Here is a 69,060-nt window from a genome sequence, read left to right as displayed (position 1 = left end):
AATCTTTCCCCACTACATGCCAGTCTTGCTCTGAAGCCATAAAGGTCCGTTCTGAGGTCTTCATATTCACTTCCTCTATGGCCACCAGAGAGTGCTGTTGATCAAACAAATACACTGACAAAGTACCACACTTTTTTCCCGCTTCTTTAATTACTTTCTTCCTCTCTTGCCAATTAGCTTGCAGTTTTTACCAGTCATTGATGCCTAAATGAGGATAAACTGTAATATTCTCCTCTCAGAGAGCTCAAATAAATCAATTCCTATTAGTCTCTGGGCAGGAGAAGGAAAAGCAGTGGAGTGTATTCATGGATGCACTTTCTTTCATCTCTCTGTGTTTTCATAATTTTCCTTCAATTCGCAAGAGGCTGAATGTATCTCACTGGAGAAAGCGTGTCAGCTAGCGAAACAGCTTCCCTCTGTCTCTGTATGTGTAGGCCATCTATCTGATGCTGTCTTGTCATAAAGAGCATGACATTGTTGCTGCCCATAACGTTTAATGCAAGGGAAGCCAGAGAAGCATTTGGCCTCCCTTATTGAAAAAAAGTATAAGTTAATACCCAATCAGCATTGAGCTAAACTGAGTCAGCTCAACTGTGAATGGTCCTAGCGCACCAAAATAAAGTGTCAAGGGAAGTCAGTTTGGATTTGGCTTCACTCCTATCACATCGCATTAAGATAAATACGTAATTGACAGAAACGACTTGAATTGTTGCATCTCGTCGTGTTGTTGTCCTCCAGTGACTAGCTAGCTAGCTAAAATTGGCCCTTTCCCAAATTAGCCATGGATAGAGATAGTGATTTGGACTTGTGGTTTTAATTAATTATCTGTATTTGGACAATAATTATAATGGTGATTCTGATCCAACCATAAATTCCTACATTGTGCCCCTGGACTGAGAGTATGGAAGTTCAATATCTAGCCAGATGTAGAAGACTAATGTAACTACCTAAAGGAAGTTAGGCTAGCGAGCAAGCATTTTGGCCAGGTAGCCTAGGTAAAAAAAAACATAAAAGTGAGGAGGATGGTGTTGGCATTTCTATACAAGTCGGGTGTCAACATGTTTTTTCTACTTGCACGAACACACACACACACACACACACACACACACACACACACACACACACACACACACACACACACACACACACACACACACACACACACACACACACACACACACACACACACACACACACACACACACACACACACACACACACACACACACACACAGATAAGAAACATGAACAGCCACATCATATTTAGCTTACATTCTTTGCGACTTGCGGTAACTCACTGGTGTTCTAAATCAATAGTTGTTTAGTAACCCGAAAATGTTGGAAAAATTACCTTGCTTGACCATGCTGTAGGTCATGTAACTCTTTGTTACATGCAATATGCTTTGTGAATTTCACTAGACAGAGGTTGCTCTCTAGCTTTGTGATGAAACAAAGGTGTGGTTGAATTTATTACTGTGTCTTCATATTGGGGCGGCAGCGTAGCCTAGTGGTTAGAGCGTTGGACTAGTAACCGGAAGGTTGCGAGTTCAAACCCCCGAGCTGACAAGGTACAAATCTGTCGTTCTTCCCCTGAACAGGCCGTCATCGAAAATAAGAATGTGTTCTTAACTGACTTGCCTGGTTAAAGAAAGTTAAAATTTTAAAAAATATTGTCTTGGCCTTAGGCCCACAATGGCCCACAGAGACGGTTGCCTCGCCTCGCTTCGCGTTCTTAGGAAACTAAACAATTTCTTACATTGTTACCCCAGGAAATCTTAAGTCTTATTACATACAGCCGGGAATAACTATTGGATGTAAGGGCAACATCAACTTACCAACATTACGATCAGGAATATGACTTTCCCGAAGTGGATCCTCTGTTCGGACCACCACCCAGGACAATGAGTCTAATCCTAGTAGCCGATCCAAAACAACGGCGGTGCAGAAGGAGCGGCCTTCTGGTCAGGCTTTGTAGACGTGCACATTGCTCACCGCACCCGAGTTTACTACTTGCCAATGTCCAGTCTCTTGACAACAAGGTAGACGAAATTCGAGCAAGGGTTGCCTTCCAGAGAGACATCAGAGATTGCATCAGTCTCTGTTTCACGGAAACATGGCTCTCTCTGGATATGTTGTCGGAATCGCATCAGCCACCAGGCTTTTCCATACATCGCGCTGACAGAGATAAACACCTCTCTGGGAAGAGGAACGGCGGGTTGTATTCTTTATGATTAATAACTCATGGTGTAATCACAACAACATACAGGAACTCAAGTCCGACATAGAATTCCTTACAATCAAATGCCGGCCATTTTACCTACCAAGAGAATTCTCGTCAGTTATAGTCACAGCTGTGTACATTCCCCCTCAAGCTAACACCAATATGTCCCTCAAGGAACTTCACTGGACTATGTAAACTGGAATCTATATATCCCGAGGCTGCATTTATTGTAGCTGGGGATTTTATCAAAGCATATTTGGCTACCTAAATTCTATCAGCATATTGATTGCACAACACGCAGGGCTAATACTCTCGACCACTGCTACTCTAACTTCTGCAATGCATAAAAAGCCCTCCCCCGCCCTCCCTTGGCACATCCAACTACGACGCCATCTTGCTCATTTCTTATAAGCAGAAACTCAAACAGGATGTACCAGTGATGAGAACCATTCAACGCTGGTCTGACCAATCGGAAGCCACACTTCAAGATTGTTTTGATCACGCGGACTGGAATATGTTCCGGTCAGCCTCAGAAAACAACATTGACCTATACGCTGACTCGGTGAAGAAGTGCATTGGAGATGTTGTACCCACTGTGACTATTAAAACCTACCCTAACCATAAACTGTGGATGGATGGCGGCATTTTCGCAAAATTGAAAGCACGATCCACTGCATTTAACCATGGAAATCAAACAAGCGAAATGCCAATACAGTGAGTGACAAGGTGGAGTCGCAATTCAACGGCTCAGACACGAGACGTATGTGGCAGGGTCGACAGGAAATCACGGACTACAAAAACAAAAACAGCCACATCACGGACACCGACATCACACTTCCAGACAAATTAAACACCTTTGCCCGCTTTGAAGATAATACAGTGCCACCGTTCCTGTATGCAATTAGGCAAAGATAACTGAACTAAATGACTACCTGTACTGTAGCACTTCTGTCATCTTGAAGTGATTTGAGAGGCTAGTCAAGGATCATATCACCGCCAGCTTACCGGCCACCCTAGATCCACTTCAGTTTGCATACCGCCCCAACAGGTCCACAGATTATGAAATTGCCATCACACTGCACACTGCCATATCCCATCTGGACAACAATAATACCTATGTAAGAATGCTGTTCATTGACTACAGCTCAGCATTCAACACCATAGTTCCCTCCAATCTCATCATCAAGCTGGAGGCCCTGGGTCTCAACCCCGCCCTGTGCAACTGGGTCCTGGACTTTCTGACTGCCCGCCCCAGGTGGTGAAGATAGGAAACAACATCGCCACTTCGCTGACCCTCAACACAAGGGTGTGTGCTCAGCCCTCTCCTGTACTCCCTGTGGCCATGCACGCCTCCAACTCCCTGTGGCCATGCACACCTCCAAGTTTGCAGACGACACAACAGTAGTGGGCTTGATCACCAAAGACAAGACAGCCTACAGGGAGGAGATGTGGTGTCAGGAAAACAACCTCTCATTCAACGTCAACAAAACAAACGAGATGACCGTGGACTTCAAGAAACAGCAGAGGGAGCACCCCTCTATCCACATCGGAAGGACAGCAGTGGAGAAGGTGGAAGGTTTTAAGTTCCTGGGTGTACACATCACAGACAAACTGAAATGGTCCACCCACACAGACAGTGTGGTGAAGAAGGTGCAACAGCTCCTCTTCCACCTCAGGAGGCTGAATAAATTTGGCTTGTCTCCCAAAACCCTGACAAAATTTTACCACAGCCTGGTATGGCAACTGCACCACCCTCAATCACAAGGCTCTCCAGAGGGTGGTGCTGTCTGCACAACACATCACCGGGGGCAAACTACCTGCCCTCCATGACACCTACTGCACCTGATGACACAGGAAGGCTAAAAAGATCATCAAGGACAACAACCACCCAAGCTACTGCCTGTTCACACCGCTATCATCCAGAAGGCGAGGTCAGCCCCGGTGCATCAAAGCTGGGAACGAGAGATTGAAAAACATCCCAAGGCCATCAGACTGCTAAACAGCAATCACTAACTCAGAGAGGCTGCTGCCTACATTGAGACCCAATCACTAGTCACTTTAATAAATTGATCACTGCACTTTAAATAATGGCACTTTAATAATGTTTACATATCTTACATTACTCATATCACATGTATTTACTGTATTTTATACCATCTATTGCACCTTGCCTATGTCGCTTGACCATCGCTCATCCATATACTTATATGTACATATTCTCACTCACTCCTTTAGATTTGTGTGTATTAGGTAGTTGTTGGGGAATTGTTAGATTACTTGTTAGATATTACTGGATTGTCGGAACTAGAAGCAAAAGCATTTCGCTACACTCGCATTAACATCTGCTAACCATGCGTATGTGACCAGTAACATTTGATTGCAAGGAATACAGTATGAACTAACAGGTTATAGAGGAAACAATGCAATTATCACAACACATAGGTTTAAAATGGCTTTTACATTTCTATTTTACCCACGCACCGCTACTGAGGAAAGGTCATCTGAGGCAGGTATCCTGTGACAGCCTCTCTGCTCTGCTCTCCTCTGCTGATGGAATTCACTGGCCTGAGAGATTACGGCACTGGGGTTTGATACCGTATAAGGGCAAAATACTGCCTCATTGAAAAAAAAATATTAGTTCTGTAAACTTTGGTTTGGTAAGTAAAAAGACAAACTGGCACAAATTACCATGTCTATATCCTTTGCTTTGAGCATGCAATAGGACCTAATAAATTCGGCATAGGGGATTGCTGCCGTTTTGCAGGCTCCGAACCAACTGTGCTATGTTGTTAGTTTTTACGCATTGTTTGTAACTTATTTTGTACATAATGTTGCTGCTACCGTCTCTTATGACCGAAAAGAGCTTCTGGGCATCAGAACAGAAATTACTCATCTCGAACTGGACAAATATTTTTTATTTAATGAGTCCGACGCGAAGGGTATACTGCTTTCCCGAGACCAGGCCAGAATCCCTGTGATTCGTGTGAAGAAAAGACAGAGATAAAGGGGGCGGTGTGGTAGGGTTCCTTGTGAGAATTTGTCAGTGAGTGGCTAAACCGCCACTACCATTTATACTATTGGCCAACGTGCAATCATTGGAAAATAAACTGGATGATCTACGATCAAGACTATCCTACCAACGGGACATAAAATCTGTAATATCTAATGTTTTACTGAGTCGTGGCTGAATGACAACAAGGATAAAATAGAGCTGGCTGGGTTTTGCCATAACCAAACAAGAAAATGCTCATCCAGAAGCAGCGCTCCTAGTGGCTGGGGACATTAATGCAGGCAAACTTAAATCCATTTTGGCTCATTTCTACCAGCATGTCACATGTGCAACCAAAGGAAAAGAAATCTAGACCACCTTTACTCCACACACAGAGACACATACAAAGCTCTCCCTTGCCCTCCATTTGGCAAATCTGACCATAATTACATCCTCCTGATTCCTGCTTACAAGCAAAAACTAAAGCAGGAAGTACCAGTGACTCGTTCAATGTGGAAGTGGTCAGATGACGCGAATGCTATGGTACAGGACTGTTTTGCTTGCGCAGACTAGAATATGTTCCAGGATTCATCCGATAGCATAGAAGAGTATACCACCTCAGTCACCGGCTTTATCAATAAGTACATTGACGACGTCGTCCCCACACGAACATATCCCAACCAGAAGCCATGGAGTACAGGCATCATCCGCACCGAGCTAAAGGCTAAGCTGCAGCTTTCAAGGAGCGGGACACTAATTCGGACGCTTTGACAAACCATCAATAGAGGACAAAGATTGAATCATACGACACCGGCTCTGATGCTCGTCGGATGTGGCAGGCCTGGCAAACTATTATGGACTACAAAGGGAAACCCGCAAACTGCCTAGTGATTCAAGCCTACCAGACGAGCTAAATGCCTTTCATGCTCGCTTCGAGGCAAGCAACACTGAAGCATGCATGAGAGCACCGGCTGTACCGGAAGACTGCGTGATCACCCTCTCTGCAGCCGATGTTCTGGATGACTGTGTGACCACGTTCTCTGTAGCCGATGTGACCAAGACCTTTAAACAGGTCAACATTCACACAGCCCCGGGGCCAGATGGATTACCGAGACGTGTACTCAAAGCACTGACCAACTGGCAAATGTCTTCACTGACATTGTCAACCTCTCCCTGTCTGAGTCTGTAATACCTACAAGTATGTCAAGCAGACCACCATAGTCCCTGTGTCCAAGAAAGTGAAGGTAACATGACTAAATCACTACCGGCCCGTAGCACTCACGTCTGTAGCCATGAAGTGCTTTGAAAGGCTGGTCATGTCTCACATCAACACCATCATCCCAGAAACCCTAGACCCACTCCAATTTGCATGCTGCCCCAACAGATTCACAGATGACGCAATCTGAATCGCACTCCACACTGCCCTTTCCCACCTGCACAAAAGGAACACCTATGTGACAATTCTGTTTATTGGCAACAGTTCAGTGTTCACCATAGTAGTGCCCACAAAGCACATCACTAAGCTAAGGACCTGGGAACTAAACACCTCCCTCTGCAACTGGATCCTGGGCTTCCTGACGGGCCACCCCCAGCTGGTAAGGGTAGGCAATAACACATCTGACACACATCTGACACACTCCTCAACACGGGGGCCCCTCAAGGGTGCGTGCTTAGTCCCCTCCTTTACTCCCTGTTCACCCATGACTGCGTGGCGAAGCACGACTCCAACATCACCATTAAGTTTGCCAATGACACAACAATGGTAGGCCTGATCCCCGACAACGATGAGACAGCCTATAGGGAGGAGGTTAGAAACCTGGCAGTGTGGTGCCAGGGCAACAACCTATCCCTGAATGTGAGCAAGACAAAGGAGCTGATAGTGAACTACAGGAAAAGGAGGGCTGAAAAAGCCCCCATTAACATTGACGGGGATGTAATGGAGCGGTTCGAGAGTTTCAAGTTCCTTGGTGTCCACATCACCAATGACCTATCATGGTCCAAACACATCAAGACAGTAGTGAAGGGGGCACGAGAAAAGATTTGGCATGGGTCCCCAGATCCTCAAAAAGTTATATAGCTGCACCATCGAGAGCATCCTGACCCCTACCTACATGTACAAATTACCTCGACTAACCTTTACCCCCGCACATGGACTCGGTACCGGTACCCCCTCTATATAGCTTACCGTAATTTCCGGACTATAAGCCGCTACTTTTTTCCCACGCGTTGAACCTCGCCATACAATGACGCGGCTAATTTATGGATTTTTCCCGCTTTCACAAGATTCATGCCGCCAAAAAACTGAGCACCGTCACATAATGTGATGTAAATCGAGCGCGATCAATCTTCCCATCATTCTGATTACGGTAGTCATGTTGTCACCCTCATCATGGCAAAGACACGGAGAAATGCATATGATACAGCTTTCAAGTTGAAGGCGATCGATCTGGCAGTTGGAAAAGGAAATAGAGCTGCTGACAGCGTGGAGCATTGTCAAAAAATCCACTATCATCAACGGGTTTCGAAAGGCTGGACTGCTGCGTGTTGAAGAGGGCAGCGATTCAACATCGGACGAAGCAATTCTGAGGTTATTCAACTCCGACACCGCAGGAGATGACTTCAGTGGTTTCAGTGCACAGGAGGAGGAAGATAGTGACCATTGACTTTCTCGGTAGGCTACTGTTTAATTTTTGTTACAAGCCGTGTTTCGTTAAAGCCTATTTATTTTTGTTACAAGCCGTGTTTCGTTTAAAGGCTGTGTAAAGTTAATTTGTTTCAATGTACCGGTAGGTACCTGCGGCTTATAGACATGTGCGGCTTATTTATGTACAAAATACATATTTTTTTATAATTCTGTGGGTGCGGTTTATATTCAAGTGCGCTTAATAGTCCAGCAATTACGGTAGTTATTGTTATTTTTTTGTGTTACTTATTATCACGTTTTGTTTTACCTTAGTTTATTTAGTAAATATTTTCTTAACTCTTGAACTGGATTTTTGGTTCAGGGCATGTAAGTAAGCGTTGTATTTGGTGCATGTGACAACTACAATTTGATTTTATTTGAATTGGCACTTTTCCCAATAGTGAAAGAATTTGGGGATACAAACAGTTTTAAAATTGCCAAGATGTAGTTGTAGATATAGACCTAAGTTTGAATTATACAATTTATTGTTATGCTTGCATTCCTAAATCGCATGTCTTCAAATGATTTTTGTATCTTCAAAATTCGCTGACTCTTCAAGGAGTAGCTTAGCGTTCACTTTAAACTGCTGCTTTGTTATCAAACTCTTCTCTTCTCTCTCCTCTAGCACTATGTAAAAACAACATTTTATTCCATCCCAAAAGCTTTTTTTCCCAGAGAATGGGGGCTTTCAGCGGGCTCTGCCAATGCTTCTCCTGCCTGGCGAAGGGGGCCGCTCAGAATAAGTTTGGGAAACTGAGCACCTACAACCATACCCGCCCACCAACTAAAATAAATGTTTAAAAAAAACGAATTTACATTTTCAGAAATTAATTAATTAATTTCTGAAATGTTTGTCTAACTTGAGTAGCCTATGAAGCACCTCAAATCATACATAGGCCTACAGTGTTTTCACCAGCCCTATCTCTGATGGGATGGGAAGCCGAGCCACAGCTCTTGTGGTTGGTGCTACTATATCTCAAGTACAGTAGCCTTATTTGCTCAGACAAGTTTTCACCTGCATACTTTCAGTACAGGTGCGTGTTTTCATCCTCATAAGCCTTACAGCCTGCACTGCCTAGTCTGTGCAAGAAGTACAGTAGGGCAGAAACACACAACCCAACCATCCACATCAGAGAGTTTCTCAAGAGGCAACACAAGAGCAGTGTGATCACTGTAACCACACTTCCCCTTTTGTGGCCTGTTGCCACAGCGACACTTCCCTTTCAGTCAGGAAGTCCTAAATGAGGAGGACCCAAGTGTGTGTGTCAGTGCAGGGCGGATCACTTTGCTGTGACCCCCCCAGTGTGTGAGCATCGTTTCGCATTCCCACCGGTGCTTCGGCCATGCCAAAGAATATGAAGACTCTGGGTGTTCCTGGTGTTGGTCACATGGTAAGTTATCGGTTTCTCTGTAGATTTGGGTTGAATTCAGTGAGGTGCAACATTACGAGACATGTGAATAAAATGTATGTGCAAATTTATCGTGCAACGCTCGTGTACACAATGTGGCCGGTGAGTTTTTTTGAATTTTACCTTTATTTAACCAGGTAGGCTAGTTGAGAACAAGTTCTTATTTACAACTGCGACCTGGCCAAGATAAAGCATAGCAGTGTGAATAGACAACACAGAGTTACACATGGAGTAAACAATAAACAAATCAATAACACAGTAGAAAAAATAGAAAAAAAAAGAGTCTATATACATTGTGTGCAAAAGGCATGGGGGGTAGGCGAATAATTACAATTTTGCAGATTAACACTGGAGTGATAAATTATCAGATGGTCATGTGCAGGTAGAGATACTGGTATGCAAAAGAGCAGAAAAGTAAATAAATAAAAACAGTATGGGGATGAGGTAGGTAAATTGGGTGGGCTATTTACCGATGGACTATGTACAGCTTGCAGCGATCGGTTAGCTGCTCAGATAGCAGATGTTTAAAGTTGGTGAGGGAGATAGAAGTCTCCAGATGTTCTCAGTATGGGCCTACAGATCCCCTCCACCATCCCTTGGTAAGTTGCTACATCCTGTCACTAGTCAGTAGTATCATGTGTTGATGTCATGTCTTGTATGTGGTGCATTAAGTCATATTACAGTGTGTGTTGGGTGATGTGCCCTCATACCCTCAGAGGAGGATGTTGAGAAAGCTTTAAAGTGAGTCAGTGTGGATACGAGGAATGAACCACGGATGGAGTACAAGTTCTGCCCCTTCTCCCAATGGTTGTCATGGTGACTGGATTCCCAAGGTGTCTCCTGTTGTGTGAGTGGAGTCCCCAATGTTCAAATGAATACACGCATATGTTGCCATGCACTGTTAGCATGCACTGTATGAGTGAGGACATAGGCTCTCTTTGGGTCTGTCTCATGTGTGCTCTAAGAACAAGAATATGTGTGCGTGTCTGCCTGTCTTTGTGTTTGCATATTATTACTCTCACCACAGAGGGGAAGGCTAAGATGAACTAGAGCTGAAGAAACAACATTTTCTGTCCTGAAAGCTGAATGAGAGAGAGAGAACGAGAGCAGTAGAGTGACACCCTCTTCCTGTGTGAGCTTGGGCCTTGCCTGCTTGAGTGCTTTACCATAGAGGGGAACTGTCAGAACAACAAAGCCATGCAGCTGTTCTCTTTCCTCTCCACTTCCTGATGCTGTGTTGTTGTGTTTTTGAGACCATCCTTCATTCACTCACTGCCTGAGAGATCTGGTTGAGTGTTTTTATGATTTTTCATGTTTTGTGTGGTATTCTGATCTGTAAAGTTGGTCTGTATTCCTGTTCCATAAAGTTGGTGTCCACTTATGTTTGTTTCTAACTTTAGATTTGAATGTATTTGAATGTCTGTGTAACTGTGATCTGTATGGTATGCATCATGTTATATTGTACTTAATTGAGACTGACACACATTCCCCTTACTTGTCTCTGCAGAGCCAGGCAGTGTCAGACGGAGGTAAGTAATTGATGGTGTGTGTGTGTGTGTGTGTGTGTGTTCGCTCGCTCTCTCGCACATGTGTGTCTGTCTGAAGACTATTTCTCAGAGCTGAACATGTCTGTGTGAGCAGTAACGCTAGTCTGATACTCTGAGGCTTTAGGGTGTGTACATGGGGTGTTAATAGTTAACGTGTGTGTGATTTTTCAGAGCTGAACATGTCTGGTCGTGGCTGTGGGGGCAGTCGTACAAGTCTACCAGGGGTCCAGGGGGGAGATGCCCAGGCCAGCGGTGTCGTCAGCTGGGCCGTGTGCTTTGAGAAGCTGTTGGAAGATCCCATGGGAATACGCTACTTCACAGTGAGCCATAGATGCATACACAAACAAAAACACACACACACACACACTAATGATCAGGTCTGATGGGAGCTGTATTGTAGGTAATCTGTTTATCAGTTATGCTCTTTGTTGTGTCATGCAAGGCCTTCCTGAGGTCAGAGGTGAGTGCGGAGAACATCCTATTTTATCAGGCCTGTGAGAAGTTCCGGAAGATTCCTCCCAGTAGGATGAAAGAGGTATTGTGGGATTTCTCTGTCTTCTCTTTCATGAATCCTAGCTATGTGTTTGACTGTATCTGTGGTATTACATTTTCCATGTTGACTATTATGTACGTGCTATGAGACAACATCTAACTACATGGGAGGAATGAGTGTGTGGAGTTAAGGTCAGTTGATGGAGCTGAGGTTACAGGTGGTCTGATGACTGTGTTTGATTCTGGTCCTGTAGTTTGCTGAGGAGGCTCGCTCCATCTTCCAGACGTACCTATCTGACCATGCTCCCTACTCTGTGAACATCGATGACACAGCTCGCGTGGAGGAGGAGGACCTGCAGAAACCTGAAGTTGAAATGTTCGACAAGGCCCAGACACAGGTCTGCTCTACTGTCACCTGGCGGTCGCATACACACACACATCTCACACAGACCAGCTACACAAGGCTACTGTACCTCATAATAACTCCCTGTAAATTCCATTTCATTCAATTACAATTCCAGACATTGAATTCAAAGATAATTCAATTCCTCTGAATTTCAATGTTAGGTGAATTCCAAGAATTCCATTTCAAATTCAATATTATGCCTAACAATTACACAAATTCAAATTAAATTCGCTAAGGCTATCAGGCTGTTCATGTCACTGTTCAGACAGCCTAGATATACTGAAAATATGGAAATACAGGTTGACATTATTAAAACCAAATCCTACTGTAACGTGTATGCTGGGAGTCAGGAAGCAAGTACATGGAGTGCAAATGTAATAATAAAAAGAACATAGTACAAAACAAGAAACACGAAAAGCGTACAGACATGGATGGAGATGTAGTCCAGGTGAGTGTCATGAGGCGCAGGTGGTCGAGTCGAGTACTGGTGAGAGGGATCGTGTAAATGTGACTGTATCCCCTCCCTGACGCGTGGCTCCAGCCGCAGGACGACCCCGACCAGAGGGACGGTCCCGAGGACCAGGAGCGGCCCAACGTTTCTGCTGAGGCGCGGGAACCTGTAGAGTCAGCTGAGGCGTGGGAACCTTTAGAACCGGCTGAGGCGCGGGAGCCTGACGAGCCGGCTAAGGCACAGGAACCATGGCGAGCTGGCTGAGGCATGGGAACATAGTACAAAACAAGAAACACGAAAAGTGTACAGACATGAAACAGAAACCGAGTCAATAACGCCTAAGGAAGGAACCAACGGGAAAGACAGATATAGGGGAGGTAATCGGGAAGGTGATGGAGTCCGGTTGAGTATAATTGGGTGCTGGTGCGCGTAATGATGGTGGCAGGTGTGCGTAATCATGAGACAACTGGCGACGTCGAGCGCCAGAGAGGGGTAGTGGGGGTAAACGTGACACTTACAGTCAATTTGTTATACTATGTGCATTCATCTAATTAACTGGGAAATGTAAAAATATTGAATTCTATTTCAATTCAATTCCAAATATGACATGTTTTTACAATTACAAATCAAAAGTCCAAAGAGTCTAATTCAATTTCAATTCCATAACTTGAAGATTTTTTAAATTTGAATTTAGATCAACGTTATTTTCCAATTTATGAGTAAATTCAATAATTTTATTGGAATTTCAAATTAAATTGAAATTGACACTTGGAATTCAGTTCTCTGTTTGATGGACATTTAAATCAGGGATGGGCAACTCCAGTCTTTGGGGTTCAGAGTGGTGTCACAGTTTTTCCCAATCCCTAGCAAACTCCGCTAATTAAACTGTTGTGTGTGCTGTTGAGTAGACAAGCACTGCCAATAATAGTGAATAGGATAACTAACAGCCCCTCTCCCTCATGCCAACGAACTGACTATAAGGGTTTGAATTTTGTTGTTGTTGTATTTTGCACCCTTTTTCTCCCAAATTTCGTGATATCCAATTGCTTTTCTCCAGTTTAGACCTCATTCTTTGCCTAAGCAATCAACTAAGCCTGCAGAATACAGAGAGAAAAACTACAGAAGAATTTGTAGCCTACTTATAAACATACCAACTATGACAACAAGACACGGACCAAGTTTATGGCTAGCTCCAGTATATTTATTTGCTCATCTTGTCATGGAAATATTTATCAAAAGGTGACTTACACTAATTCCCGGTGCTGAGCTTTATGTTGATGGCGCTGCAGATGCTGATGGTATCGGACTATGTAACTAGAACACATAGGCCAGTCACATTAGGGCGGTAGGTAGCCTAGCGGTTAAGAGGTTGTGCCAGTACCTGACAGGTTGCTGGTATGAATCTCTGAACTGACTAGGTGAAAAATCTGTCAATGTGCCCTTGAGCCGAACACTTAACTCTAGTTGCTCTCGATAAGAGCGTCTGCTAAATGACAAAAAGATAGCACCTGGCTAATAACATTGATTTGCTTTGGGATGTATAGCCAGCGTATTATGAAAGCTAACAAACTCGATGTTGGTTTAGATAAACAAATATAGTTTGCTATCTAGTTAGCTAAGTTAGCTACGTTACCTCTGCTTATTTTCTGTACTGACGTTCTCTGGTCGGATGCTTTCTTCTTTGAAATGAAGGGGATAATCCTTGGAATAACTTAACTTTTCAACTTTCGACAACCTGGCAACCCCCTAAGTTGAGACTTCAGGCCCGTTTCGAAATCGTTTGGCTGAAAGTGCTGGCGACAACCGCAGACATTTGGATATTTCTCCACAGGATTATTCACATCATAGGCAGCATTCTTTATTGCCGCCAGGCACTGTTGGCTCCGAGGAATATCTCTGTTAGGTAACCGTTGAAATGTTACCCCAGCAGCCTGTGCTTTCTTCTAGTTTGCACATCCAGGTACTGAGCACCGCACCATGACTATCCATTTACAGTTGTTGTTCACACAAAAAGAAAAATAAATAGTTATACCCAGTTCTCAACTGGATCCACCTCAGTTGTACTTCATCCTGAAATCACTACGAATTCCGGATATTGTGGTTTGATTACCACCAGGAAATGTAGATGGCCTGTTTCGTCCAGAGAGATGCAGAAATGCTTATATTTGCACATATTATATATTAATATCATATTAATGGACATATACAGTGAAAGAGCAGTGGTGAAATGTATCTTTTAAAGCAAGAAAGTAGAGCAACTCAAACGTATTACCAACAAAAGTGTAGAAGTGTGGTGTATGCAGTGCCATGACCTGAACTGGTGTGTTGCCATGTCTGTTTGTCCCCGTCCCTCCCCTGTGTCAGATCTTTAGGCTGATGAAGATGGACAGCTACAGGCGCTTCGTCCGCTCCCCTCTCTACCAGGAATGTACCCTGGCCAGCGTGGAGGGCACGCCACTACCCAGAATCCCCCCTGAGCCCACCAGCACAGGATCATGGGAGAACATGGCCACTGCCAGCCCCTCCCTTAACGACAGCAAGAAGGTGGGATGGATGGATGGATGTGTTTTAACAATAACTATGGAAGCAATGTTTTGATCATTGTTGAAAAATTTTGAAATGATTCTATTAGCCCGCCGTTCCGCTCTGTGGAAAATTAATCCCGTTGTTAAGGGTGGAGACAAAAGCATCACGTCATTATATCCAGTTTCTCTGATGTAAATCCATTGCATGGGTATGAGTAATAGCTTGTAACCTGTGTTCAGCAGAAGAAGAACAAGCAACGGGAGAAGAGAGGATCATGGGGAGGTAGGCTTCCGCTCATCTATAATATCTCTTCTCTTCCCATGGTATTCTCTGGTCAATTTTTACCACTCCACACACGTGTCTGTTTCTGCCTCATCCTTTCTCCCTCCCTTTCTCTCTCCCCCCCCTCCCTTCTCAGTAGAGGTGTCGTACCCCAAGGTGAATGTGTCTCGTTCGGAGTCTCAGATGTCCAACAGCAGTGTGGAGTTGGGCTCCTTCTACAGGCAGATAGAGGTAAAGTGCAACAATGAAAATAGAAAAGGAAATATTTACTGCAGAACAAACATAATTGGATAAAAACAAAAGAATAACAATAAAAACTGAACAACTAAAAAGCTAAAAAGGTGTGTTTTAATATTTCTTATAAATGTGTCCACAGTTTTGTCTCAAACACTGAGCGGAAGCATTCGTATATAAAATATCAACATAGTCTAGTAGTCTAGTAAAGGCATAAATGTAGCTGATACTAGCCTCCTGGCTGCAAAAATGCAGTTAAAAAAAACTGAATAAGAATAAGAAATAAAAGGACTAATTTATGAAAGAGCAGCAGTAAAATAACAATAGCGAGTCTATATACAGGGGCTACACAGGAGGTACCGGTACAGAGTCAATGTGAGGGGGCACCGGTTAGTCGAGGTAATTGAGGTAATATGTATATGTAGGTAGAGCTATTAAAGTGACTATGCATAGATAATAACAGAGAGTAGCAGCGGAGTAAAAGAGGGGGTGGGGGGGTGGGCAATGCAAATAGTCTGAGTTTGATTAGATGTTCAAGAGTCTTATGGCTTGGGGGTAGAAGCTGTTTAGAAGCCTCTTGGACCTAGACTTGGTGCTCCGGTACCGCTTGCCATGCGGTAGCAGAGAGAATAGTCTATGACTAGGGTGGCTGGAGTCTTTGACACATTTTAGGGCCCTCCTTTGACACTACCTGGTATAGAGGTCCTGGATGGCAGGAAGCTTGGCCCCAGTGATGTACTGGGCTGTACGCACTACCCTCTATTGTGCCTTGCGGTCGGAGGCTGAGCAGTTGCCATATCAGGCAGTGATGCAACCAGTCTGGATTTTCTCGATCGTGCAGCTGTAGAACCTTTTGAGGATCTGAGGACCAATGACAAATCTGTTCAGTCTCCTGAGGGGGAATAGGTTTTGTCATGCCCTCTTCACGACTGCCATGGTGTGTTTGGACCGTGTTAGTATGTTGGTGATGTGGACACCAAGGAACTTGAAGCTCTCAACCTGCTCCAATACAGCCCCATCGATGAGAAGGTGGGCATGCTCGGTCCTCCTTTTCCTGTAGTCCACAATCATTTCCTTTGTCTTGATCATGTTGAGGGAGCGGTTGTTGTCCTGGCACCACACGGCCAGGTCTCTGACCTCCTCCCTATAGACTGTCTCGTCGTTGTCGGTGATCAGGCCTGCCACAGTTGTGTCATTGGCAAACTTAATGATGGTGTTGCAGTCGTGCCTGGCCGTGCAGTCATGAGTGAACAGGGAGTACAGGAGGGGACTGAGTGTGGCGGATGTGTTGTTACCCTTACCACCTGGGGGCTGCCTGTCAGGAAGTCCAGGATCCAGTTGCAGAGGGAGGTGTTTAGTCCCAGGGTCCTTAGCTTAGCTGAGCTGTATTCAATGAATAGCATTCTCACGCATGTATTCCTTTTGTCCATGTGAGATAGGATAATGTGGAGTTCAATAGAGATTGCATCATGTGTGGATCTGTTAGGGCGGTGTGCAAGTTGAAGTGGGTCTAGGGTTTCTGGAATAATGGTATTGATGTGAGCCATGACTAGCCTTTCAAAGCACTTCATGGCTACAGACGTGAGTGCTACGGGTCGGTAGTCATTTAGGCAGGTTACCTTAGTTTTCTTGGGCACAGGCACTATGGTGTTCTGCATAAAATATGTTGGTATTACAGACTCAGACAGGGGGTGGTTGAAAATGTCAGTGAAGACACTTGGTACAGTTGGTCCCGGAACATATTCGTCTGTGCTAACAAAACAGTCCTGTAACTGAATATCTGCTTCATTTGACCACTTTTTTACTGACCGAGTCACTGGTGCTTCCTGCTTTAATTTTAGCTTGTAAGCAGGAATCAGGAGGATAGAATTATGGTCAGATTTGCCAAATGGAGGGTGAGGAACACATATTTGTACACATCTATGTGTGTGGAGTTAAGGTGGTTTAGAGTTTTTTCCCCTTTGGTTGCACATTTAACATGCTGATAGAAATTTGTCAATCAAGTTTCCCTGCATTAAAGTCATCGGCCACTAGGAGCGCCGCCTCTGGATGAGCGTTTTCCTGTTTGCTTATGGCGGAATACAGCTCATTGACTGTGGTTTTAGTGCCAGCATCGGCCTGTGGTGGTATGTAGACAGCTACGAAAAATACATATGAAAACTCTCTAGGTAGAGTAGATAGTGTGGTCTACAGCTTATCATCAGATACTTTGGGTATCTCAGAGGCCGGATTCTCTCTCTGTGTTTTGGCTTCAACAATAAGTGCCTCAGTCTTGTTTTGATTTAGTAGGAGAAAGTTGTGAGCCATCCAAGTATTTTAATCACTAATATAGTCTAATAATTTTTCTGTGGAGCTAAAATCCTCGTGACACAGAAATGTAAAGATGTGTATCGTCTTCGTAGCAGTAAAAATAAATCTTGTGCTTTCTGATAACGCTGATAAATGCATCATACTGGGCTTGACTCTGTCATCTGGGCTGTGGGAGGAGAATAGGGTGAGATACCATACGTTGTATGTAGAAAAATATAGACTTCAATGATTAAGTGTATTCATTCCCTCCCTTTCTTCCTCTCCTCTCTCCTCCTGCTCCCATCTCTCTCTTCTTCCCTCTCTCCCTCTTTCACTTTCCCCCACTCCCACTCTCTCTACCTTCTCTCCCTCCCTCTCTGATCCAGAACGGTCGCTCCAGTCCCCGCCCCTCAGACCAGGGGCAGGGTGATGGAGGTGGTGGTAGTGTGGAGGGGGGTTACTGCTGTGTCTACCTGCCTGACGGCAGTGCCTCCCTGGCTCCTACACGGCCCGGTCTCCCCCTAAGAGAAATGCTGTCAGGCCTCTGTGAGAAGAGAGGTTTCCCCCTTAAAGACATCCTCATCTATCTCCACAGCAAGAACAGGGTGAGCCCAGGCCCGCACCCTCAGCTCAAGTCTCACTTTATCACCCCGTTCAGGGACTGAGCTCTGGGGCGAGAGTTTTTTGTTAATAATGTTCTTTTCTATAGTGACGGTATATATTTTTTGTGTATATGTTCTCCCTACAGCAGCCACTATCTCTGGAGCAGGACTGTTCCGTACTGAGAGACCAGCAGGTCTCCCTGGAGCTGAGGGTAACGTTTACGTAAGTCAGTGCCTCTTCCTGTCTCACTCATCATCAATGTATTTGTGGGTTTATGTGTTAAAACTTCTTAGGGCTAGGAGGCAGTTTTCGGAAGTTCGGATGACTGACGTGCCCAAAGTAAACTTCCTGTTACTCAGGCCCAGAAGCTAGGATATACATATAATTGGTATTATTGGATAGAAAACACTCTGAAGTTTCTAAAACATTGTCTGTGAGCATAACAGAACTGATATGGTCGGCGAAAACCAGAGGAGAATCCATCAAATATATATATTTCTTTAGGTCACCACCCATTGAAAATGCTTGTCTATGGGAAATTCAAAGGAAATCCTCCCAGATTGCAGTTCCTATGGCTTCCACCATATGTCAACAGTCTTTAGAAAGGGTTTCAGGCTCGTTTTTGAAAAATGAGCTAGAAATTGTAGTTTTTCAAGGTGGCTCTCATTTGGACTGTAGTATTGTGGTGCGCGTGGATGAGGGTGCCCACTTCGTTATTTATCTCCGGTATTGAACATATTATTCTCCGTCTTAAATTTGATTGTTTATTGACATATTAGTGTAGCTGAGGATTGATTAGAAACATTGTTTGACTTGTTTGGACAAAGTTTATTGGTAACTTTTGGGATTGCTTCGTCTGTATGTTGAACGACTGGAACGGTTGGATTACTGAATCAAACGGGCCAACAAAACATTTTTGGGGATATAAAGAAGGACTTTATCGAACAAAATGACCATTTGTTGTGTAGCTAGGACCCTTGGGATTGCAAACAGAGGAAGATCTTCAAAGGTAAGTGATTTATTTTATCGCTATTTCTTACTTTTGTGACGCCTCTGCTGGTTTCGAAAATGTTTTGAATGATTTTGTATGCGTGGCGCTGTCCTCAGATCATTGTATAGTATGCTTTCGCCATGAAGCCTTTTTGAAATCTGACAAAGCAGCTGGATTAACAAGAAGTTAAGCTTTTAAACGATGTATGACATTTATATTTCCATGAATGTTTGTTACGATTTATGTATTTTGAATTTCGCGCACTGCAATTTCACCGGATGTTGGCGAGGTGGGTCACTAGTGCCCCACCTAGCCCAAAAAGGGCTTTAGCACCACCCATCTCTTTAATGGTTGTTCTTAGCGCTCTGTCCTAACAACAATCAAGCACCCAAGCTAACTGGCTAACATTGGCTAGCTTGCTAGCTTCTTTCAGACACAAATGAGAGAACTACTCACTGACCATTTTACTTGCCCTAGCAGAGCTGGTTAGACAGTTTTTATGTTATCCAGAGCATTGGTGACTGCAACTGCGCTTCTGGCAACAATTTATGCTTTTTTGCCAATCTTTACTGACACCGGCCATATTCAATGGGTGTTGAGCGTTCATAAATTCATCAGTTATTCTGCGATCTGGCACACTCAGACGAGAGTGGATAGCCTGAGCGAATTTACCAGCTATGTCTATCCACAGTTGTCACAGTGACATTCTATTGAAATGGTTACTTGCATAATGGAGTCTTTTGTTAAGACATGTAGCTAGCTAGCTAGGTATACAATTAACCAAAATCCCAACTCATGACGTTACTACCCTTCATGAATCTGCAGGTAGCTAACCAACCAGGTTCAATGTTAGCTAGCTAACATTAGGCTATTAACTAGCAAAGAAAATGTCTCTGAGATACAAATAACAAGATCATACATGTAATTTTAGCTAGCGAGCCAGCCAGCTAATGTTAGCTAACTATCTAACAGTACACTTTAACTTGAAATGAAAACAACTTCAGGGAGCTAACCAACCGGATTCAATGTTAGCTAACAAACATTAGCCTATAACTAGCAAAGCAAATGGCTCTGAGATACGAATAATAAGACCATACATGTAACATTAGCTAGCGAGCCAGGAAACTAACGGTAGCTAGCTAGCTAGCCAGCTAACAGTAGACTTTACTTGAAATGAAAATTACTTTCTGCCAAAATTTGAAAGTGTAATATCTGAAAATGTAGCTAGATAGACTATCTTACCCGTGTACATCATGGATGGACGCCTCTCCCTGTCACGGATGCCATGGTTGCCCTTAGTTTGTAGATGTAATCCAGAGACATGTGTTTTCTCTATCACCTTAGCTATCATCCTCTAATTCCACTGATTTCAAAACTCGGTCCTCCAGAAAGTGGAGAGCAACACTTATGCAGTTCTACTACGGGATACAGTTTTTTAAGTGCAGGATTACCTACACATACTGACCAGCTCAAATAGACAGAAGCATGCTTTATGGCAGACCAATTCAAACTCATCTCGGCATATCCTGCCCACTCATTATCTCAGCCAATCATGGCTAGCGGGAAGGTTGCTAACTTTTCCTGTGGCAAAACAAAACTGGGCTTGTAATTTAACAATTTTATTCATATTTACAGATGGCATAAAAGTCTGTTATTAAGGCACATGAAACTTCACATGTTCCACAAGGGATTTCTGCCAAAAAATGCATTTTGATTTATGTTCAAATGGCACTCCTGTGAAGTGGTGACCCACAACATACACCTAGTTTCCTGAGATCAGTCACAAATGAACTTTTAGCAAGGCACACCTGTTAATTGGAATGCATTCCAGGTGACTACCTCATGAAGCTGATTGAGGGAATGAGTAGGTGTCCAAATTTTTGACTGGTACTGTATATGATGGGATGTACAGACATATGGACAGTATGTGGATAGAGTATTTAGTATATCTATAGAATACACAGGATAGAATAGTACATATGTACAGCAATAGTTTAATAGAATGGCATTGACTAGAATACAGTCTATACATATGAAGTGGGTAAAAAGTATGTGAACATTATTAAAGTGACCAGTGTTGCATTATTAAAGTAACCAGTGATTCCATGTCTATGTACAAAGGCAGCAGCCTCTAAGGTGCAGGATTGAGTAACCGGGTGGTAGCCGGCTAGTGACATTGACTAAGTTCAGGGCACGGTACTGGGTGAAGGCTGGCTAGTGATGGCTATTTAACAGTCTGATGGCCTTTGTCCAAGCTTTGATGCACCTGTACTGACCTCACCTTCTGAATGATAATGGGGTGAACAGACCCTGGGTGGTTGATGTCCTTGATTATCTTTTAGACCTTCCTGTGACATTTTGCGGTGGTAGGTGTCATGGAGGGCAGTCAGTGAGCCCTCGGTGATGCGTTGGGCAGACCGCACCACCCTCTGGAGTGCCCTGCGGTTGCAGGCAGTGCAGTTTCCATACCAGGCGGTGCATTTGCCGCACCAAGCGTTGATACAGCCCGACAGGATTGTCTATAAAGTTTGTGAGGGTCTTAGGGGCTAAGGCGTGTGCGGCCACGCATTCATGGGTGAACATCGAGTACAGGAGGGGGCTGAGCACACACCCTTGTAGGGCCCCTGTGTTGAGAATCAGCATTGGGGGTGCTCTGTCAGGAAGTCCAGGACCCAGTTGCATAGGGCAGGGTTCAGACCCAGGGCCCTGATCTTAATGATGAGCTTGGAGGGTACTATGGTGTTAAAGGCTGAGCTGTAGTCAATGAACAACATTCTTACATAGGTATTCCTCTTATCCAGATGGGATAGGGCAGTGTGCAGTCCGATGACGATTGCATCGTCTGTGGATCTATTGGGGTGGTATGCAAACTGAAGTGGATCTAAGGTGTCGGGTAAGGTGGAGATGATATGATCCCTAACTAGCCTCTCAAAGAACTTCATGATGACAGAAGTGAGTGCTACGAGGCGATAGCCACTTAGTTCAGTTACCTTTGCTTTCTTGGGTACAGGAACAATGGTGGATATCTTGAAGCAAGTGGGAACAGAAGACTGGGATAGGGGAGAGATTGAATATATCCGTAAACACTCCAGCCATTTCATCTGCACATGCTCTGAGAATGCGGCTAGGGATGCCGTCTGGGCCAGGAGCCTTGCGATGGTTAAAACATGCATAAATGTCTTACTCACATCGGCCACGGAGAACGAGAGCCCACGTCGGTGACACCGTGTTATCCTCAAAGTGGGCGAGGAAGATGTTTATCTTGTCCGGGAGCAAGACATTGGTGTCCTCGACATGGCTGGTTTTCACTTTGTAATCCATCTCGAGTCCCTGCCACATATGTCTCGTGTCTGAGACATTGAATTGCGACTACACTTTGTCTATGTGCTGACGTTTTTCCTGTTTAATAACATAACATGCACGTATTCAACCATATCCCAGTCACCTTGCCATGGTTAAATGCGGGTGTTCACACTTTCAGTTTTGAGCGAATCTACAGTTTTTGGTTTGGGGAGGTTTAACCTGTTGCGACGAGCAATCCCGTATCCGGGATCGTAATTATAGCCTCAAGCTCATTATCATAACGCAACGTTAACTATTCATGAAAATCGCAAATGAAATGAAATACATATATTGGCTCTCAAGCTTAGCCTTTTGTTAACAACACTGTCATCTCAGATTTTCAAAATATGCTTTTCAACCATAGCAAAACAAGCATTTGTGTAAGAGTATTGACAGCTAGCATAGCATTAAGCCTAGCATTCAGCAGGCAACATTTTCACAAAAACAAGGAAAGCATTCAAATAAAATCATTTACCTTTGAAGAACTTCTGATGTTTTCAATGAGACTCTCAGTTAGATAGCAAATGTTCAGTTTTTCCAAAAATATTATTTGTGTAGGAGAAATCGCTCCGTTTTGTTCATCACGTTTGGCTGAGAAAGTCATCAAAACGCCAAACTTTTTTCCAAATTAACTCCATAATATCGACAGAAACATGGCAAACGTTGTTTAGAATCAATCCTCAAGGTGGTTTTCACATATCTATTCGATGATAAGTCATTCGTGGCAGTTTTGTTTCTCCTCTGAATCACATGGGAAAATACATGCAGCTGGAGATTACGCACCAATTTCGACGGAGGACACCAGGTGGACGGACACCTGGTAAATGTAGTCTCTTATGGTCAATCTTCCAATGATATGCCTACAAATATGTCACAATGCTGCAGACACCTTGGGGAAACGACAGAAAGTGTAGGCTTTTCTGGCGCATTCACAGCCCTATAAGGAGACATTGGAACACAGCGCCTCAAAAATCTGGCTCACTTCCTGTTTGAAGTTTCATCTTGGTTTCGCCTGTAGCATTAGTTCTGTGGCACTCACAGACAATATCTTTGCAGTTTTGGAAACGTCAGAGTGTTTTCTTTCCAAAGCTGTCAATTATATGCATAGTCGAGCATCTTTTCGTGACAAAATATCTTGTTTAAAATGGGAACGTTTTTTATCCATAAATTTAAAAAGCGCCCCCTATATCCAAGAAGTTAATAGTCACAGTGGGAATAACATTCCCTATACACTTCCTGATGAACACCGTGTCAGTGGACATGTCAATGATATTCTCATTGGCAACCCAAAATATATCCCAGTCCACGTGATCAAAACAGTCATGAAGCATGGATTCCGATTGGTCAGACCAGTGTTGAATAGACCTTAGCATGGGTACTTCCTGTTTGAGTTTCTGCCTATAGGAAGCGAGGAGAAGAATGGAGTCATGATCTGATTTGCCAAAAGGGATGGTGGGGGAGGGCCTTGTAGCCATCCCGGAAGGGAGAATAATAACAGTTGAGAGTTTTTGATGCGCGAGTACTACAGGCAATGTGTTGATAGAATTTCAGTAGTGTTTTCCTCATATTTGCTTTGTTAAATTCCCCAGCTACAGTAAATGCCGCCTTAGGATATTCAGTTTTCAGTTTGCAGAAAGACCAGTGTAGATTCTTGAGGGCCGTCCTGGTATCGGCTTGAGGGGGAATATACACGGCTATGACTATAACCGAAGACAATTCTCTTGGCATTTGATTGTGAGGAATTCTAGGTTGGGTGAACAAAAGGACTTGAGTTCCTGTACGTTGTCACAATCACACAATGAGTAGTTAATTAATCCTGTCTGCGCGCTGTACTGAGAACCCAGCTGGCTTTTTTGGATGGGGACAGTATATCCTGAGAGAGCCATGATTCCATGAAACAGAGTATGTTACGGTACCTGATGTCTCTCTGGAAGGAGATCCTCGTCCTGAGCTCATCTACTTTATTGTCCAAGGACAAAATATTAGCGAGTAATATACTCAGGAGAGGTGGATGGTATGCACACCTCCTGAGTCAGATTAGAAGTTCACTCAACTGAATACCTCCGCTCCACCAGGGGTGTCTTGGAGCAGCCTCTGGGATAAGTTCAATTGCCTTGGGCGGGTACAAACAAAGGACCCCAATTCGGGAAAGTATTTCTGGTCGGAATGCTTGTGAGTTACCGCCTCTCTGATATCCTAAAGTTATTTCCAGATGTTTGTAATAACACAAAACATATTCTGGGCTATAGAAATACTGCAAAGTCTTATTCATCCCACACACACATTAAGAGGGTGTGAACGACGCTGAATGGGTGTAGACAAATAAGAGCTCTCCAGTAGGTAGTAAAACATTCAAAGGCCATTTTCTCAAAAGTGAGGTTACAACTTTCTAAGCAGAATTACTTTCCCATGGTTCCTCAAATGCAGTGTATGATATACCATTTTGTAGCTCTGTGTCTCTGCTTTAATCCAATGTAAAAAACACATTTTACATTTCTTTCCTTAATGCGTTTGAGCCAATCAGTTGTGTTGTGACAAGGTAGGGGCGGTATATAGAAGATAGGTCTATTTGGCAAAAGACAAAGTCCATATATTGGCAAGAACAGCTCAAATAAGCAACAACAGTCCATCATTACTTTAAGACATGAAGGTCAGTCAATGCCTCCACAATCAACCGACCTCAACCCAATTGAGATGGATTGGGATGAGTTGGACCGCAGAGTGAAGGAAAGCAGCCAACAAGTGCTCAGCATATGTGGGAACTCCTTCAAGACTGTTGGAAAAGCATTCCAGGTGAAGCTGGTTGAGAAAATGCCAAGTGTGCAAAGCTGTCATCAAGGCAAAGGTTGGCTACTTTGAAGAATCTCAAATCTAAAACTTTTTTGGTTACTACATGATTCCATATGTGGTATTTCATAGTTTTGATTATTCTACAATGTAGAAAATAGTAAAAATAAAGAAAAACCCTAGAATGAGTAGGTGTGTCCAAACTTTTGAATGGTACCGTAAATCTTTTTATATTCTGGATTCCGACATTGCTCATCCTAATATTTATGTATTTGTTAATTCCATTATTTTTATTTTAGATCTGTGTGCATTGTGAATTGTTAGATATTACTGCCTGCTGGAGCTAGGAACACAGGCATTTTGCTACATCTGCAATAACTTCTGCTAAATGTATGTATGCAGCCAATAACATTTGATTTGATATGTGTACTGTTTCTGAATATGTATTGTACATTGCTGTGTGTGTGTTTCAGGTTGGAGGTGGTTTTCACTGGTAAGACATTCGGCATCATAGTGAAGTCCAGTAAGACTCTGCTGGATGCCCTTTCTATGGTACTACAAAAACACCAACTCAGAACACACGAAGCCATGGTCACCATGGTGAGGACTGTGTGTGTGTGTGCGTGTGTGTGTGTTATAGAATGTCTTGTGTGAATGTGTGTGTGTTCTAGAAATTCTGAGTGAATATGTATTGGTATTTGGTATTTTATTAGGATCCCCATTAACTGTTGCAAAAGCAGCAGCTACTCTTCCTGGGGTCCACACAAAACATGAAACATAATACAGAACATCAATAGACAAGAACAGCTCAAGGACAGAACTACATACATTTTTTTTAAAGGCACACGTAGCCTACAAAAGGCACACGTAGCATACACACAAACTATCTAGGTCAAATAGGGGAGAGGCGTGGTGCTGCGAGGTGTTGCATTATCTGTTTTAAAAAAAAAAACAAGTTGGCTGTTTATTTGCGCAATGGAAGGAAGTTCCATGCAATAAGGGCTCTATATAATACTGTTTGCTTTCTTGAATTTGTTCTGGATTTGGGGACTGTGAAAAGACCCCTGGTGGCATGTCTGGTGAGATAAGTGTGTGTGCCAGAGCTGTATGTAAGTTGACAATGCAAACAATTTGGGATTTTCAACACATTCATGTTTCTTATAAAAATAAGAAGTGATGCAGTCAGTCTCTCCTCAACTCTTAGCCAAGAGAGACTGGCATGCATAGTATTTATATCAGCCCTCTGATTACAATTAAGAGCAAAATGTACTGCTCTGTTCTGGGCCAGCTGCAGCTGGTCTTTCCTTGCTGCATTGGACCACAAGACTGAACAATAATCAAGATTAGACAAAACTAGAGCCTGCAGAACTTCTTTTTTTGAGTGTGGTGTCAAAAAAACAGAGCATCTCTTTATTACGGCTAGACCTCTCCCCATCTTTACAACCATTGAATCCATATGTTTTGACCATGACAGTTTACAATCTAAGGTAACTCCAAGTAATGTAGTTTCCTAGACTTGTTCAACAGCCACAACATTCATTACCAGATTCAGCTGAGGTCTAGCACTTAAGGAATGATTTGTACCAAATACAATGCTCTTAGTTTTAGAGATGTTCAAGACCAGTTTATTACTGAGAAAGTGGGTGTGAGAGAGAAAGTGTCTGTGTGTGATCATATGTCCTGTTTTTCAGAGTGGGAGTGATGTGCCACTGAGCATGAGCACCAATGCGTTCAAACTAGCCAATAAGACGCTGCAGCTCCACAAGGTCAAAGGTGAATACATAGTGATTAGCACACACCTGTTAACTAGTTATTTGTCCCATGGTGAAAATAAGAATGGACAGGATTCAGGGAATTGTAGTGCTGGGGTTGTGTAACCTCACTGGTTTTCCAGTCCATATAAACTTGGTTATGAAATGTCAGCTATGTACAGTGTTTTATTTCCTTCTCTGTTTTTCTAATGGCATCAATTCCTTCTCTGGCTCGTTCTATTCCGCCTGCCTGTACACTATTTCTTTCTTTCTCTCCTCTCTTCACTCTCACTCCCTTAGATGTCTGAGTACATTTGGCTTGTTGAGTGCTGTGTCACTGTGAGTTCACTCACCTCCTCTCTCCACTGCTCTGGGACCAGAACTGCCTTCACTTTGGATATGTGGTCACTCGCTGAGGCCTACTCATTACTCATGAGAAAGAGGGACTAGGAGATAATGAGAAAGGGACTGGAGAAGGGGGGGTTTATTCTAGCTTCTTCTGGGAAAAGCGCCTTTTAAGTGACTGATGTCAGGGTTTTGCCTTATGTCAAACTCCATAACATGTACAGTAGCCCGCCTATAACTGACTATTGTTGTTTTTACAGTTAGCAGTTCCAGGGTCAGTGGCTCAACTCCAGTCACACAGGTGAGTCCTGCATAGTGATGGCCAGTTCGCATGGTAGGGAAAATGTCCTGGCCCTACTCATGTGTCCAGAGTTTAGCAAGTGTTTGTCTGTTCTTCTGAAACATTTCCAGAATCAAGCTACATCTCCAGTAGGCCCAGAGGTCCGTGTGTCCCCTCAGGCAGCCAACCCCAAGCCCAGAGTCAGGAAGAATCAAGAGATGGATGGTACGAGTCATGGCTTATTTACTGCGCCTCTCTAGGACTAAACCCTGGAGACTTCCTAATAGCTGTAACAATAACATTTTAGTCTCACCTTAGCCCTAATTTGAGACAAACTGTTTATATGTCTCTATTCTTTCTTTTTCCCCTTTTCCCATCCCCTGTGTCTCTCTCTCAGCGATGATAGAGCTGTTGTCCAGAGCTCAGGCCTGTCGGGTGGATGACCAGAGAGGCCTGCTGACCAAGGAACACCTAGAGCTGCCCCAGTTCCTCTTGAAACCCCCTAGCCAGGACCAGGAGACGCAACAGGGGGAGGATGGAGAGGCTGCAGGGGAACAGGGGGATGGAGCCCCCACAGACATTAAAGAGGAGTCAGATAACCAACCCACTACCTCCTCCACTCCCACCCCTGTTGGAGCAGCAGAGTCAGGAGTGTGTGTAACAGACTCATCAGGTTCCAAACACATAGATTCAAAACAAACAAGTGTCTGAGAGATAAAAACATTCTAAGTGTCACTTTTACTTTGTGTACCTGGTGTAAGTGTGAGTGAGTGTATAGGACCCATTTTACTGTGTGTGTGTGTGTGTGTGTTAGTGAAAATGCTGAGGTCAGGTTTGGGCAAGGGATGTTGACACATGTAGCAATTAATCCTGTTTAAAGATTGTTCATCAAAAGATTATAAATTGTGCACAGGAAGTCCACAACTATTAAGAGACCTAGTCAAGCACTTTTGCTTATGATTGTCTGAATAAGGTCAGCGTCCAATGTGTTATCACTGTGTCTGGTACAAAACTGTATTAACTCTATTGTTTGTTTTAATCCCCAATGTCAAAGGTACAATATGTCATGATATGAAGGATCTATTTTAGCTTCCAATTCCTCCCCTGACGTCTGATAAAAAATTTTAAAAAACAGAAGTTTTGTTTTTCAATGAAGGAATTACTTTCAAGATGGTCTTTCATATTTTGCGGTATTTTACTTATCATAATATTTAACTTGAACTAATAGTACTTTTAGTACATTTTCTTTAGTGTGTGATTTGATATTTAATTAAGGTGTTTGGTATTTTGCATTTTGAGTACTTTTCTCTCTTGTGAAAGTTTGATATTTAATTTAATTGATTCGTTGGCATTTAATACTTATGAGCACATTTTTTGTTTCTTTGCTGTGTTTGCACTTTGAATGCCAGGTCTCCTGTGACGGCCAATCCTTTTCTCACCGTGTTATCAGAGTGCTACTCAGGGTCAAACTTCTGTATTAACCTATAATGTTCTCATGCATTGTACAGTGCATGAATAAATTATGTGATATTGATCTAATTTACCCCTGTATGCTGACTGTTTACTCTCTCACATCCACCGCAGAGTGAGCTCTTGTGGACAGACTATGTAACATAAACTCTAATCGAGCATCTGATGCTATTTAGCAAGATTTGAGTTAATTGTCCCTGAGATTAATAGCAGTGTTGTCACCCGAAATGAACATGTCACTGGGACTGCGCTCTGATTGACTCTGACCATCCTTCACCTCCATAAACTTGCTGCTGGAAGGTGCTCCCTCTTTGAATATGCTTTTCTCGGATGGAGGCAGGTACTGGGGATTGCTTGTCTGTGAATCAGAGATTCAATTGTTATGATAGAATCTTTCACTAGACTACTCCGGCAAGCTGACATTCAAATGCGAGGCGGTCTATGGCTGGTAAGCTGTAAACCACCTGCATCGTAACACCTTTACACTCTACTGAAATAGTTTTGCAAATATTTACATACAGTGAAAGGAATGTCAATGCCAAACTATCCAGACTGATTGATCAAATAATGCAGTGGGTAGTCTGGGGAGTGTGTGTAATATAAATAAAGGAATGGTAAACGATAAACTCTGACATTCCTAGTACTAAAGGACTGTCATGCTTCGACTGCACACCGAATGTAGTCCTTTGTTATCAATCATGTATGTTTGCAAAAATGCTTGAAAAACAATTTCAGTAATAAAGTGTTATTTATGGTGTGTGTGTGTGTGTGTGTGTGTGTGTGTGTGTGCGTCCTTGCATGCCTGGCACGTCAGTGGAACAATGAATGGGCTGAGAGGGGTGTGCACTGTCAGAGGCAGCAGTACACCAGTGAAATGAGGAGCACTATCTCCCTACCAGCACATTTCCACTGAGTGAGAGAGAGAGAGAATAAGGGAAGGAGAAATAAGGAGAAAGGTGTGTATCCTTTTGTCCCTCGGTTTTGCAATAATCTGTCATTTTCTTCTGATTTCTGCATGTGTTCTGAGGTCTACATGTATACTCCTCTTTCTCTTTCTCCCTCTCATTTTCATTCTCACTCTGCCTGTTTCTCTCTACCTCTCACTCTTTGGGATGAAACGCTTAGCTGTATTTAATGCTGTGAGTTATTGAGGTTCTAGACCAAATTGCCTTATCTCCTCATACAGACCCACATATATGTAATATCCAGGTAGCGCCATAGAACGAGGCAGGTGGAAAGGTAAGCTTACTGTGTGTGTGCGTGTGAGAGGTTTAGTCATTTGAAAACAATACCAACGGTGGTTAAAATGTGATCCAAATTCAAGCTCTTATGGTACATTATCCCTGCCTATATGTATGGGGGTAGAATATCACTAAGTTTGCATTGTGTGGCACATTTGTTCTTTTTCTTCCGAACTCGATCCTTTGTTAATGGGTGCTGAGATACTCATTGTGCCAGCAGGCATTAGGCTATGCATTTGAATGCATGGGTTGTGTAAAACTAGACCCATCCATTAGATATCAAGTGCTTGTAAAATGCTTGGTCAGTGAATCACTATAGGGTCAACACAGCAGCAGGGAGTGTGCTCAGCCAGTGAAGGGCAAAGAGGATATGTTCTGTATGGTAAACCTGAAATGAGCAAGATGGTGGGGAAGCATGATGTAAGGAACTGATTCAGGCTCAGATGAGATGAGATGTGCTTGGCTGAGCTGTGACAATGCCAGGGAGAGTGAGGCAGCACTGGCCCCTGTTTCGGGATGAATAGAGGGTAGAGACCGTGGATATGGCTGAGTGTGGTAAAGCTGATGACCAGTGATTGTGTACTGTATAGGACACGTCTTTGGGATCGGTGTGTTATTCAGTGTGACGTTGTGTGATTGTTCCATTCCCATCGTCTCATGTTCACCTGTATCTTGCGTGGCTCCGTCTATTTTGTGTGTGCGTATGACATTGGTGTCCAGATCACCAAATAATTGATTAAAACACATTGTTATGCAATGAAGGTCTACAGTAGCCTCAACAGCAGTCTGTATGGTAGCATCATGGTGTAGGCGGAGGACAGATAGTTTCCGTCCTCCTCTGGGTACATAGGTCGTTTCTGTCCACTGGGAACATTGACCTCAATACAAAACCTAGGAGGCACATGTTTCTCCCCCGCTTTCATAGACTTACAGTAATAATGACAATTTCCGGAGGACGTCCTCCAACCTATCAGAGCACTTGCAGCATGAACTGACATGTTGTCCACCCAAACAAAGGATCAGAGAATGAATATAGTACTGAAAGCATACGCTACAGCTAGCTAGCACTGCAGTGCATTAAATGTGGTGAGTAGTTCACTGAAAGAGAAAAACAATAATTGAAAAGTTTAAGAAAAAAAAATGTATTAAAAATTAAAGAGAAGAGAGAGAGAGAGATTGTGTTGTATTTTTTATATATTTTTTTTTTACTTTTGCTTACTTAGCTAGGGAATGTAGCTAGCTAGTTTAGCCTACTCAAACACCCAGCTCAAACAGAGAGGGATGCTATGTCAGTGTAGTATCTTTGGATGCTTCTTAGATTGATGACACCGGACATGTCAGTACGTTTTAGTATTTAATTGTAACTTAGAATAACATTACCGGAATGTACCAGGCGTAAGATAAGATTTACAAGGCTACGGATAGCGGAAAGCAAACCCTGTTTTGAGTTAATGCTGCCATCTTGGTAAACATAATACTTAACATAAATATACCAGGTTACTACTGTAGATTCCCCCTTTAAGGCTAATACATCGCTGCTACTCGCGGTTTATCATATATGCATAGTCACTTTAACTATACATTCATGTACATAATAACTCAATTGGGCCGACCAAGCAGTGCTCCCGCACATTGGCTAAATGGGCAATCTGCATTGTGTCCCGCCACCCACCACCCCCTCTTTTACGCTACTGCTACTCTCTGTTTATCATATATGCATAGTCACTTTAACCATATCTACATGTACACACTACCTCAATCAGCATGACTAACCGGTGTCTGTATGTATCCTCACTACTTTTATAGCCTCGCTACTCTATATAGCCTGTCTTTTTACTGTCGTTTAATTTCTTTACTTACCTATTGTTCACCTAATACCTTTTTTGCACTATTTGTTAGAGCCTGTAAGTAAGCGTTTCACTGTAAGGTTGTATTCGGCGCACGTGACAAATAAACTTTGATTTGATTTGATTTAATAACCCAACTTAATTCCTTTCTGAGCTAGACTGCCAACTAAACATTTAGGATTTTTTTCATAATCACGTCATTTTTTTCCTTTTTTTTCCGGGACATGTACGAAGATGATCTTCCTTAGGATCTGAAATAGTCTGGCGGACATCTCTCTTTAATAGAGCGTCTCAAAGGTGGTGTAGCTGGTGCCACCAGTACTTCACCACCTGATGGTGAAACAAAGTCCTTTTGTGGAGACTTTACAGGTGGTCGTACCAGACTGGTGTTCTCAGGTTGTTTATCCAACTGCAACTCTGGGGAACATTCCAATGTCCTGTCCTGCTTGTTTAAGCATTGATCCAAGTCCACGGATCAAACTGGAATTCGAGCTCAGATCTGATCCACGTGTCTCCTTCCAATGATCACAGTATATGACACTGGTTCTGAGCAATCCTCAATTGTAGCTGGAATCCATTTGAGACTAAATCCATAGTTTAATGTGTAGACATCAACTCCAGATGAGAAAGTTCTGAGTTTGGCTCTGTTGTCATGATTCTGTTTTGGATTCCATTGCTTTTGTTGTATTTTCACTTTCAGGTCTGTCTTGACGAGATCCAGGGTTGACCTTAACCTCCTTGACATCAGCATTTCTGCAGGTGACAACCCAGTTGTAGCTTGAGTAGTGATCCTGTAGAATTTTGACACTTTTGTTTCAATGCCGTACCCTTGAATCTTCCTCATCCCCTCACCCCCCCATTCTCATGGATGTAATGGCGCGGTAGGGGGTGATGTCCTGTTACTCTGACAATCTGCACACAGGCTAACCTCATTTTCCACATCCTGGTCCATCAATGCTGTTAATATACATTGTTCCTCTTTTGGAGGACATTTATATTCAGTGTTCTGGATTACTTTTAAACATCAGGGTCTATTAAACCACCTAGAGTCAATGTCTAATTAGCATAATACAAACATTTCCATAAAGTTGCGTCTCAATCCACCGCATCCGCCGATGTCGCACTTCTGCATCTGAGGTGAAAGGTGACAGAGCTAGAGCGGTGTTTGTCAGACCATGGCACATCCCGAAAATCGATTATCTCATAAAATCGTCTGTAGGGTCCGAATGTTTTGGCTTTTATGACCCCTCTAAAGTGAGTTGAGACTCTCACGAACACGATGGTGTTCTCCGTTTTGCTCTACGACTCTTGGGACTCGTCTGAAGTAGGTACAGCCGATTTGCCATTTTATGTCTGTAGCGTCCGAACAGTTTGGGCTACACACTAATATGACCCCTCTGTGGAAAGGTGTGACTCTCTCGAACATGTACATGTGGGTTTCTCTTGGACACCCACAGGCCTCACAAGACTCGTTGGAAGGTTCCGCGGTACCAGTTGAAAAAAATGAATGGGAGTACTGTATATATGGAGACTGTTTAGTACAAAAATAAGGGGTTAAATACATAGAAAAAAATAGCAAATATTTCCTGATCTTTCTTATATCGCTCAGATATAGGACAGACATTTCAGAACAAGCTTCCTTTAGAGTTTTTAGGGGGGATTATCTGTTTTAGGGGGGGGGATCATCCTGGTCCATCTTTGGCCACCAGACGTATGACCTCGCTAGGCCTTTCATTCTCGACGTACCTGAATGAGACTGGTGCAACAACTTCAGTAGCATACCCCGCCCTTGTGTTGGGATAACTACTCTTGAACCCCACAAAATGTACCCATCTCGAACACTCAAGGCCAAGCAGCGTGCGTAGTAGGCCATCCTTCAAGGATAAATTCCTGCACTTGTGATAGCATCACATCCTTTGCCTGATTAGTGCTGTGTTCACCGGTGCTTCATCCAACAAATTGATCATCAAGACTTGGTAATTTTCTCCTTCCTGAGTGATGATTTCAGGAACGGGCAGCCTACTCAGCATTCCTATGGTATCTACCTGGCTTGTAGGTAATTCTGTACTCGTAGGCCCTGAGTCACACAGACCAATGCTGAACTCTTGGAGAGACCGTTTGTGGTACTGGCTTTTGTTCATGGAACAGAGAGATCAGAGGCTTATGGTCGGTCACAATAGCGAATGTTTTACCGTATAAACACTTGTGGAATCTCTGTATTCCGAATGTGACAGCCAGTCCTTTTAGCAAAAACTCCTTCCTGTCTTCCTGACCATTTCCAGGCCACATTCTTCCTTAACAGTTGATGTAGTGGAGCTAAGAGGGTAGAGATGTTACGGAGGAAGCGATTGTACTAGTTCAGCTCTGTAATGCTTGTCAGAGCTGGAGCTTCCACGACAGCCCTCACTTTAGCTTTGACAGTGTGTAACCACTTGGCATCCACCTTGTGGCGGTTCTAGCTTGTATGGCTCCCTGGGTGAACCCCCCCCCCCTTCAGCTCCCCCCCAACAAAAAAACATTTATTTTTATTCAGACATTTGGAACAACACAAATAAATAATCATAACATTTAAAATTATATAAATATACAAATATATACAAAAATAAGACTCATAAATATCAAAAAGAAGTAACAAAGACAAATAGAAACAAATGTGTTGATTTGGCACTCGAGCATCAACACATTATCCATCCCCAAACACTGTCAACCAAGTATCAAGACTGTGTGCCGACTGCTTTTATATTATTCTTAATGATTTCTGTGAAACTATATGTTCACAGTATTATGAATGCATTATGGTTTATTTGGTAGAATTTCGTAGTGTGACTGATTTGACTAATTGCATACTTCTGTGTGGGAGAACTTTCCAGGCAGCAGCCTGCCTTGCTCACAAACTAGAATCAGGGCGCCCACTCCGACAAGGTTAATTGACCCACAGTCCCACACGGTGACATGATATCATTGACGTGATGTGCAAATCAGCGATAGAAAACCAATCGTGCAAATTCTGTTTTTTTTTGTGGCCGCGCCCTGTGCCGCCCCCGGCAAGATGCCGCCCTAGGCGGCTGCCCATGTCGCCTATACCTAAATCCGCCACTGCCTCAGGTTAACGTTGAAAGAAAATCCTCCACTTTGGGTATGGGGTACTGCTCCAGTGACGAAACTCCTGTTACAGTCAGCTTGTAGTCACCGTATAGTCTGATTGAACCACCTGGTTTGAGTATGGGAACAACTGGTGCTGCCCAATCAGAGTACTTGACAGGAATAATTATATCCTCTGCTAAGTCTGTCAATTTCCACATCCACTTTAGGCTTCATGTCATATGGAACTGATCTTGGCCTATAGAATTTGGGAGTAGCAACTGCTGCAATGTCAATGTCTCTGTGGAGATGTGTGATTTCAGCCCAGTTCAATGTATTTCCTCCAACCACCCTCTCTCTCCCTAGTAAGCTGGGGCCAGTATCTTCCACTACTAAGAGAGGCATACTTTCATTTTCCCCTTGATATTCCACTTGAACATCAGCAACTACAATCACAGTGATTTCCTCCCCGGTGTATGTTTTGAGTTTAATGGGGGTGTCTCTCAGTTTAGGCAATTAACTCATTTAATTGGGACCTGTTCATCAATGTGATGCTACATCATGTGTCTATTTCAAACAGTACCTTAAATCCATGTATTCCCATTTCCACAATGAAAGGCTTGACTTTTTTCATACTGTATTCGCCTCCAGCACACTGTACACTGAGAACGCTTGCTCTTTGCCTGAGACACCCACTTTCACTTTCTGTAACTTGATTTGAGCCGTAGTTAGAGCATCGTTTTTCTTCTGTCTGTTTTTCTTTTCTGTAGCCCGTTGCTTTTTTTTTATTGCGGCCCTCCCTCCCAAAGTGTCCTATTATCCCACACGCATAACACTTTTCATGTTTTAATTTACAGTCAAACGCTGCGTGTTTGCCTTTGCAGCGATAACAATCTCTATTGGCTGCTACCCCGAGGCACACACACCAGCCGATCGTGTAGCATTTGCGATAATGTATTCCCATAGTTATGGTCCAGTGCTAGTTTTCTCAACTCAGCCATATATTCCCACATCGATTCGGTAGGTTATCTCATGCCTGAATTAAATTTGAATCGTTGCACTATTTCACTGGGTTTGAAGTGATCTTTTAATAGATCGACCATATCTTTAAATTACTTGTCTCCTGTTGTATCTGGGCTCAGGAGGTTTCTCATCAAACTGTATGTCTGTGCGCCGGAAACGTTTATGAGTATGGATTTGTGTATAGCGTCATCAGTTATTTTATTAGCGGCAAAGAACTGTTCCTGATTTTTAGGATCAAATGGTGGCAGTGAGCATATCGTTCTCTCCCCTCACAAAGTCATTCATTGGTCCTACCCGTATCCAGGGAATCAATCATTCAGTCTCTTCCACCGCTCACTCGAGTCTCACATCCAGCGTTGCACGCCAGACACTCCGTTGAATTCGTGGCAAACAAATCCAACGCGGTCATCCATAGTCATCCTCGTCACCAAATATGCAGCGGTGGAAAAAAGTACCCAATTGTCATACTTGAGTAAAAGTAAAGATACCTTAATTAACAGAAAATGACTCAAGTAAAAGTCACCCAGTAAAATCCTACTTGAGTAAAAGTCTCAAAATATTTGGTATTTGATATACTTAAGTATCAAAAGTAAATGTCATTGCTGAAATATACTTAAGTATCAAATGTAAAAGTTTAAATCATTTCACCATATTCTTGTTTTTTAAATTTACGGATAGCCAGGGGCACGCTCCAACGTTCAGACATAAATTACAAATAAAGAGTGTTTAGTAAATCCGCCAGATTAGACGCAGTAGGGATGACCAGGGATGTTCTCTTGATAATTGTGTGAATTAGACACTTTTCCTGTCCTGGTAACCATTCAAAATTTAACGAGTACTTTTGGGTGTTAGGGAAAATGTATGGAGTAAAAAGTACATCATTTTCTTTAGCAATGTAGTTAGGTAAAAGTAAAAGTAGTAAAAAATATAAGTAAAGTACAGATACCCCCAAAAAACGACTTAATTTCTACTTTCAAGTATTTTTACTTTAGTACTTTACACCACTGCAAATATATATTAACCTGGGATGCTTCTTAGATTGATGACACCGGACACGTAAGTACCTTTTAATATTTAATTGTAATTTAGAATAACATTACTGGAATGCACCTGGCGTAAGCTACCTGAGGCATTTCAGAGCACGGTTATATGGCAGACATTTTAACGGCTACGGATAGTGGAAAGCAAACCCTGTATTGAGTCAATACTGCTATCTATTGGTAAACATAATACTTAACATAAATTTACCAGGTTACTACAGTTAACTAGCTGGCTATGGCTATCTAACATTGGAACTCTTCCAAGTCAAGATAAGCTTTTGGTTTAATTAATTTATTGCCACCGGGGTCCGAAAGTGTAACTGCTAAACGACTTGCTTACTGCATGATTGATGCAGGTTTACTAACGCTTTAGTTCTAGTAGTTATATTGACTTTGACATGAGCTAATGTGATGACAACGATGTCGGCTGTGTGTAGTGGTTATGATATGAAGGTTTGGCTGGTCACAGACAGCTGACGTGTTGTGCACTTAAGACCACAAGCGAAGGGAAAAGGTGAGAGGAAAAGAGCTCGTAGATGAGAGAAGGAATTCCACAACGAGCAAAGTGATCATGCTGTTTGTATGTGGGTGCTATTAAAGTTAGCTGTGTTTGCGTGTGATATTCATTCTGCCGATTCTGTTGAAAAATGTATTTTCAATGGAAGCAAAAGGAACGAAACGGGGTTAAACTGCCCACTCTAACACTGTAAGCAAATGGCACCCCATAGGAGGTTGGCTGGGGCAAAAATGATCCCAAGTGATTATGTGCCTCTGACAGGTGCTTATTTATGGAGGATGCGTGCCCAGTGTTGCTATTGGAAGGATGTGTGGTCGACTAATGAGTTTGAAAAGGCCATATGATTATTTCAATCATTTTGGGATTAGGTCAGCTCACTGCACTAAAAGGTATCTGCTCAGTGTCTGTGACATCATCTCTGTGTTAAATAGTTAGCAGCATGTTAATGATGTCATCAGTTAGAACAGCAGGTGGTGACATACTGTACAACCGTTCCAGATTGAGGGAACAATCTTCGGATCTATGAATGTGTTCTCTCTTTCTCAGTCTCTCTCTCTCTCTCTCTCTCTGGATTTCTCTCTCTGTCTTGCTCATCACACAGAGCCTCTAACAGTGAGAAAATTAATTACATATGATGACCCTACATTTTAAGCCTGCAAAACTCGGTCACCAAGCCAAATTAGGGGTTGGACTGTTACTGGGAGACTAATACATTACATAACACACCAGTTCACATCATAACTCACCCAGGGATTATTAATCCTCATTTCTACCGCCTTTGAACCCTATTCTGTGAGAGCTGCCCTTTCGTCCCATCTCTAAATCATTATGATGGAGGGATGAAACAAGGATAGTGAAAGGAGAGAAATAGAGAGAGTTGCAGCCAGCGTGATTTTTCCTACCATTGCAGAAATCTGTGTACGGGGACATACCTCTTGCTGTGTGTGTGTGTGTGTGTTCGTGCTTATGTGAGTTATGATATGTGTCTATGTGGCCTGCCATAAATGTGTGTGTGTGTGTATGTGTGTCCATGATTTTGTGTGAGGGTAATAAACACATCTAAGTGTCCTATTCGGATGTGTCACCTTGGCTGTCGTTGAGTCAGTCATGTGGACTAATCGATGGGAAGTGTTTTCTCTGAGCCACAGGGTGTTCCACTGGGGCAACACACATGAGACCCTCTAGTCTACAGACCCTTATTCTACAGGCCCTCGTTTATAATAGCACTTCTATAACACAGGGAACAAATTATTCCCAAATAGAGAGATAGGCCCTGGAATGGAGGGATAAGGAGGAGAGGAGAGGGAAAGTCCAGTCAGCTAGGCCTCAAATCAACCACATCTAGGTCATTTCCCTCAGAGAGACTGACAGACTACCACAGAACACTCAGTCCTGGTGAGGGAGAGATTGCATGTACTGTACATACAATATGATGCATGCTGTTAATATACATTGTTCCTCTTTTGGAGGACATTTATATTCAGTGTTCTGGATTACTTTTAAACATCAGGGTCTATTAAACAACCTAGAGTCGATGTCTAATTAGCATAATACAAACATTTCCATAAAGTTGAAGCTAGACGAATTGGATGCGTCTCAATCCACCACATCCGCCGATGTCGCACTTCTGCATCTGAGGTGAAAGGTGACAGAGCTAGAGCAGTGTTTGTCAGACCATGGCACATCCCGAAAATCGATTATCTCATAAAAATCGTCTGTAGGGTCCGAATGGTTTGGCTTTTATCTCAAGTGAGTTGAGACTCTCACGAACACGATGGTGTTCTCCGTTTTGCTCTACGACTCTTGGGACTCGTCTGAAGTAGGTACAGCCGATTTGCCATTTTATGTCTGTAGCGTCCGAACAGTTTGGGCTACACACTAATATGACCCCTCTGTGGAGAGGTGTGGCTCTCTCGAACATGTACATGTGGGCATTCTCTTGGACACCCACAGGCCTCACAAGACTTGTCGGAAGGTTCCGCGGTACCAGTTGAAAAAAAGGAATGGAAGTACTGTATATATGGAGACTGTTTAGTGCCAAAAATAAGGGGTTAAATACATAGAAAAAATAGCAAACATTTCCTGATCTCTCCTATATCGCTCAGATATAGGACAGACATTTCAGAACAAGCTTCCTTGTTTTTAGGGGGGATTATCTGTTGTTCCATGTAGTGAATATTTTATTCAGTGCATTTGTATTGGCTAATAGCAGTAGGGACAAATCAAATTTTTCATAAAATAATTTTGGTATATAGTTTTTTATACTTCAATGGGGCCAAGCACTTGTCACCCTAACAAGCAATCAGATCCAAATAAGGTGCAAAGGAGTAATGCTCTCCCTTGGTCAGTGTCGCCATCAGCTGGACTTTGACGATCACTGCATGAACTAATGAGCTACTCTTCTCTTATCCTCCTCAGATTGACAAAAAGAGTGTGATCATTTGTGTACAGCTGCAACCTCAACCCCAGCTTTGTCATCACTGTGAACCTCAGTAAAGACAGCCCAACCATGGATCAGAAAATCAATGAAGTGAGTCCCACCTGTAGCATCTTAGCTAGTGGTGACAAAACAGCAGTACAAGCACAAACCATCCAGGATTTGAACATACCATCCAAATCCCCATTCCCGAAGAACCACTGCCCCTAGGGTATGCTGTCTGGCGTAGCTGTGATTGACACCATCTCTCTGTGTTTTGTGTCTAGTGCCCCACCACCACCTCCCCCCAGAAACAGATGAAGAGCAGGTCCAAATCCACCGATGAGATCCAGCACACCAAGAGGGTGAGCAGCCACCTCGCTGTGCCTTACATGACCTCTATTCACTTTTTCATCCTTCTGTACTTCTTCCTGTGACTCATCTCTAGCCTAATCTCTCCATTCCAAATTTCTCCTCACAGCTTTCATCACAGAAATCCCTTCCCGGTGGGCCGGACCTGGACAAAGTCAAGGTGTGTGTGTTTGTGTGTCTGCATGTGTGCATGCTTTGGACTCCTTATTTCCAGTAATGGGATTATCCGAATTAATAGTAACTAATACACAGTTCATTTTGTGTGTGTAAATTGCTTTTCACTGCGATGTCACAAACTGTGTTTGCACCTTTCAGGAAGGCCCAGAAGGTTCTGAGACTCCCTCGTCCTCCACAGAGGAGCTGAAGTGATGACGGCTGGGGTCCCTAAGGGAAATAAGGCCATGAACCTTCCATCTGCTCATTAAACATGAACACATACTCTACACACACATAGACTCGCATACACACACACAGTCACATACCTACACACACTTATACGTTTGTTTAAATGCACACACTGAATTGATAAACTGAGTTGGTCAGTAAGTCATGTGATCAGTCAGAGAGAAACACACACGCACACACCAACAAGATCTCACGATTTAACCAATTTGACTTCAGATTCTGACGTTTATCCACGTTTCCCCAAGCATAACATTTAGACGCTGCGCCAAACGTCAAATTTTGAAGTGTTTTTGACACCATGTGTTGACTCCTGTTCAGCATCACATTTAAGGTAAGGGTTAACATTTTGGATAGGGTGAAGATATTAAGGTTAGACATTAATTCTGAATGGTTAAGTTAAGGGTTAGGATTTGGGATAGGTTTAAAACAAAACATTTAAAATGTGTTTCTACCACTGGGAGATAACATGTGGCATTCGGATTCAGAGTCATGGGATTATGTCCATTATGTCTCATGGGATTATGTCCGCACCGCTGTAGCAAAACCCAAGCCTACATGTTAGTAATAGTGCTCATTTTGAAGTCAATCTGGAGCGATCTGCCTACACACACACACACACACACACACACACACACACACACCCACACACACACAATGACAACAAGAACAAGAATAACACAAGAAATGGGCACGTGGTGATCCTGTATCATTGTACTGTGAGTTATCTGTACATACCAAACTGAATGTGCATTCTTCACAATAAAGCAGTGCTGTTGAGTGGACCCATCTCTACAATTTCCCTTAGAATTTGTCAAAATGCTGAGAATATATAGGAACTGGGACATAGACATTTCTGAGGGAAAATATGTGGTAGTCAACATCATGGTTTAGGAGGGAGGGAAAGTTCAAAAGGGGAAAGTGTATATATATATATTTTTTTTTTTGTGTGTATTTTACCCATTTTTTCTCCCCAATATCGTGATATCAGTTGCAATCTTGTCTCAGTGCTGCAACTCCACAACGAGCTCAGGAGAGGAAAAGGTTAAGTCATGCGTCCTACAAAACCACGCTTCTTAACACCTGCCCTCCTAACCCGGAAGCCAGCTGCACCAATGTGTGTCGGAGGACACCATTCAACTGACAACCAAAGTCAGCCTTCAGACACTCGGCCCGCCACAAGGAGTTGCTACAGCACAATGAGCGAAGTAAAGCACCCCGGCCAAACCCTCCCCTAACCCGGATGACGCAGGGCCTATTGGCCGGTTGTAACAGCCAGTCGTGACACCACCTGGGATCGAACCCGTCTGTAGTGACGCCTCAGCACTGTGATGCAGTGCCTTAGTCCGCTGCGCCATTCAGAAGGCCTGGTACTGCATATTTCACTTTTAGCTTGATTTTGTTTTTAGTGTTACACTGTCATGTTTCAAGGCAACAGTATTTTTACTGGCATGCATTAAGGCTGGCCCAGTGTTCCTGGTACTGTGTGTCCCTGTGCCATACTGGGCAGCACTGGCAGCAGTAGTGGAAACAGAGACAATGCCCTAGTGCTGGCACAGCTGGCCTGAATTAGCATCATTACCAGAGGTTTACCAGGGGATCAACAATGCTCTCAGTGTGCGCGTGTGCGTGCAGGTGTGTGGTGCTAAAATCCAGGATTGGTCTCAAACTTGCTATTACCTCCACGTTAATCTCTTTTCAACATCAGCTGAAGAATTACAAATACTCTATCTATTCCAGCATATTCCCAGGTTGTCTTTCCCATGTGGTCCGTCCCTGAGGAGGAATGTGAACACTGAACTCAGTTGCTCTCTTGTTTGTCAGGCATTATTTGTCTGGGTTCAACAGATCTGGGAGAAAATACTGCTGATACGAAAGTACTGTGCAAAGAGCAATAATTAACTTTCGACTACTCTCTGTCTCAAGGTTTTTACCCAAGGAGCCTTACGGAAAGTCCTGAGTGTTCTCTCGCTCACTCACTCACTCACTCACTCACTCACTCACTCACTCACTCACTCACTCACTCACTCACTCACTCACTCACTCACTCACTCACTCACTCACTCACTCACTCACTCACTCACTCACTCACTCACTCTTTGTGTGTGCCACCATGTGCATGCGTGTTCAGGGCCTCTTCAGTAGGCCTACCTATTCCATTTCTGATTAAAGCACAGTCTTCTCTGGTCAACAATACTGTTTGTGAGAAATACATTGTGCCTCCTATATTCATAATGTGGAGAAAACATTTCCTTGAATTACACAATTTGTAAGTCGCTCTGGATAAGAGCGTCTGCTAAATGACTTAAATGTAAATGTAAATGTACACTGAGGACAGGCAGGACTGGAGAATACTATACTATTCCAATTTTCTAACCACTAGATGTCATATTTCCCCCGCTGCTTTTTAAGAAGCAAATAACATGAGTTATTAATCAAATACAAAACACCATCTTATGCAGTTTCTAATCTACACTCAGAGAGGCTAAAATTAAATGATGACCTTTTGAACAAACACCTCAGCCTAATCATGATAGAAACTTAGATGGGTCAATTTAATAGAAACTACTATCCTGAATATGTCAGTTTAGGTGTGATTGATGTGATATTAATGTTCTCAAATGTTGTTTTTTGGTCAACAATATGAGTCCAAATGACGTGAGCTGTTAATCAACAAGAAATGTGGTGTCCCCTTTCAAACTTTAAACTCAGTCAGTTGTTAAATAGTATGTCTGGTATCAAGTTTTCCTTATAAAGAGTATCTTCTTTGTAGACACTTCATCAAAGGAACAGTAAAGCTAAGGGACAAAATAAGTTAAGATTGATGTGGTGATATGATAGTATCATATTATGATAAACCCTAAAGTAAGTCTACATATTGAGGATAATGGTCATCAGATTACTGATCATGCATGTAACCCCTGCATTTTGAAGCTATCTAACCATTCTTCCTACATTACATGCTTTGCACAGATTTTAAATTATACAATGTATCCCTTCATAAATAAGGCTACATTAACATGTCACCCAACATGAAGTTGGTTGACAGTTGCTTAATGATTGATTATTCATATCTGGCTCAAGGGCCTTTTCTGTGCTTCAAGAAAACCTATATAGATTTATCATAGACGTACACATACAGTTCAGGAAGAATTGTGTTGAATAATGAAAAACTGAATTCATCAATCTGACTCCATTATCATGTGAAAAAAATGCAACAGGCCCTGTGAGTCTCTGGAGGATCTGGCAAGGTAGCGAATCATTGCATCAACAACTCAGTGTGACTATAAAGAACATGTGTCTATCTTGCACAGTTAATTAAGCAATTATTAAGATGCTAGATACAAATGCTGGCAATCCAATGTTCTAGCATAAATGTATTGAGTCAAGTAGATCAGGGATGTCAAGGTGCAACCCAAGAATATGCTATGTGCAGTATAAATAAGTCGACAATTTAGAACTCACAAATATTAAATTATGAAAATATAGTCAGTGAAATAGTTGCTCTATAAACAAGGAATGCATTTACTCAAATCAACTAATAGCACTCAAACAAATACAGTGTACATGAACACATGATACTAAATAAGCAGAGTAAATGTCCAAAAAAAAGACTTAGGTGTTTGCACGGGTCTTTACAATGATATTGAAGAGATCAAATCTGTCTTTACACACAGGAGGCTTGCATACAAGTTCTCAGTTAAACCAAAAGTCCTCTGCTCGACTGTCTTTTTATCCATGGAAAAACTGAAACTCACCCCCAAACTAAATAAACATTACTTTGCACTCTTCTAGAAAAAAAAGGACATCACACCCGAATTCATTCATATTCCGAAATATCTATGTAACGACTGGACACAGGAATAATCCCACCTGATAAGCAATCAACGCATCATACAATTTTGACCGATCTCTCTGAAAAGACATCAACCAAAACACATACACATGCACACACACATACACACACAACACACATCAAGTATTTCAGAGTTACACTCAGTTATATCTCCAGATCTATATACAGTATTAGCCTACTCTTACCTTCAGCTCTGTTGGTATAAATGACCACACTCAGATAACAACTCGATTTTGCACATTCCAACCAGAAAGACAACGCAGAACATCAGAGTGCTACCATCACAAAAAAAAATACTAGGCTTTTAAGAACACATTAGTGGCCTTCGCAGGTGTCAGTCTGAAAACCCTCTAAAGCATCAGCTTAGAAATGAAAAAAAAAGCATTCACCTACAGAGACAACGAGACACCTTTGAAGAAAGGCAACGGACTGTTTGACAACCATTAGTACAGGAACTTTTTTTCCTGCTGGAGTTTAGAGGGGGAAACGGAGAACAGTGATATTTCTGAGGCCATTGAAGTTATCTTCTTCTGACTGACAGGCATGATGTCTACAAAACAAGTGTATCCATTGCTGCCAGGGAGCAGAGGACTGTTGACCCCTTACATCAAAGACAGCTGTCAATTAATAAAACGCAGCCTGCCTTTGTTCATGTTTAATTGGCCGCCATCGCGTCTGTCTCTCCTGCTAGTTGGTGAAGGGATGCACACTGTGAAAGCAGATAGGGTTATGTAAGGCCAGTGTTTGTCCCTGCTCCATGACTGTCTGATAGGTGGCCAGTACTGCAGTTTAATGTCTGGAATTAAAGTTGGTGTTAATTATTTTTGTCTTGAAGCTAGAGAGTAACATTGGCATATGCACCTCGCAATGAACTCAGAACTCATACGGTATTAGAACGTGTGGAACATTTTGGTTCTTTAGGAAACTACAACGTTAACCAAATCCAGCAGTGATTTTTGTGTCAGATCAAAAAGTGTGCCCGGTGGATTCAAGGTACTTTGTAAATAAGTACAACTTCGGCTTTGGCTTGAACATTGAATTCAGACATAATTGTTTGAATTCAGTGAAATATAAACTGTGTTTTTAGGGGTACGGACCCATGACACTCCCCTCTCCCTGCATTCCAAATACCTCTGGAAGGAGGACAGGTCGTCATTCCTTTGGTCCACTCTGGACCTCAACAGCAGCAGCGAGTGGCACCAGAAGGATGACACTCCCTCTCCTACCTCCTCCCCCAAATCCAGGTAGGGGAAGAGCCCCCCCCCCCCCCCCAAAAAGAGGAAGGTACAGAATTGTATGATACATTTTCACCCTGCATGCGATGATACTATATTTAGATCCTACAAGAGAACATCTAGTACTCTCATACAAGGGAACATGTAGTAGATTGAATGTGGGGGAGAGCCTCCTGATGTCCTTCAAGGTTCCTTATCTGGTGAAAATGAAATAATTTATTAACGTCAAATTTTGGTTTGTTCTACAGGAAGAAACATTGTAATAATGTGTTCTTTCAATTTTTTTTCTTTCTTTTTCTTTCGTTCTCTGACTCTGTAGTGTTACTCTCTGCTTGTTTTGATCAGCCACCACTAATAGGACCGGACATAGAGCTTATTCCTAGCAGAATGAGAGAACTCTTCATCAACTTCTCCAAGAACCCTCTCCTCCTCCTCCTCCTCCTCCTCGTCTGTTCTTTAGACACACTGGGTTCAGTGTTCCAGCTGGCTGGAGGTGAGTAGATTACCCTCAGCAGTCCCTCCAGGGGTTTATTAATGAGTTATACATTAGGTAATGACTGATTCTCTGTCCCACCATAACTAGTGGATGGGTTACACTGTCTGTCCTCTCTGGACGTGTCTAGTCAGATAAACTGACTCGTCCATTTTGATAACTCTGAGGAGGAAACAAGTTGAAACCTGTTGACTACAGTATATGACTATGACTAATGCTGTTGTATAATACTACACATAATATAAACATAGTATAAACTAGACTAACTAAACTGATATATACTATTAGAACAACGAGACCTTGGGACTATAAGGTTCTATCTGAAATTTGTCAAAAGTAAGTTAGTTACATATAATTGGTCTTCATATGATTCTTCATATGTCTGCGAAGTTAGATTTTTTTAAAGTACATTTTAACCTGTTGCTTCTACTCGGGACGCTTGCGTCCCAACTAGAGCTCTGGAAATGCAAATGCGCTACGCTAAATGCTAATAGTATTAGTTAAAACTCAAAAGTTCATTAAAATACACATGCAGGGTATCGAATTAAAGCTACACTCGTTGTGAATCCAGGCAACAAGTCAGATTTTTAAAATGCTTTTCGGCGAAAGCATGAGAAGCTATTATCTGATAGCATGTAACACCCCAAAAGACCCACAGGGGACGTAAACAAAATAATTAGCATTTCGGCGTTACACAAACCGCACAATAAAATAGAAAACATTCATTACCTTTCACCGTCTTCTTTGTTGGCACTCCTAGATGTCCCATAAACACTATTTGGGTCTTTATTTCGATTAAATCGGTCCATATAAAGCCTAGATATCGTTATATGTAGACTGTGTGATAAACGAAAAAAACATTGTTTCAAAACGTAACGTCATTTTTTAAAATTCAAAAAGTCGACGATAAACTTTCACAAAACACTTCGAAATACGTTTGTAATGCAACTTTAGGTATTAGTAAACGTTAATAAGCGATAAAATTCATCAGGAGGCGATGTAAAGATCATTAGCTGTCCGTCTGGAAAAATGTCCGGCTAGAAACTCAACGAAAATATCCGGTCCTAGACCAAAGGAGATACGGTGCCCTGCATGTGTTTGACCAAGAAAAAACTGGGAAAGGGAAATGACAAGACTCTAGACACCGTGTGGAAGCTGTAGGTACTGCAACCTCAGTCAATTAATTGTGGTTCACCTTTATCAATGGGTTCAAGTAGCGCATGGATATATTTTCCCATTTTCAGTGATCAGTTTTTCCTGTGCTTTTCGATGTAAATGCCGTTCTGGTAAAGCCACAGCAGTGATTTAACCAGTTTTATAAACGTCTGAGTGTTTTCTATCCACACAGACTAAGCAAATGCATATACTATATTCCTGGCATGAGTAGCAGGGCGCTGAAATGTTGCGCGATTTTTAACAGAATGTTCAAAAAAGTAGAGGGTCGACTTAAGAGGTTAAGTGATTTTTTTTGTAATGCTCAATCGGCATAAACCAGGGTTTCCCCAACTCGGTCCTAGGGACTCCAAGGGGTGTACATTTTGGTTTTTGCCCTAGAACTACACAGCTGATTAAAATAATAAACTAATTATCAAGCTTTGATCATTTCAGTCAGTTGTGCAGTGTTTGGGTAAAAACCGAAACGTACACCCATTGGGATCCCGAGGACCGAATTTGGGAAAAGCTGGCATAAACCCATTTTAATCTGCAATCCAATCACAAGCCTGAACAAATACATATGGACCAATCAGAACATATCTTTGCCATTTCCTTCCAAATATGGTCTAGGCTAGTCTAGCCAGCAATAATGACACGCGAGAAAAAAAACAACACTGTCAGAAATCTCAAACTAAATGATGGTGTCACATTATTCTTCAGTGGTAACAGTTTGTCTGATGTGTTCTGACTATCTACGATCATTCCAATAAAAAATAAATACAAACTACAGATTACAATATCAAAAACTACAATTTCAATACCACAATAAATGTATACATTTAATCAAAACAAATTCAATTTTCATTCATAGTTCATTTGGAATCTTGTGTCGTAGATATTTTTAAGCAAAAAGGAATGGTGAAGTGATCTACTGGACTTTAATGAGAACCAGTATTGAAAAAGCTAAGGTTTTCTTAAAAATGTACAATTCAGAAGTGTCAGAACCTTATGGTTGAACCCAGATTGACATTTCAGAACCATAAGGTTCAACTGTGTCTGTGATGGCACCCCCTATAAAAAAAACGTATATACAAATGTCTCAGGATTTTAATACTCTGCACTTTAGGTACCTTTTACTACAAAACAGTTCTGAGATCTGGGATGTGAAAATTTGATGCTCAATATCTCATAACTATGCTTTGCACAGATAGAACCTGATATTCCCAAGGTAATGACAAACTGATTCACAACTTTTTGGATAGGGTACTGTAAGTCAAATGCTGTAAGTACTCTGAACTAGGTGGAAACTCTGTCTATTGACCTGGGGTAATATGTCCTGTATGTGTGTTACTGAAGGTAAGATAGCGGGGGACATCTTCAAAGACAATGTGGTGCTGCCTAACCCATTAGCCGGGCTGGTGGTGCAGATACTGGTCACAGTACCTGTCCAGAGCTCCTCCACATCCACCTCCATCATTATGTGTGTGAGTGGTTCTCTTCTTCTCAGTGTCTGAATGAGAGTGAAAACATGGCTTGTAAATCTGAACAATTGACTGAATAGCATCAAAGGGACAAGGGATATGTGACGCCCTTACCTTAGAGAGCCTGTTTATTTCTCTATTTGGTTAGGTCAGGGTCTGATTTGGGTGGGCATTCTAGTTTTCTATTTCTTTGTTGGCCAGGTATGGTTCCCAATCAGAGGCAGCTGTCTATCGTTGTCTCCCACCTGAGTTTGTGGGATCTTGTTTTTGCACAGTAGCTGTATAGCCATGCAGAACTTTATGTTCGTTGATCTTTTGTTGTTTTTTGGTGTTCATTTTAAATAAAGATGTACACTTTACACGCTGCGCTCTGGTCTCATTCTGACGACGGTCGTAACACGACAACATGCTTTTGAATTTAACCTCTTCAACCTATGGGGGCGCAATGTCATTATTGGATAAAAAAAAAACGTGCCCGTTTTAAGCACAATATTTTGTCACGAAAAGATGCTCGACTATGCATATAATTGGCAGCTTTGGAAAGAAAACACTCTGACGTTTTCAAAACTGCAAAGATATTATCTGTGAGTGCCACAGAACTCATGCTACAGGCGAAACCAAGATGAAACCTCAAACAGGAAATTAGCAGAATTTTTGAGGCTCTGTTTCCCATCGTCTCCTTATATGGCTGTGAATGTGCCATGAATGAACCTGAGCTCTCTGCCGTTCGTCCAAGATGTCTGCAGCATTGTGACGTATTTGTAGGCATATCATTGGAAGATTGACCATAAGAGACTACATTTACCAGGGGTCCGCCCGGTGTCCTGTGTCGAAATTATTGCGTAATCTCTAGGTCCATGTGCGTTCCATTTCTTCAGAAGAGAAAGTCAACTGCCACGATGGATTTATCGTCGATAGATATGTGAAAAACACCTTGAGGATTGATTCTAAACATCGGTTTGCCATGTTTCTGTCGATATTATGGAGTTAATTTGGAAAAAAGTTCACGTTTTAATGACTTAATTTTCGTTTTTTTTCTTACCCAAACGTGATGGAGAAAACGGAGCGATTTGTCAACACAAATAATATTTTTGTAAAAACTGAACATTTGCAATCTAACTGAGAGTCTCCTCATTGAAAACATCTGAAGTTCTTCAAAGGTAAATTATTTTATTTGAATGTTTTTCTGGTTTTTGTGATGTTGCTTGCTGAATGTCAGGCATAATACTATGCTAGGCTATCAATAATGTTACACAAATGCTTGTTTTGCAATGGTTGAGAAGCATATTTTTGAAAATCTGAGATGACAGTGTTGTTAACAAAAATCTAAGCTTGAGAGCTAGCATATTGATTTCATTTCATTTGCGATTTTCATGAATAGTTAACGTTGCGTTATGCTAATGAGCTTGCGGATAGATTTACACAATCCTGGATACAGGTTTCTTTCGTAGCTAAACGTGATGCAGAAAACGGAGCGATTTGTCCTAAACAAATCATATTTTTGTAAAAACTGAACATTTGCTATCTAACTGAGAGTCTCCTCATTGAAAACATCTGAAGTTCTTCAAAGGTAAATGATTTTATTTGAATGTTTTTCTGGTTTTTGTGAAAATGTTGCCTGCTGAATGCTAACGCTAAATGCTACGCTAAATGCTACGCTAGCTATCAATAGTGTTACACAAATGCTTGTTTTGCAATGGTTGAGAAGCATATTTTGAAAATCGGAGATGACAGTGTTGTTAACAAAAATCTAAGCTTGAGAGCTAGCATATTGATTTCATTTCATTTGCGATTTTCATGAATAGTTAACATTGCGTTATGGTAATGAGCTTGAGGCTGTATTCACGATCCCGGATCCGGGATGGCTCGTCGCAACAGGTTAAAACAAAGTGGTTGACCTATTCTCCTCTCTCATTGTCAGTGATTAGTTATTATTATTATATTTATTTTACCAGGTACGTTGACTGAGTTCACATTCTCATTTACAGCAATGGCCTGGGGAATAGTTACAGGGGAGAGGAGGGGGGATGAATGAGCCAATTGCAAGCTGGGGATAATTAGGTGACCGTGATGGTATGAGGGCCAGATTGGGACTTTAGTCTGGACATTCTTACGATAAGTGCCTTGGGGTAGGCCATCATTGTTAATATGAATTTGTTCTTAATTAACTGACTTGCCTAGTTAAATAAAGGTTAATTAAATAACAAATATTTTAAAATCTTTAGTGACCACAGAGAGTCAGGACACCTGTTTAACATCCCATCCGAAAGACGGCACCCTACACAGGGCAATGTCCCCAATCAATGCCCTGGGGCACTGGGATGTTTTTTTTTTTAGAGCAGAGGAAAGGTTGACTCCTACTGGCCCTCCAACACCACTTTGTTACAGTGAGTCTCAGGTGTATGAACTGTCTGCTGCTTAATAGGGGTTATCCACAGACACCTCTCATTCACTGTGTGTATGTGACCAGCGGGCATGGCATATCAGTATGCCAGGACTGTCTCTGTCACAGCAGCCGATCTCAGAGAGGACACGAGAGGGGAATTATGGGCAATTACTGGGTCATTCTACCAATTGGGTACCTTTTGAGTAGTGTATATTGGTAGAAAAAAAACAGTTTCACCAAATTGTAACAGTCGGTCATGAAGAGCACATGTTCAACATCTCAAGCATGATTTCCCATCTCAATAGGTTAAGTAAAAAAAAAAGACAATAGTAGGCCTAAGTGCCAAGTAAAGTAACAGGGTTGACAATTTCCTCTTAAATCGTGAATCCACTTGTGAGACGGGGGAATGTAAGCTTGTTGTGTACCACAGGGAGGGGAAGTTGAATGTAAGCTTCACAAAAATGTCTACTTTTCAAACATTTCCAGCCTATATATCTATTGGTAACAGGGTTGACGTGGTATGCTCGACCCGCTCAGCGTTCCACCAAAAAAAACACCAGAAATGGCCAAAACGAGTAGAACCAGTTCACCTGCTTTTACACTATAATTTGGCTACTATATGTTCAATGTTTCTTTTGAATATTTTAAAAGGAATATTTTCATGATATTTAAATGAGAGTTCAGTTCACGTAACAGAGTTGACCTTAAAATTAGGGACAATTTTTTTTTAACCTTCAAATGAATCACTAATCATATAAAATAAATAGAAAAGCAACATAACTAGGGGTTTACAATGGTGAAAATTTAGAGAAATGTTGGGGTTAACTGGGTTAAAATATTCCTAGAAGTCAGAGGTAGCACAGAGGGCGTCTTTATTCATATTAAGGCACTTCATTTAATATAACATTGTTTTAACCCAATATTTGTGTACAATTTCTACATAAAATATCAAAGGGATGCAAAAGACACTCATTTCGTGGAATGACCCTACTACCGCCCAGCAGTCTGTGGGAGCTGTGAGTGTGTGTGTGTGTGTGTGTGTTGTGCCTAAATGCTCAAAGGGTCATCTACATATGAATCAGTTTGTCGTTATCTTGGGAGGGCCCAACAACAATAAAACCAGCTCTTCAGTTAAAAACCTAAGATGCTTCCACTCACTTGCAAATTGCCATACATTTTTCTGCATTTAAAGTATGAAACCACTTTGAAATATGAAGGGTCAGGTTTGATAATATTGAAGCCCATGCGTTACAATAATCATGTAACTTTGAGAAGTCAGTCATTATAGTTTGTGTGTGTATGTGCGTGTGCGTGTGCGTGTGTGTGTGTGTGTGTGTGCGTGCATGCAAGCATGTGTTTCCTTTCTCACAGTGCTGGAGGAGCGGTCTACTGTTCCTACCATCATGGGGTCCAACATCAGGATGTCTGTCACCAACACCATCTTAGACATGATGTAGGTGGGGGAGAGGAATGAGTTCAAACTGTAAGAGGGAAGGGGAAAGCAGAGGAGAGGGGATGGAGGGGAAAGCAGAGGAGAGGGGATGGAGGGGAAAGCAGAGGACAGGGGATGGAGGGGAAAGCAGAGGAGAGGGGATGGAGGGGAAAGCAGAGGAGAGGGGATGGAGGGGAAAGCAGAGGAGAGGGGGTGGAGGGGAAAGCAGAGGAGAGGGGATGGAGGGGAAAGCAGAGGAGAGGGGATGGAGGGGAAAGCAGAGGAGAGGGGAAAGCAGAGGAGAGGGGATGGAGGGGAAAGCAGAGGAGAGGGGATGGAGGAGAAAGCAGAGGAGAGGGGATGGAGGGGAAAGCAGAGGAGAGGGGATGGAGGGGAAAGCAGAGGGGGATGGAGGGGAAAGCAGAGGAGAGGGGATGGAGGGGAAAGCAGAGGAGAGGGGATGGAGGGAAGGAGGGGAAAGCAGAGGAGAGGGGATGGAGGGGAAAGCAGAGGAGAGGGGATGGAGGGATGGAGGGGAAAGCAGAGGAGAGGGGATGGAGGGGAAAGCAGAGGAGAGGGGATGGAGGGAAGGAGGGGAAAGCAGAGGAGAGGGGATGGAGGGGAAAGCAGAGGAGAGGGGATGGAGGGAAGGAGGGGAAAGCAGAGAGGATGGAGGGAAAGCAGAGGAGAGGGGATGGAGGGAAAGCAGAGGAGAGGGGATGGAGGGAAGGAGGGGAAAGCAGAGGAGAGGGGATGGAGGGGAAAGCAGAGGAGAGGGGATGGAGGGGAAAGCAGAGGAGAGGGGATGGAGGGAAAGCAGAGGAGAGGGGATGGAGGAGAAAGCAGAGGAGAGGGGATGGAGGGAAGGAGGGGAAAGCAGAGGAGAGGGGATGGAGGGGAAAGCAGAGGAGAGGGGATGGGGGGAAAGCAGAGGAGAGGGGATGGAGGGGAAAGCAGAGGAGAGGGGATGGAGGGGAAAGCAGAGGAGAGGAGATGGAGGGGAAAGCAGAGGAGAGGGGATGGAGGAGAAAGCAGAGGAGAGGGGATGGAGGGGAAAGCAGAGGGGATGGAGGGGAAAGCAGAGGAGAGGGGAAGGAGGGGAAAGCAGAGGAGAGGGGAAGGAGGGGAAAGCAGAGGAGAGGGGATGGAGGGGAAAGCAGAGGAGAGGGGATGGAGGGGAAAGCAGAGGAGAGGGGATGGAGGGGAAAGCAGAGGAGAGGGGATGGAGGGGAAAGCAGAGGAGAGGGGATGGAGGGGAGGAGGGGAGAGGGGATAGAGGGAAGGAGGGGAGAGGGGAAGGAGGGGAAAGCAGAGGAGAGGGGAAGGAGGGGAAAGCAGAGGAGAGGGGAAGGAGGGGAAAGCAGAGGAGAGGGGAAGGAGGGGAAAGCAGAGGAGAGGGGAAGGAGGGGAGAGGAATACTTTAATCCTCTGTAATTCAGTCTATATGCTGTCAAACTTAATGTGTAACATTATCTAATCATATGAGGCTATCAACAGCAGCAATGACATTTTCTCAAGTCATTGAACACATATCACTAACCTTTTCACATTAAGCTGTAATGCTTGTCGTCTGGGGAAGGAGAGGAGGACCAAGGTGCAGCGTCGTAAGTGTTCATATTATTTAATGGAAAATGCAACACTAGACAAAACAACAAACCCAACAAACAGTCCTGAAAGGTGAAACAAAAACACTAAACAGGAAAAATAGGCTACCTAAATATGGTTCTCAATCAGGGACAACGATTGACAGCTGCCTCTGATTGAGGACCATACCAGGCCAAACACAGAAATAGAAAATCATAGACAAATTAACATAGACAACCCACCCAACTCACACCATGACCATACTAAAACAAAAGACAAAACAAAGGAACTAAGGTCAGAACGTGACATAAGCACTACACAGATAGCATTGTCATGACAATTACCTTTATGCGCAGAACTCAAAGATCAAAACACTTTATTGTCTATTTAGGGTGAAATGGACTCTTTCATTACACACATAACTCAGTCACATAAGTACAATGCATAACAAGGAATATACAGTATAAGGATAGATTACACATTCCAACATTAAAAATAACTAGCTTATCAAAAGTAATCAGTACAAGTACCCATAACAAGGGATTAGACAGATGTAAAGAGATCAAACATACAACAAACAACTTGGCTATGTCTCTGTGTTCAGGGTGTTTGCTGGGGCAACCATCCACTACTGTTTCAACTGTCTGTCTGTGCTGGTGCTGCTGCCGATGGAGGTGGCTACAGGGCTGATGACCCACTTGGCCCACACCGTGGTCACCAGCTTCAACATACAGAGTGGAGAGGTTGCCCCTAAGCTAAACTCATCATACCGGTATTAAGCATTAAAACAGTCAATACAAATACCTAATGAATACCTGTCATAAACATCCATTCTCTCCCCTCTCTCCATCAGTTGGATAGCATGTGATCACCGCCATCGCCATGGGAGATGAGAGCATGAGGAACAGGAGCCTGCCAAGTACTGGTGCCACACCAATCTAGTTACGGTACTGACCTCTGTCAACACCATCACTTTCTCAACACTGTCGCCTCCTCACTGTCATCGCTGTCATCATTGTCACCCCCAGACCATCTGTCTAACCACATCACAGTCTCAACCATTGAAAGGAAACACTTTGAAGTTTGTGGAAATGTGAATTGAATGTAGGAGAATATAACAACAGAAAGGTCCCACTTCTAGCCATCACTCTGGTTGTAATTCCGATGGTGTCCACAAGATGGCAGTGTATGTACAAAGCATCAGACGGATAACTTGAAGTATGAGCAAAGTATGGGCTCCCTGGCCCTGCTCTGCTCCTGCTTGGTGCTCCTGTTGAAGCTGATCAAGGTCAAGAGGCAAATGTCATCTAGAAGTTCATCAACACAGGTGGGTGCTCGATGGAGATTGCAAAATGGTGAAACTAAATATGAACGCCATGCAAATTGGCCTACGGGCTACTTGACCATGTTCGTGGGAGCAGGGATGACCTTCATTGTCCAGAGCAGCTCTCTTCCCCTCTGCCCTCACACCACTTACTGTATAGGTGAGGGACCTCTGGCCAGGAAACACATCTACCTACTCCATTCCATGCACGAGTAACAATAAATATGGGCTAAAATACCAACATTTTCAAAGATGATCAATATCATAGACAGAATAATAATGAATAGAGAGGGGTGTTTATGAAATATTGCATCTATTCACAGAGAGAACATTGATGTACTGTATACCTGAAATATATACAAACACAATCAATTAACTCATACAGAGTCATACATTATAATTTTATCTCATTGCACACATGCTGGTCCAGACTAAAACCCCTGTGGTTTGTGAGATAGCATGGCTATAAAGAAAGACAGCAGGCAAACACTTGCAAGTACAATCAGATAAACACTGACCCACTTGGCATCTGGGGTGGCAGGTGGCATAGTGGTTAGATCCTTGGACTAGTAACCGGAAGGTTGCAAGATCATAATCCCCGAGCTGACAAGGTAAACATCTGTTATTCTACCCCTGAACAAGGGGTACAACCCACTGTTCTTAGGATGTCATTGAAAATAAGAATTTGTTCTTAACTGACTTGCCTAGTAAAATCCAGATCACATAGTTTGATAAAGTCAGAGTTAACCTTTGTATCTTCATTTGAAATATGGTTTGAATATTTACAAAAACAATGGATTAATAGATCCATCATTTTTTGATTATCAGGTTAGAAATGCTTATATCAATGAGGTATGGACACTAAGTACAAAAACATCTAAAATCAAGGAGTATGTTTTATTAATTCCTATAAGACAGTGGCTGGAAATCTACAGTGGATGAGAGACTACTGTGTCACTCCGGAGTCACACTGTCCTCTGGCTGTCTGGTGTTTCTGGAGGTGAAGGCATAGAGGAATGGATTCACACAGCTGTTGATCAGAGCTCCAACTATGCTCAAACTGACCTTACAAAACTTTATCAGAGCCTTATCTTTCACCAATATAGCTGCCACTGCCAGCGTGTTGATGCCATTGACAGGAGTCCATAATATGAAGTACATCACAATGTTGCTGGTCACTAATCTAGTCATCCTGGGGCTCCTGGAGAAAGCTGTTTTGTTCACTTTTCGGTGGAGGCGGATATACAGTTGAACTCGGAAGTTTACATACATACACCTTAGCCAAATACATTTAAACTCAGTTTTTCACAATTCCTGACATTTAATCCTAGTAACAACTCCCTGTCTTAGGTCAATTAGGATCACCACTTTATTTTAAGACTGTGAAATGTCAGAATAATAGTTGAGAGAATTATTTATTTCAGCTTGTATTTCTTTCATCACATTCCAAGTGGGTCAGAAGTTTACATACACTCAATTAGTATTTGGTATCATTGCCTTTAAATTGTTTGGTCATTATGGCCAGACAGTTCTATTTTTGTTTCATCAGACCAGATGATATTTCCCCATAAAGTACAATCTTTGTCCCCGTGTGCAGTTGCAAACCGTAGTCTGGCTTTTGTATGGGGGTTTTGGAGCAGTGTCTTCTTCATTGCTGAGCGGCCTTTAAGGCTATGTCGATATAGGATTAGTTTAACTGTGGATATAGATACTTTTGTACCTGTTTCCTCCAGCATCTTCACAAGGTCCTTTGCTGTTGTTCTGGGATTGATTTGCACTTTTCGCACCAAAGTATGTTCATCTCTAGGAGACAGAATGAGTATCCTTCCTGAGCGGTATGATGGCTGCGTGGACCCATGGTGATTATACTTGTGTACTATTGTTTTTACAGATGAACATGGTACCTTCAGGCATTTGGAAATTTCTCCCAAGGATGAACCAGACTTGCAGAGGTCTACAGTTTTTTTTCCCAGTCCTGTTCGGTCCAGCAACGGTGGGTTTGTGCCAATAGGCGACGTTGCTGCCGGTGATGTCTAATGAGGACCTGTCTTACAACAGGCCTACAAGCCCTCAGTCCAGGCTCTCTCAGCCTATTGCGGACAGTCTGAGCACTGATGGAGGGATTGTGCGTTCCTGGTGTAACTCGGGCAGTTGTTGCCATCCTGCACCTGTCCCGCAGGTGTGATGTTCAGATGTACCGATCCTTTGCAGGTGTTGTTACATGTGGTCTGCCACTGCTAGGACGATCAGCTGTCCGTCCTGTCTCCCTGTAGCACTGTCTTAGGCGTCTCACAGTACGGACATTGCAATTCATCTGCAGTCCTCATGCCTCCTTGCAGCATGCCTAAGGCACATTCATGCAGATGAGCAGGGACCCTGGGCATCTTCCTTTTGGTGTTTTTCAGAGTCAGTAGAAAGGCCTCTTAGTGTCCTAAGTTTTCATAACTGTGACCTTAATTGCCTACCGTCTGTAAACTGTTAGTGTCTTAACGACCGTTCCACAGGTGCATGTTCATTAGTTGTTTATGGTTCATTGAACAAGCATGGGAAACAGTGTTTAAACCCTTCACAATGAAGATCTGTGAAGTTATTTGGATTTTTACTATTATCTTGAAAGACAGGGTCCTGAAAAAGGGACTTTTCTTTTTTGTTGAGTTTATATTTTAATTGCAGCTATTTTGATCTCAATATCAAATCATTTCTGGGTAACAACTTTATACCTTACTGTGATTGTTTTCAATTAAAATTGTAAAAAATAAACAAAAATAGCTTCTTATGGATGCCGTTCCACTAAATTAGTGCCTTTTGGTATTTTAAGTAGAAATTGTACACCAATATTGACTTTTAAAAGCCTGTTATATTAAATGAAGCGCCATGTAATATGGACCACATAAAGAATTCAATAAATCTGTGCAAAAAAAGGGCAAATGTGCAAAAATTCTGCATTTTGACATGTCCCTACGACAGCCCTGTGTCATTTCTAAGAAGATGTTCATATCAAATAAAATCAAATAAAATTGTATTTGTCACATGCAAATGCTAACTTAAAATACAAGCTCTTAATCAACAATGTAATTCAAGAAATAGATTTAAATAAACTAAAGTAAAAAATAAAATAATAACCTTTGAGTAGCAGCACTGTAAAAACAAAGGGGGGGGGTTATGTAAATAGTCTGGTGGCCCTTTGATGAATTGTTCAGTAGTCTTACGGTTTGAGGTAGAAGTTGGAGCCTTTTGGACTTACCGCTTGACGTGCGGTCTATGACTTGGGTGACTGGAGTCTTTGAAAATGTTTTGGGCCTTCCTCTGTCACCGCCTACCTAGTATATAGGTCCAGGATGATAGGAAGCTTGGCCCCAGTGATGTACTGGGCTGTATGCACTACCCCCTGTAGCGCCTTACCGTCAGATGCCGAGCAGTTTCCATACAAGGCTGTGATGCAACCGTTCAGGATGCTGTCGATGGTGCAGCTGTAGAACATTTTGAGGATCTAGGGACCCATGCAAAATCTTTTCAGTCTCCTGAGGGGGAAAAGGCATTGTCGTGCCCCCTTCACGACTTTGTTGGTGTGTTTGGACATAGTTTTTGGTGATGTGGACACCAAGGAACTTGAAACTCTCGACCCGCTCCACTACAGCCCCGTTGATGTTAATGGGGGCCTGTTCGGCCCGCCTTTTCCTGTAGTCCAAGATCAGATCCTTTGTCTTGCTCACATTGAGGGAGAGGTTATTGTCCTGGCACCACACAGCCAGGTCTCTGACCTCCCTATTGGCTGTCTCATTGTTATCAGTGATCATCCCTACCACCGACTAACTTAATGATGGTTTTGGAGTCGTGCTTGGCCACACAGTCATGGGTGAGCAGGGAGTACTGGAGGGGACTAAGCAGGCATCCCTAAGGGCCCCCCCGTGTTGAGGATCAGCGTGGCAGATCAAATCAAATCAAACTTTATTTGTCACATGTGCCAAATACAACAGGTGTACAACAACCTTACCGTGAAATACTTACTTACAAGCACTTAACCAATAATGCAGTTCAAGAAGGAGTAAAGAATATACAGTGGGGCAAAAAAGTATTTAGTCAGCCACCAATTGTTCAAGTTCTCCCACTTAAAAAGATGAGAGAGGCCTGTAATTTTCATCATAGGTACACTTCAACTATGACAGACAAAATGAGAAGAAAAAATCCAGAAAATTACATTGTAGGATTTTTAATGCATTTATTTGCAAATTATGGTGGAAAATAAGTATTTGGTCACCTACAAGCAAACAAGATTTCTGGCTCTCACAGACCTGTAACTTCTTCTTTAAGAGGCTCCTCTGTCCTCCACTCGTTACCTGTATTAATGGCACCTGTTTGAACTTTGGTGGCTGACTAAATACTTTTGCCCCACTGTAGTTGCCAAATGAACTAAAGTAAAAAAAAAGATTAAAGTAACACAATAAAATAGCAATAACGAGGCTATATACAGGGGGTACCGAGTCAATGTTTGGGGGTACAGGTTAGTCAAGGTAATTTGTGCAAGTAGGTAGGGGTAAAGTGATTACGCATAGATAATGAACAGAGAGTATCAGCAAGGCGGGGGGGGGGGGGGGGGGGTGATGACTTAGGAGACTGGGGTCTTTGACAATTTTCAAATTGCAGAGGGAGGTGTTTATTCCCAGGTCCCTTAAATTAGTGAATGGCTTTGTGGGCACTATGGTGTTGGAATGCTGAGCTGTAATCAATTAACAGCATTCTCACACAGGTGTTCCTTTTGTCCAGGTTGGAAAAGGTAGTGTGGACTGAGATTGAGATTGCGTCATCTGTGGATCTGATGGGGCGGTATGCGAATTGGAGTGGGTCTAGCGTTTCCGGGATGATAGTGTTGATGTGAGCCATGACCAGCCTTTCAAAGTACGTACACCCTGGCCCATCTACTGTACAAGCATCAATTCTGACTCGTGCTCTGATATCTGCTTCACTGATTTCTGCTCTCGTAAAAGCCTGGATTTTTTGCACGTTAACACTAGAAGCTTGTTTCCTAAAATAGATCAATTGAAAGTGAGGAGTGGCAATCTTTACCAAGGATCACCTTCAGTGCTCAGATGTCTCGACCAAGTCTGTCCCCAAACAATTTTATTTACTGGTTTTAAGCATTAAACTTTCAAATAGTTCATTGTTGACTGTTGCTGGGTGCTATCGTCCTCCATTAGCACCGGCCTGTACCCTACCTGCCCTAAGCTCTCTACTGGCCCCTTACAATAAGACTGAATTTGCCCTGCTAGGTTACCTGAATTGGGACATGCGTAAACCAGCTGACCAAGTCCTAAATCAATGGGACTCCCTAAATCTTTCTCATAATATTACCAATCCCACAAGGTATGACTCCAAACACCCAGAAAAGGCTCCTCTCCTCAATGTTATCCTCACAAATAATCCTGATAGGTATCAGTCTGGTGTTTTCTGTAATGACCTTGGTGATCACTATTTTACAGCCTGTGTTCATAGTGGCTGCTCAGCCCCAACACTTCTCCCTCTTTTCCCCTGTCCCGCTACAAATTTTCTCCCTGCAGGCGGTCACTGAGTCCGAGGTGCTAAAGGAGCTCCTGAAACTTGACCCCCAAAAACATCTGGGTCAGATGGTTTAGACTCTTTCTTCTTTAAGGTTGCTGCCTCCTTATAAAACTGTCTCTCCTTTCTGTCTCTCCTTTCTGCCTTTATTGAAAGGGGGAGATCAAGCTGATCCTAACTGTTAAAGGCCTATTTCTATTTTGCCCTGTTTATCAAAAGTGTTGGAAAATCTTAATAATCAACTGACTGGCTTTCTTGATGTCTATAGTATTCTCTCTGGTATGCAATCTGGTTTCCGCTCAGGTTATGGATGTGTCACTGCAACCTTAAATGTCCTCAATGATGTCACCATTGCCCTTCATTCTAAGCAATGTTGTGCTGCTATTTTTATTAACTTGAGCTTTTGACACAGTAGACCATTCCATTCTTGTGGGCCAGCTAAGGAGTATTTGTGTCTCTCTCAAAGAGCGCAGTGTATAAATTCAGAACATCTGCTGTCTCAGCCATTGCCTGTCACCAAGGCAGTACCCCAAGGCTTGATCCTAGGCCCCACACTCTTCTCAACTTACATCAACAACATAGCTCAGGCAGTAGGAAGTTCTCTCATCTATTTATATGCAGATGATACAGTCTTATACTCAGCTGGCCCCTCCCCGGATTTAGTGTTAAACGCTCTACAACAATGATTTCTTAGTGTCCAACAAGCTTTCTCTAACCTTAACCTTGTTCTGAACACCTCCAAAACAAAGGTAATGTGGTTTGGTAAGAAGAACGTCCCTCTCCCCACAGGTGTGATTACTACCTCTGAGGGTTTAGAGCTTGAGGTAGATATCTCATTCAAATACTTGGGAGAATGGCTAGGCGGTACACTGTCCTTCTCCCAGCACATATCAAAGCTGCAGGCTAAAGTTAAATCTAGACTTGGTTTCCTCTATTGTAATCACTCCTCTTTCACCCCAGCTGCCAAACTAACCCGGGTTCCGATGACAATCCTACCCATGCTAGATTACGGAGACATCATTTATATATCAGCAGGTAAGGGTGCTCTCTCGCTAGATGTTCTTTACCATTCAGCCATCAGATTTGCCACCAATGCTCTTTATAGGACACATCACTGCACTTTTTACTCTTCTGTAAACTGGTCATCTCTGTATACCCGTCGCAAGAAATAACATTTGTCTGATCTACATCTAGGAAAATGTCCCTCTTGATTTATTTTGGGAAAAAAGGGTCTCATGGCTGTAATGGTAAATACTCAGATTATTTATGAAACCCTTTTAGGCCTCACTCCCCCCTATCTGAGATATCTACTGCAGCCCTCATCCTCCACATACAACACCTGTTCTGCCAGTCACATTCTGCTAAATGTCCCCACACATCCCTGGGTTGCTCATCTTTTCAGTTCGCTGCAGCTAGTGACGGGAACGAGCTGCAACAGACACTCAAACTGGACAGTTTTATCTCCATCTCTTCATTCAAAGACTAAGTCATGGACACTCTTACCGTTGTCTGTAACCAATAATGTTTGTGCCATGTTTTGATCTGCTACCATGTTGTGATGGTACCATGTACTGCTACCATGTTGTGATGGTACCATCTGAAGGCACTGTAGTACTGACATTAACTACACAGCGGTTGGGAATTGGTATGGGAGCTGAACACATAGCAACCCAGACCCCTCTACAGTCGGAGATTACCCATACATACTGGCTCCAAAAACATTCAACAAAAATATAATTGTAAAAAATTAAATAAAAAAGTTTCTGATTTAGTCCTGGTTGGGCAATATATATATTGGACTTAGCAATGGAATCATGAGTCATATTAGTATACATACATTACCAGTCAAAAGTTGACACACCTACAATGATATTTCTTTATTTTTACTATTTTCTACATTGTAAAAAAAGTAGTGAAGACATCAAAACTATGAGATAACAGATGGAATCGTATAGAAACCAAAAAAGTGTTCAAATATATTTTGATTTGTTGATATTTGAGATTCTTCAAAGTAGCCACCCTTTGCCATGATGACAGCTTTAATGATAGCAAATAATATTGCTAAACAATATATTGATAGAGAAAAATACAGTGGTATAATATTTATGAAGGATATTGTGAACAAGCAACTAACAGTGTATGGAGGTGTATGCTCAATACAAAATGATAACCAACTCATCGCGGTTCTGCCACAACATTTAGAAGAGACAATTACCTAAAGAAGAAATGTAAGAATTAGTCTGACATCCATTAAAAATCCTAAATGGCTTAAAAATGATTAGTATAAATTGACAAATGTATCCGTTTCACTTAATGTAAAAAGGTTTGACAGCAATACCGTATAAAATTCAAGTCAGTTGGGAGCAGGTTGTTGATTTCTCAAAACCTTGGCATTCGGTCTGTGAACTGACATATACAGCAATTGACACATCAATCCTTTCCTTTCAATTGAAGCTATTATACAAGATACTTGCTATAAAATCAATGTTCAATATATGTGGCATTGAACAGTCAGACTGCCACGAGGAAACAGAGTCAATAGAACATATTTTCTGGTACTTCATCGGTGGGTCGCTTTTGGAGTCAGGTCCAGTCATGGTTATTAATGTCATACTATTTGATAGGGCATCTAAAAAACCATGATCAGTCAATGGAAAATGTCATTATACTCTTGAGTAACGCATTTATTTTTAGGACAATATCGGTAGGTTCAGGAACCTCTTAAGACCTCATAGTAAAATGGAGGGATGAATTGCAAAAGGAAATAGCAAAATGACATTATACTGGGAAAGATGGGTTAATCTGTGGACATCGGCGTTAAGATCAGAATGAAGGGGGATTGGCCCATGTGGGTGAATGAAATTAGGAATACTCAGGGAGAAAAATGTGTAGATTCACACGCAGAGCTCAGCAGGTGTTTATTTCGCCTTCTCAGAAGGCAGGAATCGTGGTCACAGGTAGGCAAACAGGCAGGTGAATCCAAACTAGAACTGAAGGCTATAACTGGTTCTCACAAACGAGCTAGGAAATAGAGTAATAGGGTCAAAACAAATAGAGTCAAAACAAACAATACCTCACAAAGGCACAAACAGAATGAACTGAACTAAATAAGGACCTGATGAGTCCAGGTGAGAAACTAACACAGGTGAAATCAATGAACAAAAATAAAAGACAGAGCTACGTCCAAGAACACAAAGAAAGGGTGCTATGTTCAAGAACACAACTAAACAAGGTTGACTAAAAAAATAAATACAGAACCTTACAAATATATGTATAATTATTTAACTACAGGTACAGTGAATGTGAGAGAAATAGCTGTAAGTAGCAGTAGATGTATAGCTGTCTGTTAGTTTAGTCAAATTAGGGTAGGGATGGTAGGGTAGGGTAGGGTAGGGGGAAGTATAGAGAAAATAAGAAATAAAACAAAAAAACAAGTGTGAATATAAATGATGCAAACAATCAAATTGATAGAACCTACAATCTATTTGCAATATTAAAGCTGATCTTCACAAGCACTTACAGTTGTGAAGGCCACAATTTGGGTAGCACGCGCATCAAACATAGAACAGCTTGTTGTGAAGTGGCCATATGTCACGACTCCTACCGAAGGTGGCTCCCCTTCCCATTCGGGTGGCGCTCGGCAGTCGTCGTCACAGGCCTACTAGCTGCCACTGAAGGTGGCTCCCCTTCCCGTTCGGGTGGCGCTCGGCAGTCGTCGTCACAGGCCTACTAGCTGCCACTGAAGGTGGCTCCCCTTCCCGTTCGGGTGGCGCTCGGCAGTTGTCGTCACAGGCCTACTAGCTGCCGCTGAAGGTGGCTCCCCTTCCCGTTCGGGTGGCGCTCGGCAGTCGTCGTCACAGGCCTACTAGCTGCCACTGATTCTCCCCCCCCCCTTGTCTGTTTATTGGTTACACCTGTTTTGCATTTACTGATTAGTTGGGCTTTATTAGCCAGCCGGCCCGCCTGCTCTTTGTGCGGGATTGTTTTGTGCAACTTGTGTGCACGTCTGTGGGTTACGTGTTTCCCATTTCGTGGGTTTTGCTGGACAGTTAGGGGTGTTTATTTTGTTGTACGCCCTGTGTTTTCGTGGGGTTGGCTTATGTTCGCCGTTTTGTGCATTAAATTAGCACTACCCTGAACTCTCTGCATCCTGCGCCTGACTTCTCACCCACTACACCCAGAACATTACAGAATCCCGCACCTTTGAAATGGAGTCAGCAGGAGCAGCGGCCAACCCTCTCCCATCGATGGAGGAACGTGTTCTCCACCACACCACCATCCTCCATCAGATCGGATCCGCCATGGACCAAATGATGGAGAGAATGGACCGATGGGAGAGGAGTGGTCTCCTCTCTCCACCTTCGGCTCCCGCAGCTCAAGACCCCCTTTCTCCTCTCTCCCCATCCCCCTGATCCAGCCCTCTCCGTCTTGCGCTCCCGAGTGATTATGATGGAGTGGCGGCGGAGTGTCAGGTGTTCTTACTCCAACTGGAGCTGTACCTGGCGACCGTGAGACCCACTCCATTGGGAGCGGAGAGGGTGAGTGTCCTCGTCTCCTGCCTGACGGGTCGTGCTCTGGAGTGGGCAAACGCGGTCTGGAATGGCCCAGACTCAGTGAAGGAGCACTACCCAGAGTTCACCCGCCGCTTTCGTGCCGTGTTTGACCACCCTCCAGAGGGCCGAGCGGCGGGAGAGCGACTGTTTCATTTTAGGCAGGAGAGGAGGAGCGCCCAGGATTATGCGCTGGAGTTCCGGACCTTGGCCGCTGGATCTGGGTGGAACGACAGGGCCCTTATCGACCACTATCGATGTAGTCTCCGGGAGGACGTCCGCAGGGAGCTAGCGTGTCGGGACACTGCTCTCTCCCTAGATGAACTAATTGACATGTCCATCCAGCTGGACAATCTGCTGGCTAACCGCGGGCGTTCGGAGAGGGTCCTTTGCGTTCCACTACCCAGCACCCCCGCTCCCATTCCGATGGAGTTGGGAGGGGCCGTGCCCGAGGGGTACTGGAGGAGGAGGCTCCCCCTGCACCAGCTGTGGTCGGAGAGGACACACGGCCGATCGGTGCTGGGGGGGTCCGTCTGGGAGTCGAGATGGCAGGCAGAACGCTTCTCGGCCACCCCAGGTGACTCAGCACCAAACTCACCCAGAACCCCTTGTTGGTCACATGTTTGTCTTGATTTTTTGAAGGGGAGCCCGGTGCGTTTGTGGTGGTCAGCAGAGGCGGACAGAGCTTTCAACAGGTTCAATGCGCTGTTCACGGATGCACCCGTGTTGGCGCACCCGGACCCCTCTCTAGCATTCATAGTGAAGGTGGACGCGTCCGAGGCTGGGGTGGGTGCTGTGCTGTCACAGCTCTTTTTTTTCGAGGAAACTCAGTCCAGCGGAGCGTAACTATGATGTGGGGGACCGGGAGTTGTTAGCGGTGGTCAGGGCTCTGAAGGTGTGGAGACACTGGCTTGTTGAGGGGGCTAAGCACCCCTTTCTCATCTGGACCGACCACCAGAATCTGGAGTATATTCAGGCAGCTAGGAGACTGAACCCTCGTCAGGCAAGGTGGGCCATGTTCTTCACCCGATTCCGTTTTACGTTGTCATACAGACCGGGCTCCCAGAACGTAAAGGCTGATGCACTGTCCCACCTTTACGACACAAAGGATCGGTCCACCGAGCCTACTCCCATCCTTCCCTCCTCGAAGCTGATGGCAGCAGTGGTATGGGAGGTGGACTCGGACATCGAGCGGACGTTACGGGCGGAGCCCGCGCCTCCTCAGTGTCCGGCTGGGCGGAAGTACGTGCCGCTTGGTGTCCGGGACCAAGTGATTTGGTGGGCTCACATCCTACCCTCCTGGGGTCACCCTGGGGTGGCAAGGACAGTGGGTGGCCTCAGGGAGAAGTATTGGTGGCCCACCTTGGCTAGGGACGTTAGGGTTTATGTCTCTTCCTGTTCGGTATGCGCCCAGAGTAAGGCTCCTAGGCACCTTCCTAGAGGGAAGTAACTGTCTTTTTATGTCTGAGATCATAACTACTGTAAGTCAGTAGCACATAATTTCGCTAAACACCTGCTAAACTCCAAGGTATAACATTGGATGGTCAATTATCATGGTTAAGTCATATTGACAAAGTTGTTGTGAAAATGGGGAGGGGTATGTTTCTTATAAAAACATGTTCTGCGCTTTTGACACAAAAATCAACTATGCTAGTTATTCAGGCTCTGGTCTTCTTGATTACTGTTTGGTAATATGGCCAAGTGCAGCAAAGAAAGACCTAACAAAGCTGCAGCTGGCTCAAAACAGAGCAGCACGCCTTGCCCTTAACTGCACATACAGAACAAACATCAACAACATGCACGCCAGTCTATCCTGGTTGAGGGCTGACGAGAGATTTAATAACTGTTACTCATCTAGGTTTTATAAGTATTACTGTAATGAAAAAACTCTAAAACATTCAACTCAGACACCCATACCCCACAATATATGCCACCAGGGGTCTCTTCACAGTCCCCAAGTCCAAAACAAATTCATGGCAACGGACAATATTATACAGAGCCATGATCACATGAAACTCCATTTCATCTCCATTTACTCAAGCAACCAGCAAAATTACATTTAAAAAAAGATTATACAACATGGAACAGAGGGGACTGTCATGGGGACAAAAACATATGCACACACAGACACACTCTAACACACACATTTGTTTAAGTTGTATTGTTTGTACTATTATATATATACTGTATATATTTTTGTATTGTTTCTATATATTTGTATTTTCCATTTGTCTGACTGTCCTTGTGTACCAGTGTTTTGTAACTTGTCATGTTTTGTATTTTTTGTGGACCCCAGGAAGAGTAGCTGCTGCCTCTACAAAAGCTAATGGGGATCTAAATAAACTGAACGTGGATCCTCCCCTCCCCTCAGTATCCCTCCACACTGACACCCTGTCAGTCATTCCGCCAGTAGCCCTCCGCCCTGAAAGTCAGTTACTTTCCACCTTGTCAGTGACTAGCCCTCCACCATCCACCTTGTCAGTCAGGCTGGGATGGTATCAGCTCATATGAGCTGATATGATCTGATTACTGATGATCAGGGAATGGAGAAGGATATGACACAGGAGTTGACTGCTCGGTCGATTTTCCAGCAGCATACCACCCGCATCCCACTGCTGGCTTGCCTCTAAAGCTAAGCAGGGTTGGTCCTGATCGTTTCCTAGATGGGAGACCAGATGCTGCTGGAAGTGGTGTTGGAGGGCCAGTAGGAGGCACTCTTTCCTCTTGTCTAACAAAAATATCTCAACGCCCAGGGCACTGATTGGAGAAATTGCCTTGTGTAGCGTGTCGTCTTTTGGATGGGACGTTACACGGGTGTGTTGACTCTCTGTGGTCACTAAAGCTCCCATGGTACTTATCGTAAGAGTAGGGGTGTTAACCCCAGTGTCCTGACTAAATTCCCAATCTGGCCCTCATACCATAATGGCCACCTAATCATCTCCAGCTTCCAATTGGCTCATTCATCCCCCCTCCT

The 69,060-nt window shown here is 43.1% G+C and overlaps 1 protein-coding gene and 1 long non-coding RNA gene across 7 annotated transcripts; both read left to right on the top strand.

Moving 5' to 3' along the window:
* Window positions 1-9,161: 9,161 nt before the first annotated feature.
* Window positions 9,162-29,171, top strand: LOC115130526 (regulator of G-protein signaling 14-like). 4 transcript variants are annotated; one of them, XM_065019609.1, is made up of 15 exons: window positions 9,162-9,284; window positions 10,810-10,831; window positions 11,021-11,169; window positions 11,292-11,384; window positions 11,596-11,739; window positions 14,563-14,742; window positions 14,964-15,006; window positions 15,146-15,237; window positions 17,916-18,134; window positions 18,278-18,354; window positions 25,726-25,852; window positions 26,944-27,025; window positions 27,609-27,649; window positions 27,760-27,853; window positions 28,026-29,171. In XM_065019609.1, the coding sequence occupies exons 1-15, from the start codon at window positions 9,237-9,239 to the stop codon at window positions 28,337-28,339; spliced, it is 1,725 nt and encodes a 574-aa protein (XP_064875681.1). In that variant the 5' UTR covers window positions 9,162-9,236; the 3' UTR covers window positions 28,340-29,171. The 4 variants fall into 4 exon arrangements, with proteins under 4 accessions (XP_064875681.1, XP_064875679.1, XP_064875682.1 ...); XM_065019607.1 differs by having other exon boundaries at window positions 15,143-15,237; XM_065019610.1 differs by having other exon boundaries at window positions 9,163-9,284; window positions 14,967-15,006.
* A 756-nt stretch (window positions 29,172-29,927) lies between these two features.
* Window positions 29,928-41,827, top strand: LOC115131139 (uncharacterized). Of its 3 annotated transcripts, none has more exons than XR_003863902.2 (5): window positions 29,928-30,054; window positions 40,266-40,377; window positions 40,551-40,628; window positions 40,745-40,795; window positions 40,951-41,827. It is a non-coding gene; the product is annotated as an uncharacterized LOC115131139 (long non-coding RNA). The 3 variants fall into 3 exon arrangements; XR_003863903.2 differs by lacking the exon at window positions 29,928-30,054 and adding an exon at window positions 30,164-30,337; XR_010464023.1 differs by lacking the exon at window positions 29,928-30,054 and adding an exon at window positions 36,208-36,287.
* Window positions 41,828-69,060: the final 27,233 nt, after the last annotated feature.

This window comes from Oncorhynchus nerka, linkage group LG6 (assembly GCF_034236695.1).
Source record: "Oncorhynchus nerka isolate Pitt River linkage group LG6, Oner_Uvic_2.0, whole genome shotgun sequence".
NCBI lineage: Eukaryota > Metazoa > Chordata > Actinopteri > Salmoniformes > Salmonidae > Oncorhynchus > Oncorhynchus nerka.
Note: the sequence above shows the minus strand (reverse complement) of the source record. Positions and strands in the feature narration are given on the sequence as shown.

Bases quoted from the DNA above. Each gene is read 5' to 3' on its own strand.
- LOC115130526 (XM_065019607.1), top strand. From the start codon at position 9,237: ATGCCAAAGAATATGAAGACTCTGGGTGTTCCTGGTGTTGGTCACATG. The intron at 18,355-25,725 runs GTAAGTCAGTGC...TGTGTGTTTCAG, and splicing joins GAGCTGAGGGTAACGTTTAC to GTTGGAGGTGGTTTTCACTG. The intron at 25,853-26,943 runs GTGAGGACTGTG...CCTGTTTTTCAG, and splicing joins ACGAAGCCATGGTCACCATG to AGTGGGAGTGATGTGCCACT.